At 39.2% G+C, this 70,913-nt stretch overlaps 4 protein-coding genes and 7 non-coding genes across 21 annotated transcripts in view; 3 read left to right on the top strand and 8 right to left on the bottom strand.

Annotated features, from left to right (window-relative positions):
- Positions 1-5,420: 5,420 nt before the first annotated feature.
- snx15 (sorting nexin 15) lies at positions 5,421-13,409 on the bottom strand. The gene is made up of 7 exons (XM_042401139.1): positions 13,192-13,409; positions 11,815-11,971; positions 10,468-10,583; positions 9,989-10,274; positions 9,707-9,880; positions 8,347-8,541; positions 5,421-5,589 (listed from the first exon to the last, which is right to left on the bottom strand). Exons 1-7 carry the CDS (start codon positions 13,288-13,290, stop codon positions 5,450-5,452), a joined length of 1,167 nt encoding a protein of 388 aa, XP_042257073.1. The 5' UTR covers positions 13,291-13,409; the 3' UTR covers positions 5,421-5,449.
- trnal-aag lies at positions 5,885-5,966 on the bottom strand. Its single transcript has one exon. It is a non-coding gene; the product is annotated as a tRNA-Leu (tRNA).
- Positions 6,155-6,236, bottom strand: trnal-aag. Its single transcript has one exon. It is a non-coding gene; the product is annotated as a tRNA-Leu (tRNA).
- On the bottom strand, positions 7,182-7,263 carry trnal-uag. The gene has a single exon. It is a non-coding gene; the product is annotated as a tRNA-Leu (tRNA).
- Positions 7,691-7,772, bottom strand: trnal-aag. Its single transcript has one exon. It is a non-coding gene; the product is annotated as a tRNA-Leu (tRNA).
- trnal-aag lies at positions 8,803-8,884 on the bottom strand. The gene has a single exon. It is a non-coding gene; the product is annotated as a tRNA-Leu (tRNA).
- Positions 9,065-9,146, bottom strand: trnal-aag. The gene has a single exon. It is a non-coding gene; the product is annotated as a tRNA-Leu (tRNA).
- Positions 13,410-15,433: 2,024 nt separating the features above from the next.
- On the bottom strand, positions 15,434-15,505 carry trnam-cau. Its single transcript has one exon. It is a non-coding gene; the product is annotated as a tRNA-Met (tRNA).
- A 5,007-nt stretch (positions 15,506-20,512) lies between these two features.
- On the top strand, positions 20,513-26,791 carry slc3a2a (solute carrier family 3 member 2a). 4 transcript variants are annotated; one of them, XM_042402110.1, is made up of 11 exons: positions 20,513-20,627; positions 21,964-22,168; positions 22,282-22,466; positions 23,400-23,573; positions 23,763-23,857; positions 24,009-24,145; positions 24,861-24,970; positions 25,133-25,332; positions 25,423-25,500; positions 25,603-25,822; positions 25,979-26,791. In XM_042402110.1, exons 2-11 carry the CDS (start codon positions 21,972-21,974, stop codon positions 26,116-26,118), a joined length of 1,536 nt encoding a protein of 511 aa, XP_042258044.1. In that variant the 5' UTR covers positions 20,513-20,627; positions 21,964-21,971; the 3' UTR covers positions 26,119-26,791. The 4 variants fall into 4 exon arrangements, with proteins under 4 accessions (XP_042258044.1, XP_042258046.1, XP_042258045.1 ...); XM_042402112.1 differs by lacking the exon at positions 20,513-20,627 and adding an exon at positions 21,406-21,554; XM_042402111.1 differs by lacking the exon at positions 20,513-20,627 and adding an exon at positions 21,406-21,542.
- A 5,164-nt stretch (positions 26,792-31,955) lies between these two features.
- On the top strand, positions 31,956-52,686 carry LOC121889478. Of its 5 annotated transcripts, none has more exons than XM_042401468.1 (11): positions 31,956-32,148; positions 43,048-44,462; positions 45,122-45,369; positions 46,716-46,921; positions 47,165-47,325; positions 47,557-47,660; positions 47,975-48,035; positions 48,952-49,040; positions 49,906-50,028; positions 50,439-50,539; positions 50,668-52,686. In XM_042401468.1, the coding sequence occupies exons 2-11, from the start codon at positions 43,076-43,078 to the stop codon at positions 51,197-51,199; spliced, it is 3,012 nt and encodes a 1,003-aa protein (XP_042257402.1). In that variant the 5' UTR covers positions 31,956-32,148; positions 43,048-43,075; the 3' UTR covers positions 51,200-52,686. The 5 variants fall into 5 exon arrangements, with proteins under 5 accessions (XP_042257402.1, XP_042257400.1, XP_042257401.1 ...); XM_042401466.1 differs by lacking the exon at positions 31,956-32,148 and adding an exon at positions 41,044-41,673; XM_042401467.1 differs by lacking the exon at positions 31,956-32,148 and adding an exon at positions 41,699-41,913.
- A 3,697-nt stretch (positions 52,687-56,383) lies between these two features.
- The window catches only part of LOC121889179 (pyruvate carboxylase, mitochondrial-like), a 298,909-nt gene continuing 284,379 nt past the window's right edge, over positions 56,384-70,913 (top strand). The window contains exons 1-2 of one of the 4 annotated variants that reach the window (XM_042400939.1): positions 56,384-56,492; positions 69,984-70,120. In XM_042400939.1, coding sequence (XP_042256873.1) covers positions 56,491-56,492; positions 69,984-70,120 — 139 coding nt within the window. In that variant the 5' untranslated portion in view covers positions 56,384-56,490. Of the gene's footprint in view, positions 56,493-58,134; positions 58,597-68,086; positions 68,194-68,255; positions 68,278-69,983; positions 70,121-70,913 lie in introns of those variants that run through there. The other 3 variants (XM_042400938.1, XM_042400940.1, XM_042400937.1) reach the window with 3 other exon arrangements.

Raw genomic sequence — 70,913 nt, forward strand, 5'->3', positions numbered from 1 at the left:
GGACATCCCAGAGCGAGAGATATAAAGAGAAAGGGACTGACAGAGAGAGAGAGAGAGAAAGAATTGGGGGAAAAAGAGCTTATGAATTCAAAGAGTAGACAGAAAGGGGCGACAAAAAGGATGGGGGAGAGAGTAGAGTGAGAAACTGAGAGGGCAAGAACAGGAGGGGGTGAGGACAGATAGATATGAAAAGGATCAATACATGGCATAAAGTGTATGTTCATTGATTTACTTACAGGGAGAGGGTGATGGGGAGAGAAAGAGGGATTGCGTGGGAGGGGGGTAAGAGCGGATAGCAAAAGCAGAGAGGAGAGAGGAGTTGAAAGAGGGAGAGGAGAAAGAGAGGAGAGAATAAAAAGTCAGGAGGGGTGCAGGGAAGGAAAAGGAGTAGAACTGGGGAAGCCAGAGAAGAGAGAGAGAGAGAAAGAGAGAGAGAGAGAGAGAGAGAGAGAGAGAGAGAGAGAGAGAGAGAGAGAGATGGGGGATAGGGAAATAAGGAGAGAAAGAGGAGAAAAGGGTGGAAAGTTGAAGAAGAAAGACAAGCACAATACAGCAAAGCCACTGACAACGGTGATAAAAAGGAAACAGCAAAGTCAGATACATCTATGACGTGAAAGTGTGACACATAAAAACCTCATTAAAGTTGCATTAATCAATATTTTTATGTCAACATGAGGTCAAATGGCTTTGAGTAAAGTGAAAGGGGTCGTTCACAGGAACGAACCCACACAGAATTATCAACCAACTCTGCAGGTCCCCTAAGCTCTATGGAGCGTTGTAGCCTCTTTTAGCTCATTGTTTTGGTTTCCTGGCTCACATGGAAACTGTTTTCATTGAAAAAACCAAACAGCAAAGAGACTAGCTGAAGTTAGCGACTGGCTGGTGAACATAGTGGAGCGTTTAGCAGCTGAAAAGCCCAAAATTTCCCTCAGGAGGTGGTGGAGACCAAAACAGAGCTAAAAGTGAGTGAATATCGGGAATTAGATTCATCAGGTGGCCGGAAACGTGACTCCAAATGAATTTTGCTTTGTGTTAATAGGCTTGTCAACATGTTTGTTGTAAAAACTTTACAAGGTAATAATTTGTCAGTGTTGTGTTTATAGCTCGTTCCACTGCCTGCAAATGGCCAAAAGAATGAATGGATGCAGCTTTAAACAAACTGAACTAGATATTGTTGTAATGTTTTTCTATGTGGTACCGTTTTTGCTTTTCACATTTTTCTTTGCGGTTCACTTTGGATTACTAGTGTTCAGTTTTTATTTAATTTCAACCATATGGACAGTATATGGTAATATCCTTAATTGGTCTCATTTTGAGAGATCCATCCTAAATTACATTATTATTTAATCAAGTTTCTGGATAAAGTTACTTATATATTTATATTAAAGCTACATAACTCTATATTTACTATCTCTATATATAGATATATGTAACTTGATATTGTATATTGTTGTTGTAAGGTGTCAGACTACTGTGTACAATGTGATTGAGATTGTGTTTCAATACACATTAGGCATTTAAACAGGTCACAGTGGGAAAAGCACAGGTGTTAATAATACATTTAATGATGGCTGAATCCCATTTAGCTGCCTCAGTTTCAGGGTTCTGGTTTGGTGCATGCTGGCTCACTGTCACACTGCCGTGTCTTACTGGGAGCATTAACGATGGAACATAGCCATTGTTAATGTTATTAGTAACACCTGTGCGTTTCCTGCTATGACGAGTCAAACTGTCTGCTGTGAAAAAGGCCTATAATGTAATAATAATGAGCAGAGATGACATGATTTGGGTTCTCTGTTTGACACCTGTGATGTTCTCCTAACTGATAGACGAGCCTGATGAAACACAAGTGAAACCTATTATTCATTCTTTAACTTAACCCAAGTCGTTTTACGTTGGTACTTGTACTGTTATGCAGGGGATTTCTGGTTTTCAAACTGTATTAGGTGAGTTTGATGATTTGTATTCGATTGTGTTAAAATGCCACCAACAATACTGTTCACCTGACAATCAGGCCCTGCATGAGCTAAAGTGAGACAAACACTGAGAGCCAGATAACATATGTCAAGACAGACAGAAACAGAGAGAGAGTGACAGTTTGGAACAGAGCATGAGAGTGAGACAGACAGAGAGAGAATGAGTGTGTTTATGTGTGTGAGAGAGATGGGAGTGCGAGCGAGAGACAGAAGTGTACTCAAATAGCTTAGGGCAAGGTGACAGAGAGAAACGAACGGACAGAGAGGGATAACAAGCTCATAGTGGGGGGATAGTGTGTGTGTGTGGACGCTGTTGTGTGCGTGCGTTAGAGAATAAGAGGAAAAAGGGAAGAGGCAGAGGGCGGAAGGGGAGAGGGATAGAGGAAGTTGAGAGAACAAAAACAAAAACAGTGAGAGTTTGTGTGTGTGTGCGTGTGTGTGGACAGCCGAAGGTGTCAGAGTGTGCTATTTGGCTTAATGATGACCCACTGGGCATGTAGGTCATAACGGTCTGTGTCTCAAAGCCATGACTGCCTGTATGCATCCATTAGTGTGAGTTAGTGTGAGTGTGTGTAAATAGAAACTCAATAGACACACACATGTAAAGTGGGTCTCTTAGCATGCGTTTAAGAGTGTGTTTGGTCAGAGGTTGGAGAAGCAGTTTTTCTACCCGGCAGGACTCAAAGATACTTACACACATACACACACACACACACACTCATGTGTGCACACACACATGCTGTGAATTTGGTTTTGGTGTACACACTTGCACACCAACAGCTGCCCTTCCTGTCATACATGCAGACGTAATGCACCATGTATGGCACTAAATTATGCACAAATACACACACGTCTCTCTCTTTTGATCCCTCTTGATAACACACACATGCACACACACACACATTTGCGCTCTCATACACACACACACACACACACACAGACACACACACACAGGGGGAAGCTATTATGCTCTCAGGCTGGAGTGTTTTGATGGTATAATTGCAGTGACCAGTGAGGAGAAAGAGACAGAGGGAGGGATGGAAAGAGGGATGGGGATGGAGGGAGAGAAAAAGAGGAGAGTGCTGACACTCTCAGCATGCTAATGTTGTGAGGCTCTACCCCCCCCCTCTGATTTCATCCCTCCCTCCATCCATCTCTTTGTCTCTCCATCTTCCTCTCTAGCTCATCCTCTGCATTTCACAGGTGCAGCACTACAGAGGGAGAGATGGACAGAAAGGTAAGAGAGGTGGAGAGAAGAGAGGAAAAGAGGGATATATAACAGGATGGAGCAATATTATCTCTCGCTTTCTCCGTCATCCCTCCATCCTCTTCAAGCTCCCCACAATGCTCAAAACAAAGCACGCAAAAAAAAGAGGAATGGGGGGATGAAAATAGAGGAAGAGGGAGGGTCATTTTTTTCCCATCCCTTTAACAATGGAGGGATGATCTCTGCTTATCCTCTAATCACATCCCTCCTTTTTTCCTCTCCTTCGTCCTCTCTGTTATCTCTCACTCCCCTCTTTTTCTCATCTGGTGAGAGAGAGGGTAGCCTTTTCCTCTCGCCGGCCTCCTCTTTCTTTTGTCGTCCCTCCATCTGTCTGTCCTTCCAGACCTCCCTCCATCCCTCTCTCCTCTCCAGAGAGGGGATTCTGCTGTATGGCGCTGATCTAGTTCCTCTTCTCCCTCTCTTTCATAGCCCTCTACATCCTCTTTCTCTCTCAACCAGTCCCTCTTCTCAAACTTACCTGGTTGGTCTTATTCTATAAGACATTATTCATAACATACAAAACTGCAGCTCCTGCAAAAGGAAGAATTCTGTTCTCTGCCTAAAATATGGTTGGGTAGATAGTTAATCAGATGCATAAAATACATAATTTATCAGTGTTTTTAGCAGGATATTATATTAGGTATCAGCTATCAAATCCTAATAAAATAAGAATACAATATTTTACCATTCTAATGCATCCTGCAACTGTTTTTAACCAAATAATTGGGGTATTACAAGTACCTTTACAATGTCAAGTGTTGAAATAGAAAAAATGTCTAGTGATAGGGAATTAGGGGGAGTAAAGTAGCATATATACAGACTGGTGACAGTAAACAGTGTATGTAATAACATAGACAGAGAAGTTAGTGACAGTGTTTTGTTTGGAATTATAATTCTTACACACATCACACTTTCACTGTCCATTTTGTGACACTGGAAGACTTTGTTTTGTTTCTTGCAACATTCAATGCATTTAACATAAGAAAAAACAGGATCACAATGATCACTATACCTATTGGCAGAGTTCATCTAGAGTGCAGGTTCTTCTTTCCTCAATAGTCCAACAGCTTATTTTCGGAAGTGCTTAACTAAATAGCTGCTTTGCGGTCAAAACAGTCATCTGACAAAAACATGGATTTATTGGTGGTCAAAAAAAAGAGGATGAGGAGTCCCTGCACTAGAGAAGCCATAATTGATATTATCTAATAGCCAATAGTGCCTCTTAGAGGTACTGCCTTGCTACTGCAAACATGAAAACCTGCAAAACATACAAGAACTACTGACAGCAAGTTTAATATCTACATTAACATGATTTGACAGATACTCTGAAATCATGAAATACTACTGACTATATTAGTAATTACATCATCATAGTATGCTGAATATATATAGTTTGTTTTTACTACTGAGAATGACTGCCAAATACCTCAAACTGGAAGTTTGGAAGTGCTGAGTAAATTTGGCTTTGATCAATAAGGTTAGACCTCCCAAAATATCCCCGCCTGGTGACAGTTATTTTGACAATTTGATTAAGTAATCCAACAGTTGCAGTTATATGTTGTTACAGTTGCAGTTACAGAGTCTCACAAACAGCGCTGGTTGCAGTTTATTAACCACTCTTTCTAACTTAGACCAAGGAAAACAATATCTTATTGACTTAAATTAAAATTATATTTATTAACAAAACATTGTGCAAAATGCAAATTACTTAATATACATACACATTATTGTAATCAACGAGAAAATGTTGTAAAAGGAAGGTAAGAAATTAGACAAAAGAGAAAGAGTGAGAAAGGGAGAGAGAGAGAGATTAAGGTTACAGTAGCTTTCAGTTTCCAGATATTTAAATTATTGTCAATCAAAGAATTTTAACTAATCAAAGGCAGCTAAAACAACAGTGTGCAGTATAGTGTGTACCTCAGGAGTGTGTGTGTGTATTCACCATGTAGTATTTATCTAAGAATGTACCTGTGAGTGTTGTGGTCCAAATGAGCATGTGTTCTCACTGTGTGTGTGTGTCCAAGGGATTATGTGTCTCCATATGTGTGAGACATGTATGTGTATATGTGTGTGTGTCTGTGTCTGCATGTGAGACGTGTGTGTGTGTGTGTGTGTGTGTGTGTAGGCCACAACCCTGAGCTTCTTTGTCTTTTATCTGTCTTCATGTGTGTGAACAGTGTGTATAAATATATGTGTGTGTGTGCATCTAAGGGTCCTGTGCATGTGTGTGGGTAGGTGTGTGAGTGTGTGTGGGCGAGGCGTGCCTGTCCACCAACATCTCAGTGTGTTTTAGGTACTGGGCTGTCCTTCTCATCACAGACTCCCTGCGTGCCGGGTCTGGGTCACCTGGACAGACACATACAGAGAGAGAGAGATAACCAAAAAGAGGAAAATGATTAGTCTCATTATTGTATACATGTCATGGTGTTGCAGTCATCCGAAAGTGAAAGAGTACAGATGAGACAGAAAAAGAAAGGGAAAGGTAGAAAAAAGCAAAGGTGTGTTTTCTAATAGCTTGTCTTCATATCTTAATTCAGCAGATTTCCCTCTCTTGGCCACTGCTCCATCATTATCATATCTCATTTTTTTGTCATCTCAGTTTCTACTCCTCAGAAAGCACATTTGAGCTGAAAAGGTTCCTTGGCAGCGGTGGGATTCGAACCCACGCCCCCGAAGAGACTGGAGCCTTAATCCAGCGCCTTAGACCGCTCGGCCACGCTACCCATGCACAGCACTAAGATCATCTTCTGTAATTCTTCTTAAATACCAAATTCCTCAATTCAGATGAGGCTTTAAAGGTGAGTGAGAACTTTGAAATGACAACATGCTTTTTAGAGCACAGTACAACATCCTGTTTCTACAATCTAAATTCCAACCATTCAGAAAGCAAGTTTGTGCCGAAAAATGTCCTTGGCAGCGGTGGGATTCGAACCCACGCCCCCGAAGAGACTGGAGCCTTAATCCAGCGCCTTAGACCGCTCGGCCACGCTACCACATAAACTACACAACACAAAAGAAAAAGACGCCACCAAAGAAGCTCAAACTGAATATCACATTCATTCCAGTCTGCGAGGTTGCAGGAATGTATATGTTATAACTATGTGACACACACAGATCACTGTTACACAAATCATGGGGGAGGGTAGGTCAACCGTACCAAGAATAGATTTGAACATGGGAAAAAAAAAAAGAAAAAAGAGGGCACTGAGGAAGCACAAAGGTAAACCATAGATAAAGCATTTCAGTCACATATGATCACTGCAGCAGATACACTGTGTTTGTCTGTGAAGTTAAGTATATGATGAACATGGCTGACTTTGTTGCTTAGTTTTTTTTAATTTTTTGTTTGATCAATCCATGCATCTTAAATGCTAATTATTGTGACAAATTGATAAATGCACATTTGCTTGAAGTACATCTTGGGCAAATATGACCTTAAACTGTCCTATTAAATATTGTGCTTGGTTCTCAAAGTGATAAATGACTTATTACATACTAAAAACTAATATCTAAATAATATTACTTGTATATATATTTTTACTCAATAACAATAATAATAATTCCATTAGTAATCCTTCACATTATTTCTGACATGACTTTTCTGTCCTGACAATGGTGATTGAGACCCATCTTCACCTTTACTGTTAAAACGGTTAAAAATTAAAGCAAAAAATACTTTCAACTGGGAGAAGAAAACTTTATCTTCCACTTCTTATCTGATTCATAATTATGTGAAAATAACATGACTTATCCCCATGAAAATAAACTGGGAATGTGGCTGGGGCTGGGATATAGTTTTTCCTCATTCAACTCCAATGTGTGTATGAAAGTGCTGACTTGAGTGATTTACATGGCGAGTTCTAATGATTCTAGCTTTAGCTTTATGTGACTATACATTATGTTTACTTTTACATCTCTCAGAGAAAGAAAACTATCACTGGCAGCGGTGGGATTTGAACCCACGCCTCCAAAGAGACTGGAGCCTAAATCCAGCGCCTTAGACCGCTCGGCCACGCTACCACATAAAGTCCAAGTCCAACTCTTAGTCTGCCCTAGCAGCTAGGAAGAGCCTGGGAGGAGGTTTTAAAAAAGGCTGATACTTCATTAGTCCAACTCTACTGCCTGTTTCTCTTTCCAAACATATTCATGTGCCGATAATACTGTAACTGTACTGTGTTTTATCCTGATATCTGCACATACTGTTCTGTCTACCTTTTGATACAGGTTTTATGTCATGTTCTGTCCATTTTTATAAAAAAAGACCTTGTTGTCAGCTGCTGATGATGTGTATATAAGACATGAGAGGATATTGTACCAACAGAACATGCAGCTTTCATTTCAGGGGGGAACTCCACACAAGGAACAAAGACTTTCTGGTTGAACTTTCTCAACATATCAAAGCCCACGGTGTAATTCTTTAAATGTCACTGAGGTAGAAAGAGATCATTGGCAGCGGTGGGATTCGAACCCACGCCCCCGAAGAGACTGGAGCCTTAATCCAGCGCCTTAGACCGCTCGGCCACGCTACCCATAGACAGTACAGCAGGAGAGGACACTAGGGCAGACTGACCGAATAAGTTATCTATTAGTGGCTCACAGCAGATTTATGGTGGAGCAACACACAGTTCACCCTTGCTAAAGCAGGACAATAAATACTAAAACGAAATAGCTGTGTTGATTTTACGATGAGGCCACCTGCTGACATGTCACATTTGTTCTGCTGTGCTGCGTCCGTATGTGTGTGTATCTGCTGTGTAAAATGCATACATCAGTGTGGTAACGTGTGAGCAGCAATTCAGAATATGTAGTGCAGAGTAAATATGGCCAACAAGGTATTACAGCTGTTAACTCAAATGCACAATATGATTTGTGCTGATTCACTCATTCATTTGCACATGGTGCACAGTCACGCAATCTGCAGTTTTTGCTGTTAAATTTGCTAGAAGAACCAACTGCATGGTCTGTCACTATAGCAACAAATCCGGCTCACGCTTCATGCAGAAATGGACATGAAATAAGACATTCAGGTAATATTGAAACATAACCGGATGTGTTGGAGTCAAAGAACTTGAAAATAAAAACAACCAGGTCTATCTTTCTCACCCTGTACTCCAGTGATCAGTATATCCACCGCCGTCCTGTATCCACGTATGGCAGAACTAAATTCTCCCTCCTTCTCTCTCTCCATGGCAGCTGTGAGCTCAGTGGCCGCTTGGTTCAAATAACCCGCGTCTCCTTCTAGATTGGTCGACGGCAGTGAGAACAATTCTGAGTGGTCACTGGAGGAATTGGATCTTTCTGAAATAAAAAAAAAAAACCAGCAAGAGAGAATGAGTCTCTAGTGAAGTTCCTCTTAGTAAGATCTTCCTAAGAGATTATTAATCAATCAATTCCAGTGCATTTTTGATTAGTCTTAGTGAGAGATTTCATCAGTAACTTCATTCTTTCAGTGTCAGCATTCTTTTAAAAAGTTTCCTCTTGAGTGGATTCCACATAAACTAGTTTTTTTTATTATCATCAGTTAACCTCCGAAAGTACATGAGATTGAAAACAATTCTTTGGCAGCGGTGGGATTCGAACCCACGCCCCCGAAGAGACTGGAGCCTTAATCCAGCGCCTTAGACCGCTCGGCCACGCTACCCATGCACAGCGCTAAGATCATCTTCTGTAATTCTACTTAAATACCAAATTCTTTAATTCAGATGAGGCTTTAAAGGTGAGTGAGAACTTTGAAATGACAACATGCTTTTTAGAGCCCAGTTCAACATGCTGTTTCTAAATTCCAACTATTCAGAAAGCATGTTTGATCTGAAAAGGTTCCTGGCAGCGGTGGGATTCGAACCCACGCCCCCGAAGAGACTGGAGCCTTAATCCAGCGCCTTAGACCGCTCGGCCACGCTACCTCATGACAAATACCACACAAGAAAGAGAAAAGACGACACTAAAGAAGCTCAAACTACCATATTATCTCCCAGCTTGCAAAGTTGCAGGAACTATAATTATAATTATAGTTACTATAATTATAATTATAATAAAATGTATTACTATTAATTGAATTGTAACTGTGTAATCATCTGTCAGTGGTGTTGTATTCTAAAGCCTGGGATCCTGGTGTACGAATGTCAGCTCAACATTAACTCATAAAGCCACATTGCACAGTAAATATGCCTATTTTCACAAACTGGAGCCGGATCAATGCAAGAAAAGGATCGATACAATCAGGAAGCCTTGGCATTATAAATTTAACATTATAAAAGAATTGCGAAATGTATTTAGACTAATCCAGGTTCTTTGACGAGACGGTTTTTAAAATTCAAAATCAAGATGTTGACAGTTAAAATTTTTAGACAAAATCTACAGACTGATAAAAAGACTGAATAAACAATAATTAGGTTTTAAACAGAGATTTGATACTGAGAGCAGTTATATCGTTTCACACGTGCATGTTCACATTTATTTTCACCTTGTTTATAGCAGGGATCAAAGACAGCCAAGTCATTATCAGACAGTGGAGGTGGACCTTCCTCCTTTGGGAATGGGACATGCTCTTCTGCCACAGAGTCAAAAAGTGAATCAAACTCTTCCTGAGACTCTTGTGATTGGTGGGTTCTGGCTGGAGATGGGTCGGGGGACGGGACTGGAGGTGGAAACATGCACCAAAAGGTAAAAACAAAGTTAAAAAAAGAAAGAGATGGAAAAAAAATGTAGAATTGTTAATTCTGGCAGATTTTTTCACCCATTGCACCTCTGTCATCCAGCTCTGTATCGCTTAAATCATCTCCTCCTTCTTCTTCTTCTCTCGGAGAGCCTCCCATCTCGCTGTAGGCTTCAGCTGCCACCTCCGGTTCTCCCACTTCTAATCCCAGGTTGGTGCCCAGATCCTGGGGTAAAGTGGGCGCTTCCCTCCCCTCCTCTTCTTCTGCGGGCTCACAGTCTGAGGCTCTCCGCTTGGGGAGGGGGATGAGAGGGGGAGGCAGAGGCCCAGCGGAGGCTACAAGGGAGGGATCCATGGGCCTTGTGACCTCACCACCCTGAGGGATGGGAGGGAGAAAAAGAAGAGGTGGGGAGAGAAAAATATAGGATGAAAGGAGAACACAAGGGGTGAAAAAGCAAGAAGAGTTGATAAAGGCAAAGCAAAATGAGTCCAACAACATTATGACTTTTGGCTTGCTTGTGGTCAGATTACATGTCTGTTTCCTGTATGCGTATGTGTGTGTTTCTTACTCTGAAGAAGTCCTTCAGTTGTGGGCTGTTGTAGAGTGCAGGAATGCTAATAGTGAATAGCAGCATGGCTTCTGCAGCCTTCCTCCTCTCCTCAATCACAGCCTCATCAAACCTTCCTGAAACACAAACAGATAATATAATGATGACAATTCAGTTGATTATACCAAGAAATTACATTGCATAGAAAAAACAAAATGGTAAGTCGTATAATGCTTGTTGACTGATGTGTTTGTTCAAATAGATCATTTTTGAGGCTGTAGTTTGCAGTATTATTGGGCAAATTTCACTATGATGTTTGAGACATTTCTCTTGTTGGTGCAGTGTTACATTTTGCCATGCAAGCAACCAATGCAGCAACCAATGCAGCAACCAATGCAGCAAGGTAGCCACTATACAGTTTCTTAACATGAAAACTCAAAGAAAAATGGTGACTGTCATATGATACAAAGGTGTCGCTGTCTTTGCAGTCTTTGCAAACATTGCAAAAGTATGTAATTGGAAGAGGGGGAAATGTCTCAACAAATATGATGACATCCTTAACAGCAGTGACTGAAATACACAAAAGGCTACAAACTACATCTTAATATAAATGTATATACACACGTAAATAAAATGTAATATAAAAGTGATGTGTGTTTAATTAACATCTCTGACAGTCTAAACAACCCTATTTCCAGCCCCTGCAGCTCACCAAATAACCCACATAGTCAGTGAGTAAATGTAGGGATTGCCTAATACAGTGTTTCCCCTATAATTGTACAGGCCTGGAGGGCCACTGGGCCAACGAGAACCCCCATCAGGCCAAAAAAATCTTTTTTGAATGCCAAAAATAATGCAAAAATATTCATTCATTCAGAAATCAATAATCATATGCATTTGGGAGCCTCTGTGTGACACTGTTGAAACGTGAGTCAACCTCTCTGTTGTTGCCTGGGAAACTCTTGATGTGACGGAGTGCCACTGCTATCAGAGTCCCTTTATTACTGCAGAGTGAGAGCAAGCGTGTATGGGATGCAGGTTTTTATCCAAAACTCTGGAGTCAAGCGAAAATGCAGAAGTGGAAGAAGTGAGAGGTGCAGCTTATTTTTATGCAATAAATGCAGCTTATTAAGTCATCCTCTCCTTGTGACCACTTTGTTTTAAATCTTGAATATACCGAGCAAACAAAAATTTGAATGAAAATATACATTTCAGACCGCCTACTGCGCCACCTGACTGAAGCCGACCGTGCAAAATATGCCATCCTGTGTGCCTCGTCCCTTTAGGGTTTTTTCGGTGCGTACCACCAGGCCTGAAAAAAATTCTAGGAGAAACACTGGAATATATCACAATTTTTGCTAATCGTACCAAAAACTTGTGCACGGGGAAACGGTGGAAACTCCTCCTGTCGTCTGAACAGGTTCCTGTGTGTGTAGGCCAACTCCCCGTGGAGCTTCTTCAGCTCTGAGAACCTCCTCCACACGACCACTTCCTTCACATCTTCCGGATGACGCTTGGACACAAACTACAAATCAGAGAGGAGAGAGGAGGGATTGACTTATCAGTTAGATGTTTAGCATTAATTATCAGATCAGGGTTTTACCACATTCACTCATTTCAATAACAATCTGTTGGAATTGTGGGGAATATTATGTCCTGGAAAACATTAAAAGGACAGAAAGATGAGGAAAGGCAGCTCAGTGTCCAATTACTGACACTCCAGGCAATGGTTCAAATATTTTCAACAAGTCATGAGTCAGTTCAGTTGTTCTGTGTAGGCGTGTTTGTGTGTAAATATACTGGAGGGTGACTTCCAAACTTGAATTAGGTCTATAAAGCTATGAAGAAATAATCTCCTTTGATTTTGTATGCATGCCTGTCTGGACCACGGGGGCATTTAAGTGGTCATGGGGGTGTGTGTAGGAACTCATGAATTGAATCACAAGTTCTCCCTGTTTCACTTGAGTGCTCACTGTGCACCAGTGCCTCTTTATAAAAGAGCCATTGTATATTTGCCTGTCTGTTTGTAGCTTGCTGCAGAGCCTTTGTGTTCCTGTGACAACTAATGTGACTTCATTATGTTATGACTGAGCGACAATGCTGAAGCTCAAATTCTCAGGTATGAGGAATTTCTCAGCTCTAAAACCTGTCACATATAAAGAATATCAAACGGTAAGCAAAAGGAAATTACTTTACGAGGGAAATTAGTGTGGAACTTCCATTTTTCTAACAGTCAATACGAAACAACACTGCTTCTCACGTGTACATTTGTTATCCTCAAAAAATTGAAAGAATTTGTCTCAAGATTTGTGGATATTTATTGCCTACCTTTTCTTTTAAGTTATTTTTCTACCTATCTATTCATTATTATTATTACTTTGACCCTTTGTCATGTTACCATGTTGACTGTATCAACAAACTGAATGTGATGTCCTATATGTTATCTTTATTTCATTATGATGCCTAATCGTTTTCTGTTATTGTATTAATGTCACACATGTTGTAAGTGACGCTTTCTATAAATAAAGAGATGAGGAAAAAAAGAGTTACAATGCTCCCTTATTTTTGATGGATGTAACTGACCAAAGAGTACAATACTGCAACATAAGAACCGTATTTAACAGAGAGAACTAAACATGTAGGCAAGTCGTAAGCATATAAGTTTAACGGAGAGTTAATAAGCATAACAGCATCATAAATTAGAGTTAATGGCACTGTAATGTAAGAAACAGAGAGTAAACCGACCCTTGCTGTCACTTTATATTCCGTGTGTCCCTTCTCGTGTGTACGTGTGTCAGTAACGGTGAAGAACCGGTGATATTCTTCTTTGGCTTTTCGTGACATGTCGGTATCAACGGGAAAAAAAGCGTGTTTCGGCGGCGAGCTGTCAAAGCTGTAGTAGTTCTGCTCTGTTGTTGTGATTCTCCTCCTCTCCACTCACTTCCTGGTCGGTCACATGTGCGAATGCGTGATTACGTAAACTGGCTGCGTCAAGTTCCATTTTCTCACAATATAAATATTTATTACTACTACTACTACTACTACTGCTACTACTACTATTACTACCACTACTACTAATAATAATAATTTTAATAATAATAATAATAATAATAATAATAATAATAATAATAATAATAATAATGATAATAATAACTTTAAATAAATAATGTAATTTGAACCACACTTTTCATTCGTGGTGAATCTCAAAGTGCTAAATTACTCATTTATTTCTATCCTTTTTATCATTTTTAGAGGTAGTAGTGATATATCATTTATTATTTGCTTTATTCTACTGTTTTTGTATGTGTAAGACGTTGTCTGGTGTTTTACTATTCCGTATTTTTACAATTAAATTTGAATTTTGCACCCAAAACATGGGTGCACCACATGGGTGCACCCCCACCACCACCACCACCACCATTTAATATTTATCTCAGCACTCTGTGCACTCTTCACTTCTTTGCACTATTTATATCCTTAGGGAAACTGTTTCACCTGTATATAGTCATTCCTTGTGTATATTTCTGAAGATTGTTGTGTTGTTATTCTGTGTAAGTACGCTGAGAGCCACTAAACCGAAGCCAAATTCCTTGTATGTGTAAACATATTTGGCCGATATTGGTTTAGAAATAGTGGTTAGAAATGTAATAGTGGTTTAGAAATGTAAGGAACATGGAAATACTTCAGGGGGCGCCAAACGTCTATGTATTTTTCCTAATGAAGTGAAGGGAGAAAGAGACTTGAAATAAAAATGACTCTGACACGCTTTTTATAAATTTTGTTGACTGATATGACTAATGTTAATTTATATTCATTTTGCTTGCAGACAAACTTGACTTTGGATCAGAGATCATATTGAAATGAGTATAGCGTCTATCTGGGCCTTACCCTGTTTCAGACAATAGAACAAAGAGAGCAACAACAGGCTTTACTGAAATGCAAAGGAAGTTACAGCTGTGCAACAACAACTTTCACCTCTGTGCACCTCCCAACTCTTCTCTATACAATAATCTGAAGTTCACAGAACCTTACTGTATCTATTTTGTATTTTCTTTCATGTCTTTTACTTTCAAGAACATTACAATTGCCACAATATTCTGGTTTCAAGGTTTCATACCATGTAGACGTGGCCTTTTCAAGGCATAGAAAAGGAAGTACAGAGTGAGAGTATATATCCAACAGGCCGCAGATCAAAGGTCAATGTTCAACATCCCTAGTGCTGCTTCCCTCTCTGGTAATTACCAGTTAAATTGAAGGGAAACTGTGTAGCAGGCACAAATGAGGTAAATATTTAATTTAAGATAATCTGTTCGCCTAGTTTGAGCTCAGTCACAGACAGCAGTGCAACAGAGTGCAGGTGACTGTATTAAGATCTATTTAAGAAATCATTCTCTAACATGTATCTTTGTGCTTTAAAACCCTGAGTCATTGTAACAGATCTTGCTGTGTCATTATTGAACACATTCGAAAAATACTAAACCCTACTAAATACTTTTGTCCTCCAGCAAAAGGAAAAACATACACAATGTTTCATTGAGTCTTTTTCTCAAACCTTTGTCAACTGAACAGATGATGGGCCTCATCAAGTGTATCAAAGGTTCTTAGCAAAAATGAAACATGCAGTAAGAATCAGAATTAATGTTAGCCGAGTATGAGACATTGGTTCTCAGTAACGCTCAATACTTATTACACAGTGCAGAGAACACAGTTACTGTAGGATACAAATACAGACAATAGTATATATAAACATATAGCTATTATATAAAGGCAAGAAAACATGATTAATATACAGGACAGATTGTATTATTGTATATACATGTGAGTGTATGGCAGTGACAAGAATGCTGGAATAAATATTGTATAGATACCGTATGCACAGAGGTGGCCTTATGAGCATATATTGGTGGATAGAGGGTAGGTACAGTATAGTATATCGGCTGCCTCTACTTATGTTTGACAGTGAGAGGATGTTAAGTACTGTACAAAATAGCAGAGGATGGTTTCGATCCATCGACCTCTGGGTTATGGGCCCAGCACGCTTCCGCTGCGCCACTCTGCTCTCTGTGAGGGAGGTAGAGAGAGAGTACGGCATTTGTGAGTTGAACTGTTTGAAATTCCTCTCACAGAAAGGAGCATTCTCACATAACAAGCTTCTATTGTGTCACGCTGAAAGAGGCGGAGGTATAGGGAAAAGGAAAGAGGGGCTGAGAGAGGGGAAGAAACAAAGCCTACAGAGTGAAATAGAGAGTAAAAGAAATACTGTGACAGTAGAGCCGGCTAGTCGAAGAACAGAGAGGGGAGAGTGTGCGAATGAGAAAGAGATGGATGTGGACTGATGGAGAAAAGGGAGATTTTATAGAAATCTAAGTTTAAAAAAGAATAAATTTGTTAAGAAAATTCTAATAAAGTTTAGTCAAATGGGAAAGACTGTTATTTGTATGGTATATCTCAGCATTGATGAATAACACAATTTATTGCATTTATTTTGATTCAAACTCTTTTTCTTTGCATATATAACAACAACATCATATCTGAATTATGTGTTCTCTCTCATTTCAGTAGTCCCTTATTCAGCGTCTTTTATTCTGTTTATATTTATGAAGTATTTCTGTGGTGAATGCACTTAAGTGATGAACCAATTTGTATTTGCTTTGTCCATATGAGCTCTCCCTTCATTAGAGAGGGAGGCCCCCACATTGAACAGTCTCGCCTTTGTCAGTGACAGAAAATTAGGCCGCACAGTCTCATCTAGAGAGAAAGAAAGGAAGACAGACAGACAGAAAGAAAAATGGACAGAACCGAAGGGAATATTTGACACTACAGACAGGAGGACAGATGGAAGAAGAGAGACATTAGTAGACAAGTGATTCAAAAAGCTGGGACTAATTTGTTATACTTGCATAAAACTCAGTGGGTCAATGTACACCAGTGATATCAGTGCAACAAGCAACAAGATTACACAACAATATGATTCAAAGTCCCAATAAAGAACACTTAGTATACTGACTGTGTGTGAACTTTAACTAACAATCTTTGAAACAGCTATTAGTTCTTCTTTTTCCTAACATTTGTACGCTCTATAAAAAAAATAAATAAATAAATACAGTATATCACATACATGCCCTGAAAACATCTTCAAAAGCTGAGCAAATCAATCAGAGAACATATGAACATGACGTCTTCTTTCATGAGATGAATGCAGTGTTTCATAAAATGTTTCATTTTTACTATTTTTAGTTTAGTTTAGTCTCCGGGAAGTACCTTAAACTGCACTGGTTCATTCTGAGCTGCAGTGATCCTGAAACAATGAGATGAAAGCACAAGACCTCAGCCAAACTGGTCTGAACTGGTCTGGGTTTGCTCTGCTGTGTGTGTGTGTGTTTTTTTTTTTTTTCAAAAGCTTGTGCTGTCTTGCAAAATAAACTCTCTCAGAGGGATCAGACAAGGATTTATAGGGAGGGTCTGTATGTGTGTGTGTGTGTGTGTGTGTGTATTCATGTGTGTGCCCTCCCCAGCCGTGCACACTCACTGTTACTAATCTATACTTCTAAACTTATTACGTTGGTATTCTGTTGGGATAAGCTCAAACATGTTTAAAGAATTTGATAGAATCAGCTGTAAATCACACATTTCATACTTAAGAGAACCATAGTTTCCTCATACTTATTTGACCTTATATTTGCAAATAATCAAACTTTTTGACCCTGAAACACTGGTTTAATATACAGTAAGTAATCTGTACCTTCGCCACTCTTCCTCTGAGAAAACAAGCAAAACTAGGGAGCAAGTTTTCCCTCCTTTCCTCTCTCTCTCTCTCTCCTTTCTATATGTGTGTGAGTGAGTGGCTTGCAGATGGATTTAATGATACTGCCCCCTCCTCTCCTGCCGAGGGCATAAACAAGGTACGCTGGCCTCACAGTGTAGCAAGTCCTGTCATCTGTGTCTTCCATGAAGCTCGACTCTACTGTCATTGTTGCCGATTTGCAAAACATCTGAATCAATGTATTGTTTACAATATCTTAAAAGCTGCTTTAGTCCTCTAGAGTATGTCCTGGTTGTTATGGTTTTAAAGACTCAACATGACTCAGGCAACATGTGGTAAAAGCTCTGCGCTGTGTTTCTATTAATACCCCGTGGTCATACTACACTCCAAATTTTGCTCCATATTCTGTGGCACCCTCAACTGATAAACATGTTTACACATCCCTTCCCCCCTCTTCTCTCTGTGTCTGCCCTTTCCTCTCTTTCTTTCGGTCCCACCTATTTCACTAGTCACGCCTCCCCACCCAACTCTCGTTTCCTCATGTATCCACTCATCTCTTCCTCCTTCTCTTTTTTCCAAAATCTCCTGCTATCTGTTATCATAGGTGCCTATATGCACACAATGTTTCTCTCATTCTATTAATCCACAAATGCAGAAAAGTTATTTTGAAGAAGAATGGATAATGAATGACAGAGAAACGTGAGGAGAAACGTGTCTTTATTTTTACTCGTGAGGAGTCTGTGCACCTTCCTTCTAGGATCAACAGTACACTGTGTCCACATTAGCTCTGTTACAGCCTGACTCTGCCAAACACGCACGTGATTGGCGGCTGCGGTTAACAACAGAAACAGATGGGGTGTGTTTGAATTTGTCTAAGAGAGAGGGATGATATCATGTTCACCAGCGTGCATTTGGAGATGACACAGCACCTCAACTCTTACAATGAAATATAGCTTCTATACATTGCTGGACATCTATTTTGGAGCTTCTAAATTTGCATTGAAAAGTTGCATCATGTTGCTGCACTTTCCAAAATAAAACTGAGGTTGTATCAGCAGCGTTATTAAATGTATTACACTCACAGACCCAAAAATAGATTCAAAGCTGCCCGTGAGCCACCCACTTAATAAGATTTATCCCACACCTAATTATAGAAGGGTCCACATATAGAAAAACGTGATTTTGAATGTGTTTATATTCAACTGTCTGCACCAAATGTGGCAAGATAGCAGGAGTGAGTGTGAAAAATGAAATAAACCTGCATTCTGTCATTGGTATAATTCCTAATTAATCCAATAAAGGTAAAATAGATGTTTTTTTACATTTGTAGGAGACCCTCTGGAACTATTTTCAGGGAGATCTGGAGTCCCCAGATCACACTAAGAATCAGTCAGTCAAAATTAAATCAATTTTGTTAAACTGGCTAACAAAGTACCCTAATAAATTGCTCTAAAATGAGTGAAATTGTGCTTTTCTAATTTGGTTTAATGCTCAATAACACAACAAGTCATGAGACGTGAAAAAGAAATGATATCAGTGATATTATATCAACCATTTATTACAGAAAAGCTTAATTTGCCTTCTTTCATTAGAGGCTCTGTTAGCCAGTCATTCCATTAAATGAGCCCTCCCTCCCTTGGAAAAAGACGAGAAGAAGAAGAAAAAATAAAATAATGAATTTAAAGCATATTCTCTCATTGAGGAAAATGGCTGAACTGAAAAACTCTAAGGGAAAAACATCAAAAACATGAGCTACTCTTTCTCCTGCTTTTCTCATCATAATCATTTGAAACACACTATTGACACACTTGTACTTGACACTGAGATTTTCTGGGTGCTTTTCCTAGAAGTCTTCTGTCGCTGTAACTCTATGAAGGTCAACAACAGCTGGGGAATGCATCAGGCCACAAGCAGGGGCACGAGGACATAAGTGTGAACATTTTATTACCTTGCCATTATTTTAGCATCAGTACTTCAAAATGAATACATTTAGACATCTATTTTAACCCTTATTCTAATAACATTTTTAAAAACCTAATTACATGGAAATTAACAGCAGCAATATCAACAATTTGACATTTTGGAGTGGGGGATTGACAAGTTATTTTCAGACCCTTACACAGAAAAGACTTGCCACTATAGTGTGAGCATGATATCAGACTGAATACTGTAGATTACTCAGTGAATGTATGTCTATTGTTGATTGAGGACAAAATGATGCAAATGAGATTTGTAGAGTGGATCAGTGGGAAATGGAGATGGTGGAAGTTGAAATTAGATTAGTGATGAATGGAATGGGTAATCTCAACTAATCAGTAGATCAATCAGTCAATCAACTGGGTTGATATCATCATGGCTTTCGACTGATTACATTCTCCTCAGGAAAACATTAGCAAACTGAATTTGTGGCAACAATTTTAACAGAAAATCTTAGCCTTACCGCTTTGTAATGAGGATTTTCTGACTTTCTGACTTAAAACTCTTGCAGGCAACTGTCTTCCACCTCCATATCATCTCCTCTTTCACCCCTACTTACCTCAGTTTGGCCTTAAATGAAAACACAGGAGCCCCAGGCAAAGTAACTTTGAAGACCTGTACGTCTTGTTTTTTTTTTTGTTGAAACTGGGGCAAAGGTTTAAACTGAGTAAAAACAGACACCAAAAACATGAGCATGTACTGAACATACTGTACTGGTAACTGATACTTACAGTTTAGTTTATTTGGGTCATTTTAAACATACACAACTCAAATACACATGTAAATAAATAAATGATAATAAGTCATTACTTTTGAAGCAGTGACAAACCAAAGCAAGTTCATACTGACTGAAAAGGTGTAGGCTGAAGGCTTAGCTTATTACACCTACCCTTTTTACATTCATTATTTTGTACAGAGCCCTTAAGATTTACTGTATACACTGAAAATGTAAGAAAGAAGAGAAGAAGGAAGATAAGAGGGGGGGGGGGGGGGGGGCCAAACGTCTCAAACTTTTGGGCCCTACTGTATGTATATTACCCAAAAGTCCCAAACAAAATTCATATGCACATTAGTGTTCATACCTTTTATACTTGTTAATCATCTTACCTTTAAACATTTTTTAGAATAGAATAGAATAGAATAGAATGGACATTTTTGATAATTATAATAAGTATTTGCACTGGAGAATAGGGTGTAGTCTAATGTGTGTTTATGTGTTTGTTTGTTTGTTTGTTTGTTTGTTTGCTCAGCTTCTCCAGGATAGGAGACAGACAGAGATGGAGGGGGGAGGGGGAGCTCACTGAGTCCTCCCTCGGTAGGCGGAGAGAAAAGTCAGGCAGCTACAAATACAGACTGAGCCTCTTTGTAAAGAGATTAGAAGAGACCGAGGACTAACAGAAAATAAAGAGAACCACACGGATTTATACGCTACCTTTCACAGGTAATGTTTCTCATATCTCAGTGGGTTGACTTCCATAGAAGAGAATGTTAAACATCTTCTTCAACTGTGCGTTGAAGGGTTTAAAGGAAAATACAATGCTGTCCTGAGTTCCTCGTGTCCGTGCGTAAATTATGACGTAAGATGGACTCCATTTCATCATCTTTGAAACGAGTCACTTTTTATCAAACTTTTCACCGGTAGTCCAAGTCGATGGCTTCAGACTTGTACTGGAATTTATTCGACGAACGAGTTAAATTTTCCAGATTATACGATTAAAAACACTTTTTAAACACATTTTTAACGAACCAGTCATATAAAAATAGGCTTCCGATACAATCGTAATAACAATGCACAATAGGCTAATTCATCGTTGCAATTGCCTAATAGTGGCCGTAAAGCGAGTCACTTTATTTGTAATAAATGGTAGATGAAGACAGTCATTTACGGTTATTAAATTAATCTTAATTAAGCTTATAAGGCTTAATTTCTAAATAATTAAAAAATAATAATTGTAAAAGGCACTGTTATTGTGAATATTTTCCGTTGTCTACATGGTAACCCTTGATTTGCGTCGTTTCTTCATTGTGCAAGTTGTACAAAATAATGATGTTTTGTGAATTGACAGCGTTGTGGTTAAATTCTGGTTATGTTTAGGCACAATAAATAGCTGGTTAGTTTAAGAAAGATCGTGGTTTGGGTTAAAATGATCACTCTCGCGAGATCTTTCGTGGATTTTCGCGGGTCTGACGTTACTATCTAGACAAGCGTTGAACGAATCCTGCAAGTGACGGGCGCAATTTCATCAGACAGCTCATCTATCGGACACAGCGGCAGTAGAAATAAACCTTTCCAAGAGTTGTCTGTCCATTTTAATGTTTTGTTACAGCAGCAAATGCTATAAATACAAAGTACTGTGTAAGTAAACAGGTTAGTGTTAATTTTCCAGCGGGTTTAGGTTTTTCTCAGCAGTTAAAGCTTTTAGCAAACGTTTAGTTCAGAACAGTTGCAAGCGTTACTTAGCAACCCCCATTAGTAAATTAGCCAATTTTATATGAGTTTAGCTTTTGTTTTCACGTCTTCACTAGGGTGTAGCTATACAACAGGTGTTAGACTAACAATACAAATGACCTGGGGGGAAAACCTTGTCCTCAAGAGGTTTTTTTTTCTCTGAATTAATAATCAGATTTTTGGTCTCATGTTTGGCTACATGTCAGTTTTTTGTGTTCAGGGCCCACACTCTGCCCTGGAGAAGAGACAAAGTCAAACTAACTTGACAATGTATTATTTTCTTCTTTTATCCAACCCTTTGTTTCTCAATCTCTTATCAAAATACCAGAATCCACCATGAATAAGGACACTGAGGTTGACATGAAAGAAGTGGAGCTCAATGAGCTGGACCCCGAGAAGCAGCCCATGACAGGCGATGTCCAGGCTGTCGGCGGAGAGAAAAATGGCAGCGTCAAGCTGAAGGTTCCTGAGGACGAGGTTACATTCACCGGCCTGTCTAAAGAGGAGCTGATGAAGGTTGCTGGCACTCCAGGGTAAGAGCTGCTGGACAACAGTTCCTATAAACACATACTAAATACAAGTCTTGTATTTTCATGTGACATAAAATCAACAGTCATTTTTAATATTCATTTCCTTCTCTGTTTAGATGGGTGCGTACCCGCTGGGTGCTTCTTGTCCTGTTTTGGCTGGGCTGGCTGGGCATGCTGGCTGGAGCAATAGTGATCATAGTCCAGGCCCCTCGCTGCAAACCCATCCCTGATATGAGCTGGTGGAACGAAGGACCTCTGTACCAGATATCTGACCTTGAGGCCTTCTCTGAAGGACTGACAGGTAGAGTATAGAGTCATGTTCTGATTTTTTGTTGTTGTCTTGCTGCTGTTTCCATGCTCATCTTTGTTTATGGTGTCATCCTTATTTTCCAAATCTCAAAGCAAAACAAGGTTTAGAGATTATTTTTACAAAATGCGCTGGTCTTGCTGTGGTAAGACACTCTTCACAAGGGTCACTAGTCTTGTGACAAGGTTTTAGGTTTCCTTAGTTCTGCATGGCTTATTTCAGCTGGATAGATACTGAACTGCTGACTAGGTTGACATTGAGTAACTTAAGGTCTAAAGGACGTAAAAACCTATGAGTCATTTCTTTCATATCTCTATTACTCAAATTCGAGGTTAAGGTTGAGCAACCCAGTACAGTTTTTTTTTTTTGTGTGTAAAGAGCAGATATCCAAGTTTTTTTTCAGATCTTTTTTTTTTATTTTTTTTTTTACTTAATTTAGACAATCATTAGCTTTCATTTTCTAATTTTTTGTTTTAACCATGTAGGTCTTCTTTTTAAGAGGCAGGAAGGAAGGACAGATTGTACTGCTGTTCTTAAAGTGAATTACTAGCGAGCACTCGGGTTTCCAACAGGCCTTGGGCAGAATTCCAACAACCGCACGTGACTTTGTGCTGTTTTCACATAAAGGACCTCCTTGTGTTCAAACTTCACATGGCCAGCAGAGGGTGTGAAGGGAGTAATTCACGTGCTACTGCCTTGAGTCAATACTTAGCAAAAAGAGCAGCAGTATTCACCCCTAAGTTTCCTATTTTTTTACTTTGCTGATTCCTAAAACCATGGAAATGTCTCCAGCCTTCTGCCCTCTCCTCCTAACCCTTTGACCCTGCTACCTTTCACACATCAGTTCTCTGTTGTCTTTCCCCAATGTGAAATTCCCACAGGCATGACATTTCATTCTTCCCTCTTCTCCCCCCTATTTGTCTCCAGGTGCTGAGAAGAAGTTGGAAAACATCAACCAGTTGAAGGTGAAAGGCCTGGTTCTGGGCCCTCTTCACACTGTCCAGGATGACAATCCCCTTACCCTGGAGCTGGGTAAGATTGACCCATCCAAGGGAACAGAGGCAGCCCTGGTTGCCTTGATGGAAAAGGCCCACAAGAAAGGTAGGTCGTCACACAACTGAAATCAGTTATGAGTTTAAAAGCTCAAATCATTTTTATGAGTCACCAGTGTTGGCTCATTCACAGTCAGTTGTAACATATGTTATTTTGCTAGATTTTTTGGGAATTTGGACTGATACTGATCAACTCCAGGTTTTGTAAGCAAACTTTTTTGTTTTCTTTTCCTCTTAGGCATTTCTGTGGTGCTTGATCTGACTCCAAACTACCGGGGAGCTTCTCACTGGTTCCAACAGAATGATCTTACCGAAGTGATAGAGAAAATGAAGGTATCATCAACAAACACGCATTATTTACTGCGATCCCTCATTCACTGACTTGAATTTTGTGAAAGTGAGACACTCACTCTAAGAAGTATATGCCATGTCATTAGCCTGTTCTTGCTGCTGTTGTCACTAAAATGCTCATGTTCTCTCCCAGGATGCAGTGGACCACTGGGTGAAATTGGGTGTTGATGGCATCAAGATATCTAACCTCAGTTCTCCCGCCGCATCTCCTGATTGGTCAAAGCTGCAGGCTGCTGTCCAGGGCAACCGCAGTGAGGAGACCAAGAAAAGGTAACAACAGCTGCCAATTTCTGACTTCCTTTGGTTCTGCATAAGTAGACAAATCTGTGCAGGAACACTGAATGTTTCATTTGAAAGACTTGAATAAATTTAGCTATTTTCTTCCAGACATAAAAAAGCATTTTTTTTGCACAAAGACTGTACTAGTGTGATAGTATAGACACCCTTGAATGACTATATAAATATAACTGTGCTGCATGGAGGAGAGAGGCATTTAGAGTTTAGTTGGGTGTGAGTGATTTAATTCAAATATTAGGTGTTTCCAGAAGCTACAGTTAGCATTTATTATTTTGCTAGCAGACTTGCCCTGCTGCAGAATTTGTCGGACTGAACCTTCTTAGGAAGGTTAGGAGGTAATTTTAGAAGCGTCAGTAAAAGGCGGAGATTAAAAGCATTCCAGCGCTGCAGGGGACTGTGGGTGGGAGTCAGGGAGAGACAGATCAACCAGGAAGGCATCCACAGGCCAGTGGCGTATAGTGACACCTTGTGGAGGATTTGAAGAATGATACAAAATGGGTCAGACTTTTCAATGATGTATATCAAAATGCTAAAATTCTTTACATATCTTTTTAAAACAGTGTAAAACAGTGACTTGAGTTTTTCCCCTCTTCAAACGTGTGAAACAGTATCAGCAGTATAATCTTTTTCCCTGCCTGCTCTGTTGCTCTGTAATGTGACTAATTTCACCACATTCTGTTTCTCTCAGGTTGCTGATGGGTGTGGTTGAAGGTATTTCAGCTACAGAGGTGTCTCAGCTCGTCAACACCTCTGGTGTAGATCTCGTCCTGTCTGACCTGCTCAACACTAATAAAGGAGGTAGGCAGGAGTGTGTGTGTGTGTGTGTGTGTGTTTACTTTCTTATTGTCTAATTAAGAAATAACAATTGCACAAAAACAAATGTCCATTCTTGTATAAAAACCAACCAAGTTGTTACAAAATGGTGCATCACAGGTGATAATTTGACCTGTATATCTGCAGGTGTGGAGCAAATCAAGGATATGGACACCCTTCACTCACAGCAGAGAAACGTGGGCTGGGGTCTCGGTGCCGCCCAACTGCACCAGCTGTCTAAACAGGCAGTTTCTCAGGCTATGATCCGTCTCTACCAGCTCCTGCTGTTCACCATGCCCGGAACCCCAGTGTTCACTTACGGAGATGAGATCGGCCTTCAGGCACAGGTAAGCAATAAAACACACCAGGTATTCAGATGTTTCAACAACCTTACAGCGGTTGCAGGGTGTAACCTCGCTTCTTTGTTCCCTCATTAGGGTGCAGAATCTCCCAAGATGGTTTGGGACATAGAGACGGAACCTGCTTCAGGAGCTGTCGTCAATGAGACTGCTGAGGTAAGACTGTTTGCATTGAATGTCAGTGTGGACATGTAGAATGTCAAAAACATTCATTTAGTTTGTGTTTGTAAAAAATGTCCTCAATTCTCACGTTAACAGGCTGAGCGGAAGGAGCGCGTTGCTGTAAGGAAGTGGTTTAGATCCCTCAGTGAACTGCGAGGCAAAGAGCGCTCTCTCCTCCACGGGGATTACTACTCTCTCCACTCCTCCGCCTCCTCCCTCGCATTCCTCCGTCTGTGGGACCAGAGCGAGAGATACATAACAGCTGTTAACTTGGGATCAGCACCCGAGACGCTCTCACTCAAACTGGCACCTACAGGCAAGTTCAAAAGAAATGTCTTAAAATGGATTATCTTCGTGTTATTTAACAGGAAGTCAAAAAGCATCTGCTCATGCAGTAACATACACTAACAGATCTCGATCTTATAGTTCTCTTGTCCATTTTTGTTTAACACCATGTTCTTTGTTCCTGCAGAGAATGTAAAGTTGCCAGCCACAGCCAAGGTCCAGCTTTCAACTGACCCAGAGTTGGAGGCAGAATCCACAGTCAGCTTGGACAATATCAAACTGGCTCCTGGACACGGGGTCCTGCTGCAGTTCCCCTATACAGGCTAAAGATGGCGCCACACATTAGGAAAGCTACCTGTAGATTTAGACTTGTTTTTTAAAAAAGAAACTAGTCTGTCAGTCCTAATCCTGAAGGAATAAGGTGGCATATTCAAAAGATACAGAACATTTCTTTTTATCACAACATATAGGACTTTCTCTCAGTTTATTTAGACAGAAAAGTCACTGAAAAATCTGAATGTTGGGCAGTACAAACTCGGTTGGATTGGTTTTTTAGGTTTTATAACTTTTTTTTTTTTTTTAGGTTACTTGTGTCAGGAAAAGATTCAGGCCTTTTAGACATGGACTCATTGAATGACCATTTTGGTCTTTTGTGATTTTTGTTGACTCCCACTACATTGTCCAAATGTGTGACAGACATTCCATTCTTGTTCTTGGGGCATTTTTTTTTTTATCAGTCCTTGTGGGGTTTTTTATGATACATTTTAAGAGACTTTGTTGTATTAACAGTTTTGTTTGTTTTCCATGGACTTTTCTCTGTTTTTGTCACTGAAAGGCATGTATTGCACAGGAAAAACAAGTTGACTTTGAACGTGTGTGATGACTCTGACTGTGGTTTCAAAGTATTTTAAGAGTGCTATTAAACAAAATTGTTGCAAATGGCATCAAGTCTGTCAACTAAACTGAATAAGAAATGAATAAACAGAAAGTTCTGTACCAACTTCTGTGTACTGCTCATGTTTCCGTGTTTAAGTCTTCTTTATGCTGAAGATGATATCAAATGAGGCATTCACTATTTTCAGTACAGGTGTGTGTAAGTGTGTCACAGATGTTAACAGAGGAAGCACGTCTCTGTATTTTATCACCATCCTCAGATAGGTTTTATAGGCGCGTTGTACCAGACTCAAACATGTACGTTGTGCACATACCTACGAGTTACACTAAATGGGTCATACCCTGACTCTCTTAAAGGAACTACTCTTATCAACCCCTTTGTAAAATGTCACATTTTCAAAATGTGGCAGGGAAAATGTCTTCATTTTAAATGATAAGCAACACTTTTGCCCCAGCCAACTTGCAATATATATGTGTGTGTAAAAAAAAAAAAAAAAAAAAAGTACCACTGCTTCAAGTTTTCTCAGTACAGCATAGTTCTTAGTGGTTTCTGAAACTTTTCTCCTAAATTTAGTGATTTTGTGAGTGACATAAACTTCCTGACAGATGAGTCAGCATGACAAAATTGGGTAGATGAATGAGAAATACTAATACTTTCCTTACATACTGTACTTCCCACAGCTGCTTTTTTCAATAATTTATCTTGTAGAAAAGGACTGGATTCACTGGAACGCTTTGTGAGAGAAACTGTACACGTTTGACTGAAAAACTCACATTTATTTCCTTTCAATTGCAATTTTTGGCTTAAATTACCACCCAGTGGAAAGGATGCTATAGATAATACATAGAACTTGGAGTCTGGTTCAGATATAGTATAGTCAGACGGAAACATTAGCCACAGGAGGAATGTGCCATACATACTGTCGATGAATGATACAATGATAAAGTTGTTTTGTTATTGACACAACTGAGATGTTGTGAAAGATTAAGATGTTCTGTTATGTTATGATGGCACAAGAAGGAGAGAAAAAGAGCGAGAACAAGATACTGTATGAGCTGGAGCCCGGCCTGAAGTCTGTGGGCAAACTACTCCAGCATCTGCCTTGAAATGAAGGGACAACCCTGCTTTTAATCAGTGGAACGTAAGCGCTGTACTTAAGTACAGTTTTGAAGTCATTGTTCTTTACTAGATTATTTCCATTTCATGCTTCATTGCTACTTCTACAGCAATGTGTGTCTGAGGGACATATGGTGCTTTTCACACCACTACATTTATTTCACAGCTACAGTTTCAGATCACAGCAAAATATCATTTTACATCCAAAACATATCAACGTCTTATATTAAGTATTATAGATTGAACCTCCCAGCAACCAGCTACAGCATTATAAAATAACAACGGTAATAATTATCCAATAACATAATGTACTGTATACAGTAAGAGGACATTGTGAGAGGAGACATTCTGCATAATGAGTGCTTTAACTTTTTATTTTTATGTACTTTTTGTTAATAAAACTTTGTCATTTAATCATTTAAAAGCTTTTTTCAGATATAAACTTTGGCTTTTAATGATGTTTTTTTGAAAGTGTAGTATTGCTTCTTTTTCCTTTACTTGAAGTTAGGGGTACTTCTTTCACCTCTGCTTTTAATAACAGAGAATTTAGAAGAGAAGGAGACAAAGAAAGCAAAATAACTATCACTATCTTCATATCACTTTGACAGAAGATCGATCGCTATTAAATCACCTTTTAGAAAGTACTTTTCTGTTATATAGTTGTTTTTCTTTAATGTAACAGTGTCCTATTTATTTATTGCACAATTTGCAATGATTATGACAAACATATGATGTAATGATTGTTTTCTACTGGTTTTGAAAATGTGCCATTGCCTCTTGTTGTGTTGATTGACATTTGACCTATATAAGTATTTTATAATCCCATGTGGAACCAGCCAAACTGGTATGACACTAAAAGAAAAGAAAAAAAAACTAAAAACATTCATATATTAACTAACATAAATCAACATTTTGCAATCTAACTTATTCAGTTTCATCCCATGCTGAAACCTTTGCTTTCTTTAAAGTTCTCTCAGTGATGATTTCTGACCGGTTACACTGAACATCGATGTGTAAAGTAATCTGTCTCATTCAGAAAAACATCAATTTAAACCATCTTTTTGACAAAGATGTCAGACAGTCCCTATAACAGGTGAAACTTGAGTTAATTCTCAGCAGAGTTTCAGGGTCTTGGTGCAATACAGTGCCGCCGTGTTGCTGTGGTATCACAGGGGAGGTTTGAAGATGATGATACCGGGAATCAGAGCCTGTCTCGGCAGCACTCTGCGCACCCCCACGCCACTGTGAAACCCAACCAGCGTCTCACCCACCGCCATGCACACTCATGACTAGCTCTCAGTCTGACTCTGAAACACACACACACACACCCTTTACATTACTGTGACATGAAGTTACATGACCTTTTATCAGCTTTCATGGAGCACCGCGGAGACACAAATTGTTTTACACTGAACTACAGAAATCCAACATCTATAAGCTGTAACTTCATAATGGAAAACTGTGAATGAAAACAGGATATTGTAAATTCATAAAGCAACCAAAAACCCAGTCACTCCTCTCAATATATTAACAATAACGTAACCATTCAATATACTACACTAGGTCTTTATACATATGAGAAATGCTTGTTTCCAAAGCCTTTGTTGCAGCATATTTGGTAAGTTACATCACAAATAATGTTTTATTTTCCAGTGGTTAGTGGTTGCATACCGAGTCCAAGAAACACTGCTCCATTTAAACAGCGTTTAAACATTTATATAACAGTAGCTTCACCTCCTTTTGCTTAAGACTTACCAAAACCCTGCTTCACACAGTTTCACACCGTTATGGCTGCCGACTAATCAGTAGCTCAACTGGATCATTTTGAGGTTCTCTGTCTTGCTCAAGGGCACTTCAACCTTCGTTTTTAAGATTGGAGAGAGATATATGAATGCACCTTCATATTTATGAACTTCCAGGTCTTTCCTTTGACTTCTATTCATCATTATCATCAGTCCAACAGAATATAACTGAACTGTTGCTACAGTTCAGTCTTATCAGGGCTGGATTAACCTGCCGGCGAACCCAGAGGCGAAGAGGAGCTACTGGGCATTTTCCAACCCCCTGTTACATTTAGGGCCTTTTAACAGCAAAGAAAAACACCAGAACCGCCTTCAGTACAGCACTGGCTAAATGACTTGTCGGGTGCAATCCACCGCGAAACAATAAGGCATGCTCTGAAGGACGATTTTGGGGATTTTATGTGTGATGTGGTCCCCCTTATTGACTTTCTGGAAGAAGTCCACATCAGTTTGATAACTCTCATTGTCCATCAGACAGCTCTTAGACAAACAGTCTTTGTTTTTCATCCTTTTCTCTTCAAATTGTATTTAATTTATGTACCTTTCTTTAAAATTTGTCAGCTTGAACACTCTTCACTATGTTCATTATGTGTTCTTGTGGGTTAATTGTGTTCTGTGTTCATCTTTATTTAAAACTGAGGCATATAACAGTACCAACTGTGTGAAAAATCACAGCTTCAATAATAATACGGTAACCCCCTATTAATCCAAATCACTGTGCAATCTGTGCTGTTTTTCTAAAATATATTCTACCGAGCTCCAGACTTGCTTTGTGGTAAATTGTTTGAACCATAGTTTCATTTAGGAATATAGAAAATATAACACAAAGCTGAAATAATGAATGTTTTGAAACTATATTTTGACACAAGTGTATTTTTCATGACAGGGCAGCACGCCCACCATAAAGAAAGAGTTTACCATTTTCGTAAATATGCTCATTCACTTTTCTGAGAGTTACATGAGAAGATTGATTTAATTCTCAAGTTTGCTTGTTCAATATAAAGCTACAGCCATCAGCCAGTCTCCTAACTAAACTACTATCCTGGCTCTGTCCAGCACCTAATAGCACCTCTAAAGCTCATTAGCAGACACTTCATGCAGTGTATCATTTGTTCATTATGTTCGACTATTTCTTGGCTGGGATCACTGTCTTTCTGGAGTCTTTTTCTCACTGTGACAACAAGAAATAGTCAAAGAAACAACAAGACACAGCAAATGACCCTGTGTAAAAGCACAAATTGTTGTTTTTAAGCTTCAGTTTTTGTACAGAATTAGCAAACAAGACGTAACTTGATAATTAGTGAGCTTTAGAGGTGGATTTTGTTATCGATGGACAGAGTCAGACTAGCTGTTTCTCCTTTTTCCAGCCTTTATGCATAAGCTAAGATAACCAACTGCTGGCTGTAGCTTCATATTTACCATGCAAGCATGAAAGTGGTATCGATCTTCTCATCTAATTCTCAAGAAGAAAGCAAAAATTTCCCAAAGTGTCAAACTATTTCTTCAAGGCCCTTATCATGTTAGTTGATTTTGTGCTTTAGAGTTGTATATTCTCAAACAAATTTTAAGTTAAATTGGCAAAGTCAGTGCTGTTACTTTAAAATGCCCTCTCCTTTTATATACCAACCTTGTACATTAAAAAATGTAAAATCGACTTATTGTCTCATTAGCATGCAATTATTTACATTTAGGTTTTGGTTTTGTATCTGTTTTTTGTGCTACTGGTCTACAAAAGGGCTGTAAGCACAAAACATAAGCTTTCACCCAAAACTAGAACAGAACTGCACCATTTGATTTATTGATCTGGATTTTCTGTTTTAATAAAGCGAAAAGAAAAAAAAACTTGTTATAAATTAATATAATTTGACCATTCTGACATTTGACCTCAAATGCCTCCTTTCACGAAGCACTTTTCAGATTTTTAACGTGACTTGCTGGTTATGAACATGTACTGTGTGTATGTGGTTTTCTTATTGTTTGTGTGTGTGTGTGTGTGTGTGTGTGTGTGTGTGTGTGTGTGTGTGTGTGTGTGTGTAGTACATTAGGATGTGTGTATGGCCCTTTAAAACCAAAAGAAATCATAAGAGAAAATGAGGGATGAGAGGGGAGAAAAACACCCACTCAAACTGAAAGTACGATGTGTGTGTGTGTGTGTCTGTCTGTGTGTGTGTGTGTGTGTGTGTGTGTGTGTGTGTGTGTGTGTGTGTGTGTGTGTGTGTGTGTGTGTGTGTGTATGTGTGTGTGTCTGTGTCTGTGACGATGAAGCCACACATTAGGTGTTTTTTCTTTTGTTTCCAGCATCACTATGACACAGCTTGTAACAGAGTGGCGTTATGACAAGGTGGATGAAAGGCTGAAAGATCGACTGAAAGAGCGTCAGCGGGCCGATCATCTTTGGTGAAACTACATCTCTTTCTCCCTCTCTTTCTCGCTCTGTCTCTCTCTCTCCTCCCCCTTTTCTAACACACATGTCGACCTACCAGCAAACCATACACACATGCGTTTGACACTGACACATCTCTCTTCGTAATGACAACTTGACAGGTAAGAATATATTTTGTTGCATTTTTTTATTTTAATCAATAAAAGCAGTTTGTTTAACAATCCAGGGACCCTACATTAGCAATATTAGCACACACTACTAAATCACACATGTCCCCTATGAGTCCTGCTATTGGCATCATTTGACACTTTTATCCAAGGAGGCACTTTTTTTTACTAACTTTGCTGGTAAAATTCACTTTGAAGGTACACATTTTCAGGGATTTCGTGAGATCAATGAGATAAATCTTGTTCAAAGTTAAGGGTTTGCAATGATGCAGGCAAGACGTACATTGTGCCAAAAAATGAAAGACAAAAAACGCTGCTGCCGGTTAACGTCAGGAAAATATCCGTAAGAATGTATGCATTCAGTGCTCTGAGATTAAGTGTGGATGTGAAATGAACTTTAGTACAGTTCCTCTTCTTTTTTTTTCATTACTGCGACCAAAATCTGTCAAATGACTATGAAAATGATCTGAAAATGTGCTCATTGATACGTCCATGTACAGAAAATGTCTTGGAAAGATGTCTATTTGCATGCGTAGATGCAAAATGATAAATGATAGTATGATTTCTCTCTTAGGGTTGAACCTTGACATTACCTGTTTTATTCATTTCACTCTTGTTACCAGCAGCATGTTGGTGTTTACACCAAACAGCCTCTTACATAGGCCTTTCAGAGGCCTCAAACGACACGCTTGACTAATAAACAATTTGTGAGCGATATCATGAATATGATACCCATCACCGAGACTCAGCTAAAACATGTCCTGTACTGATCCACCAGCAAAAGGCCCACATGTTATTTGAAGTCTTGGATGCAACTGTAGAAGCCATTCATTTGCTAAGCTTTAATATTTGATACTATTGTGAATATACACTTATTAGGTTTTTGTTGAAACTCTTTTACGGAGGTGTTAATTCAACTTCATGGTTATTTTGGAGGCTGTAGTTGGTGGCGCGGCTCGACTGTCTTTAATTTATTTCTAAATTTTAAATGTGAGGATGAGCCCATTGAAATGCACCATCTAAGGGTTTTACTGTTTCTAGTCTACCCTCATTGATTTAAATAGGGTGGACAAAACAGGAGAAGAAGAGTTTTTGTTGTTGTTGCTATTTTTGTCCTCCGATTTTGTGACCTCCTTTGACATCTGCAGACAAAACGGGGGCAACAACCGCTTTTGTGTTTTGTACTACGAAGCAAAACGACGAAGCGTCTGTGCCAGCGAGGGCCGCAATGCAATACGTCTCGTTGAACAGAACACAATCGTCACAACTCAAGATGAAAATCCCAGCTTGAGAAACCGTATATAAGTCAAGTTGCTTCCTGTTGAACAGTATTCATCTTCTTCTCTATGAGGAAGAACGACTGACATGAGGAAAAGGAAGAAGGTTGCAATGGGTTGCAATGCATTTCAGTGTTTTCCAGAGACATATAACAAACAAGGGATTCAAGATTATATTCAATTGTATATTCATCATTAATCATATGTATATTAAGTTATTGGGCCTTCGATATGAGACCCAACATACTAAAATACAAACTAAATGATCACATAAGTATTCACCATCTTAACTTTAGGTGCAGTAGAGGCACCTCTGTGTTTGTGGATAGGTCTATACTGGCTTTACACATCTGGATGCTGAAGTCTTTCCTTGTTCTTTTTTGCAAAATCGCTCAAGTTCTGTTGAGTCACATGGGAACTGTTGGGGAACAGTAATTCTAAGTTTGAACTCTGACTTGGCCAGTGCATGACATTAACTTTGTTGTTTCTCTCAATTTCTGTTCCTTTTGGCTTTGTGTTTGAGATCGTTGTCTGGCTGGCAAACATTATGTTTATCGGGTTTTCCGCCAGGATTTCTTTGAATTTTGCATTCAGATCTTACTAAATGCTGTGTCCAACACCGAAAGGTTCAGTTTTGGTCCCATCAGACCAAAGAACCGTCTTCACTTGGTTTCCCTTGCTTTCTGAGAAACACACCTCAGATGTCAGGTGACATTTTTTCAACAGTGGTTTTCACTTTGCCATAAAGCATCCGGAAAACAGTTGTTGTATGCATGGTGTCTCCCTTCTTAACCATGGAGCCCTGTAGCTCCTTCAGTGTTATTGTAGGCTTTTTTGCAGCCTCCCTCACTACTCCCCTTCTTGCACACACATACAGTGTTGGAGCACGGCCTGCTCTGCGTAGATTTACCGCTGTGACTATAATTGATATCACTAGTCTGAGGGATACTCAGCATCTTGAAAATGTATCCTCTCCGTGATTGGCGCTTTTCAGTAACCTCACTGCAGATAAGCTTGAAATATTCCTTTATCTTTACGCTATTGTTGTTGCAAAGAAATGAGTGTGTGTGCGTAACCATTTATCACTTTTCACACCTTAAATACACACAAATGACCTTCATTTAACCTGTGATGAAACTTCTGAAATCTATTAGGAGCACCATTGATGATTTATATGTGTCATACAGGGAGCGATTACTTGTGCAGTCTTTAATTTAATGTTTCATATTTGCACTTTATGTAGATCATTTCGTAAAGATTTGTTTGTTTTCACTTCGGCATTAAAGTGTAAATGTAAAATAAATACTAATTAGTGATTTAAAGTTGTACAAAAGTCCAGGTGATGTGCATATATTTGCTTTTTTCCTCTATATGACTTTGTCATCTTCACTGTATTGTTGCATTGTGGTATTTGCTGTTGTAGATATACAAATGTTGAGTTTAAAACTACAACAGCAGGAAAATGTGATTTAGAGCGACACAGTACACAGATAGGGAGGACAGAGAGAAAAGGCATCCAAAAAAATCATCCATCAAAAGGAAATGACATGTGTTCATCCAGCTGCAGGCATAAAGTATGAAGGCCGATATGAAGACGATGCGCTTCGCCTCCTCAACGCTGAGGAATCAACTACTGTCACTACTCCTCACCAGATTTCAGAAGTGTGCGGGCCAATAATCTTATGTTTACCATCTAAACAAATCCTTCAATTAATTAAGAAATCAATCTGAGTTAAGTTTGCTGCAGTGCAGCTGGAAGGATGAACTCTTTCATATTAAGCACAGAATAGTTTGATAAGTTGTCGGTCAATCGCCTTGGAAAGAATTTATTTATTTATTCACCTAAACATGAAGCAATGGCAGAAATGTTAAGTGTTCAGATTAACTGCAGCTTTTGTTTTTAATCAACAGGCAATAAAATAAGACTCGATCGAAATAGAGAAATGGTTTATGATTATGGGATGGACGCAACAGTTGGATTCTTTGGTAATAATAGCGTAGGCGAAGACCTGTACGACTCCATTCAATGTTTACAGAAACATGACATTTATGCTTGTATTTAACATTTGAATATACTTGAATAAAGTTGCAGTTTTCATTCAGTTGATGCATTATATTTACACACCAAATGACTTTCTGTCCTGACATTTGCGTTTTGTGAATAATGCAGCTTTGATTAATCTTATACCAAAGAATGTATAAATGCAATCTTTAACGTTCTTACTAATTTACTCTGTAGATTCACTACATTCACCACAGTTACACTATGTTCACCAGTGTATCAGTGATCAATTCAACGTTTCTAGCAATATAATATACAGTCCAAATACACTTTTCAAAAAGTGCAGGCGCAAAAATATATCAGTAAGTACTACTACAAGTCTGAATCCATTATTAGCTTGAATCCTGTCATAAGTTAAAGAAAAACGGTGAACTCACACTAATTTATAGTGTGAGTTTATATTTATAAAATGTTCTCCAAATGACAATACGCTAATTACTTTTCTCAGTTCACTGTAGCCCTTCTGACCTTGAGTTGAATGGATGGCAATAAAGACATTATATTGTGTGATCGCACATAATTGCATACAAATGGCGACTTTAAACAAATAGATGACCGTGATGGTAAAATTGTCATTAATCTGTAATATAGTACAGAAAATGTTAAATTGGACTTATTTGCCGCTTACAAATTACATTGCGTTTAAAATGTTTTGTCACTCTTGAACCAAGCTCGATAAATTTCTTAGCTCTTGAAAAGTTGACGTATGGATCATGTGGGGCTGGAGAGAACGGTTTTAGACGGTTTTAGACGGTTTTAGATGGTTTTAGACGGTTTTAGACTGTCAGCGCTCGCCATGAAATCAGCACCAGCGTGTACAGGAATTCTGTTTACGAGCAATGCGGGTATATGAAATTCACATATTTACCCAAAGTGAGTCAAAATGTCCTTTAACATCCATTGTAGAGCCCTGTAGGTTGGACCACATGACACAGTGTGCTCTATTGTGTAACTCCACCATTTATAAATGCTTTTTGGTGATGAATGATAAAATGTCCTCGTGTGGTGCAGACTGGTGTCACTCATTTTAAATGAAAGAAGCCTCTAGAAGTCTGTACTGCAGGCATGCGTACGTACAGCAGGGTCTCTGAACCCTGTGATCTTCTTAGGTGCAAAACCTCTTTTGTGACTCTGGATATTAAAGAGTCGTTGAGCTGTTCTGTGATTTTCAGGCCTGCCTTGATTCTTTTGTAAAACAAAACAGGAGCTCCTATCTGTTTATTTAAAATAGATCAAATATCAATATGGCAGTTTTAGGACTTCACTGTGTGGGGTCCCGACACCAAAGCTGTAACATCAGACACAAAAATTAGAATTTCACTGCACTGAAGCTTTGCATGAATCTTATTTCTTATATGTGTATGTGCAGTTATTACTATACTGTCTGACAGTGGTTTAGACATAACATCTTTAAGACACTTTCATGACTGTTTTTCCTAAATTGTGAACAAATCGGAATGTTTTTGAGACAGGGATACACTGTCTATTGGTAAATCTCTTTAATTGATTGAATCACGATTGTGTTTTAGCTTCAAATGTTTGTATAAAGTTATTTATTTAATAAAGGAAAAGCGTATTTTTTATAAATATAATCTTTTGCACCAGCCTCTTTTGCAATGAGCAGCTTGGTAACAGTTTCACTTTTGCGTGTGTGGTATTTAATACTTCGTCATGCCTTCTCGATGATGTTAACCTTGTACCGTCCATCATGCATACACCTTCATCATCAGCATAGAACGTCATTAGTTGCAATGTGATCGAAGGGCAAGATTCTATTCGACAAATACAGCAGCATTTTCATTTTACTACTGGTTGTTGACAAGCTTAACAGCCGCAAAATGGCCTGTTGTGTGTTTTGTGATGCGATGTGTTTCACATTATATGATGGTTTAATTTCTGTCTCTTCCATTCAGTTCCTCTGTTCCCGCCAGTCATCGCTTATTTTTTCAGTGACAGAGGTCAGACGGAGAGGGTTCGGAGAAGAAAAAGTCCAGAAGTGCTTCTCTCGTTCCCCCTCCTCTGCTCCCGAATGTTTTTATGGTGAATTTGAGAGAAAACTAGAGAACCGTCTCCCCCGTATTCACTCCTCCGCACTCCCCTTCCATCCTCTCACATCCTTTCATTCACACATTTCTCGTTCGGTTGTTTTCTCGAGGTTTCGTGCGCACACAAGTACAAGTACATGCAAATGTGTACATGCAGGAGACCCAGACACATTTTTGAACTGTTAGGCTTTCCATACAGAACCACAGGTATAAAGAAGGTATGATGCGCTTTTTTCAGATATACGGAGACCTTAAATGTTCAAAAACTGCGTAAAAATCCACTTCAAGTCAAGGTGCCTTGAGTTTAGCCTTCAGCACTCTAATGAAGTACGGAAATAAGCTTCCAAACTTACATTTGAAGGTTTTTATTACAAAAAAAACAATATATTCTATCTCATTAATTTAATCACATTATATGAATTATAATAAATATTAACAGCCAAGGGTATTGTTTAATCTTAAAATACATGACTATACTGAAAAAATAAAGCCCTCCTAGTTGCATTGTTTTAATTTACACAAACTAATCCACATGCTGTGCACATATGAACAAAATAAGAAATATTAAAGAGTCCCTGTAATATCGGCAACTCTCTGCTTATTCCCTTACATTTTTCAGTTATGTCAGCTGTCAGACAACTGCATGATGTTTATTTGCAGGTATCAAGATAGAAAATACAGAATAAATCGTCCCCCTGTTTCTCGATTCCTCCCCACAGTGATGTAAGGATGAGTCAGATATTGACATTGATAATATGTTTTATATAGATGTCTGCAAATGTTTTATTGCAGCTGAAACTCTTTGCACCGACCGAGGAGCCTTCAGATTTAAAATAGTTGCATTAAATATAATGTTATATCGGCAGTTTATCTCTACAAGCCTGAGCCTCAAATAATATGATTTGATATATTAACAAGTATGTTCTCAGGTATGCTAATATTGAGGTTATTGTGTCAGAGACAGGTTGAGTTACCACATTATTATCTATTATGCATGTTAATGCTGAGGTTTACAGCAATGAGATGTAGTCACACTGTACAAGTGACCTCAGCATTAACATGATCACCAACGCACACAGACATTCTCTTCCTTAAACACACACACACACACACACACACGCCCACACACACACTTTTCCATAATGCATAATACAGGTCTTGTGTAGGGGTTTCTCTCTCTCGCTCTATCTCTCTCCTCTCTCTCTCTCTCTTACACACACACACACACACACACACACAAACGCACACACACACAACCATACTTAGGCCTTTTTCTCATGTAGGGTTGAAAGACATTTTTATCCAAACAGAGACCACAAAAATGATTTGTGAGCACAGATCACAGATGGTTGCAGTGTCACATTTCACAAATGTTTGTCACGCACAAATCATAGATATATTTGTGAGTTCTACAGGGTCTCGCATGCTCGTGTCGCAAGTATGGTGTTTGTCTTGGTGAGTTGAGGTTGTCATTTTGACTAACAAGAAAATGATTTTATGTTGCAAGTCGCAGCATGCATGTTGCAAATTTTGTGAAACAGACCCCAGGCAAGTTTAGCATCAACTCAACCAGACACAACATTGTCAGAATAGATGATCATAACTCTCATAACAGAAAAGTTATGTTAAATAGCAGCTTTGTCAGACTGATATATCCACTTCCATTTACACTATGTGCAATAGATGCTGTCACTTTTGATGCAATATTTACGCAGTTTTCCAGATGTAGAAAGTAATTAAGTATTTTAACTCAAGGAGTGTAAGTGCGATTCAGAGGCCCTGACACTACCCTTGAGTTTTTTTATTTTGTCAGATTTACTTTGTACATTTTATAGTGAACCTTATACATTATACCATAACATATTTAATATAACTTAAAACTCAATATAGTATATATACAAGTATATATGACACATAAAATAAAGATACTTTATATACCTCAATTCCATTTTATACATTTACTCCACTACATTTTAAAGGGAAAATTTGTTTTTACCCCACAAATATAGTCTTATGACTGTCTAAGTAACCTTGCAGATAAATACGTTACATAAGATGTCCATAAGATATGATTAATTATTTTGTTTTGGTTTTTTTTGACTACCCAAATAACAAAAGTGTGTGATGCAGTTAGATATAGCATGACCCTGAGCACATATATCCTGAAAATACTGCCAATATTTTCACTAATCACTGATTTACCACTCTTCAGGATGAGTATTTGGATTTTTTTACATTGCAGAACCGTATTTCAATACTTTTTGCACCATGGATAGTGAGCCAGTCACTATATTATGATGCTGGTTTTTAACCAGATTTATTAGTGTTCAGACTAATTACTGTTATTTAAACTGCTTGAAATTTTTGTCTATATTAACATACCTGTGTGTGTTCTTCCTGTGTGTGTCTTCTGACACCTGCAAGTGTCTGTGTGTGAGTGTGAAAGTCAGTGTGTGTGTGTGTGTGTGTGTGTGTGTGTGTGTGTGAGAGAGAGTGTGTGTGTGTGTGTGTGTGTGTGTGAGTGTGTGTGTGTGTGTGTGTGTGTGTGTGTGTGCACATATGTTAGTGGCCGAGGTTACTGGAGTGGCTCTTACACAGTGGCCGTGTTTGAGGTTATGTGTGTATGTGTGATCTGGTGTTTTAAGGTTATATGACATAACAAAGGTATTAACAGCAAGATAGCATATAAAAGGTGCATACCATACGTTTGTGTGGTGGGTGAGTGGGCGGGTGAGTGGGTGGGTGAGTGGGTGGGACTGCAGGGTGTAGAGGGTTCCCTGAACCTCATCGTTTGTCGCCGTCTTCCTTCCTGTTTCATTCTCTCTCACTTCCTGTCAGCTGACTCAGCCGGAGAATCTTGATCTGGTAAACATCTACACTGCCGCCCCTGCACATGCACTCTCACACACATACACACGCGCGCGCGCGTGTACTGTATGAAGCCACACACAAACACAAAGATGTGTGCAGGCACATACACACATATAGAAGCACTCGTGTATGGGCACATGCACAGTTGGGTACTGAAAGACACTTTTCACACATACACACACCTTTTTCGCACCTTAGACAGTTAGATAACCTTGCTAGTTTCAAGCAAAAATAGTACTTAAATACAGCTTATATCATAAATTTATGCATATTTAATAAAAGAAAAGTGAGGAAATAAGTTTATTTCAACTCAGCAAATTAGAAAGCAGCTAAGATTCAATGTATGTTACATCAAGTGTTCAGTCACAAAAACTCAGCATGTATATCTTAAAAAAGAAAGGAGCTACAGAAAAAAAGAACAAAAAAGAAGGCATGACAAGAGAAAATAACAGAAATATACAGCAGAGAGCAGATAATAAGAGAAATGGACAGCAGAGAGATTTTTTTTAAAAAAGCCAGCAAAAGAGAAAAGAAGAAAGACAGGACAAGAGAAAACAAAGTTGGGCGCTTGGTGAGAACGAAAGAGAAAAAGAGACAGAAAGAGAGATAAGGACGGGCAAAGAGACGGAAAGAGAGAGAGATAGATGGAGGAGGGGGGCAGAGAGATAAAGATAGCTGAAAGGAGGGAGATCCGTCAGCGTTTGTTTCCTCAGGATGTGGTTACCACGACGACGAAAAGGCAGAGAGGCAACATCACTACCCGCTGGTCCCTTCTGACACCTGCAAATGTGTGTGTGTGAGTGTGAAAGTAAGTGTGTGTGTGTGTGTGTGTGTGTGTGTGTGTGTGTGTGTGTACGTGTGTTTCGATGAGTAACTGAGTGAGTAGCTGAGTGTGTGCGTGCATGAAAAAGACAGTGTATGTGTGGTCTGAGTATGCGGTGGTTGTGTGTGTGTCCATTTTGCTTAATGTATGTGTGACAGACAGTGTGTGTGTGTGTGTGTGTGTGTGTGTGTGTGCGCGCGCGCGCGCGCGCGCTGTCAAATGATAGAACAGCGAAGAGAGAGAGTCAGATAGGAAGAACTATGTGACAGGTTGAAAATCAGAAGGGGAAATAATTAGACAAACGCACGAGACAGTGGAGAGCGATAAAGTAAAAAAAAGTCAGAGACAACTATGTGGATAATCAGAAGAGCAACCAGAACCCGAAAACATGAACAGCAGAGGACGAACATATGTGAAAAGGAAATTAAGCGCCAAAGACTGGTAAAAAAAAAAACAACAACCTCAAAACGTATACAGTGTATTTGTCTCTTCAGCTCATCTTCCTTTGTTGTCTCTCTCTCTGACTCACTCATTGTCCTATTTAGAACAGAATGTGGTTTCAAGAAAGAAAAAACCTGCGTAGATCTTGAAATTTAATGCAACACACTGTAAACCTAAACGTATAGGCTACGTGCTTGCTCTGGAGTCAGTGCTTTTGAGAAGATTATATTATCAGTCAGGGTAAAAACTGAAAAGAAAATGTTTTTTATTGAACACTTATTCAGTTGCAGTGGTTTTATTTAACGCCGCAAGCTAGCAAAATTATTTTCTCTTTAGCTTATTAGCTTCTCCTGCAGCATCAGTTCAGCACAAGGGTTCTTGCATTTTTCTCAAATCAAATTTTCTTCAGACTAGGTTCCAGACATTTTCAATCACAATAATTTCTCACTATCATTTGAGGTAGACGGTGAGCATTAATGTTCAACAGGAATATGCATGCTAAAAACTGCTAATCGTGCCGGTACTCCAGTGGCCTATAGCATGCTCATGTAGCATTTTAGTATGATTTACTATTTTGTAACATACTTCATAGTAACTAGTTTATAACTTTAGCAATTATCAAAAGAATTACCTTCGACATCTGTCAGGCTCTGTACAGACCATTAATGGACGAGGATTTGGAGGTGCTGGCAGAAGTGTAATCTATTATGTTGCAGCTATTCACACAAAATGTGCCAAAGCTACATTTATGACTGCTCTCGTCTTGAAACAGGCCTATTTTGTCTGACGCTTGCAATAACTACATTGTGTGTAACTTACTTACATTCATTAGAAAGCGATGGCACTGAGCAACTATGCTGGTTTTACTCCATGTTGGCAGAATGGGAGGAACGGGAAAACACTTGTTCACACCTTATTCCAAGATGGTTATCCCCTGCTAGCCTAAGTTACTGCTTTTGCTATGCTGCGTATTTGAAAAGGTTCATTAACAAGTGAAACCAGATCAAGCTATGTACAGCTGCATTTAAATTAACTGTATATGACCTTATTTAGATGTAATTGCCTGATATGGTTTTGCGGTCATGTTTGCACCGATATATATTGACACTTCTGTAGTACTTTTGAACAAGTGGGAGGTAAAACTTATGTCAGAAAATTCACAATATCTCTGACTTGGAATAACAACAGGCTGTTTTTTCTGACTCAGTTGCTCATAATGTCATGAAACATGACATGATTAGTTAAAACAGTTCCAGGACTCTGTATTGAGTACTGCCCCAATTAAAGCACTGCCACTAATGTAGTTTTGGGATTTTATTCAGGTCATTCATACTTACAGTCTACTTACACTGTTTCTATCTCTCTCTACTGTAGGCACTCTAGCTAAACCCAGTGAGCCATCATGGAGGACCGTTCATCCACCCACACCTTTGCCAATCACCATCATTGCCTCCGTCCACCCTTTCACCTTCAGAGCTCTGAAGTTGGATATCCATCCACCCAGCATGCCCTGGATTCCCTGAAGCAGTATGGAAGTAGAGGGGAAGAATCCATAACATCCTTCTCGACTTCGAGCACTTCTTCTGGGGGAAGGAGAGGGAGCAGCGGGGGTGACAGAGGCTTCCTAAACACGAGTGGAGGTGGTTTGGATGGAGATGGTAGTCTAGGAGGCCATCTTGACAGAGAAAGCAGTTCAGGCGGCCATTTTGCTGACGCTTGGTATGGCAGTAGCAAAAAAGAGGATGTTTGGGATGACGGGGAGAGTTGTGAAAGCACTGCAGACGATTTTTATGGTAAAGGTGGTTGCTACAGTAACGTAAATGATGTTTTTTACACCAAGGATTGTGGCAGTGAGGACGGAGTCACTCGTAGAGTCAGAGCAAACTACAATAGTTATTCCCATGTTAGCTGTGAATCTAAAACTGACACAGTTTACGTTAGGGATGCTAACGTTAGCCACTTTACTAAACAAACTAGTTACAGAAGTGATGGCAGTGTAGATTATTGCAGAACAGATTCAAGAGTGAGTGATAATTATTTAGGAAGGGAGGAAGATTATGGGTCCAGCAGTGGCTCAGGTGAGGATCAGCTTCAACCAGCAGAGTTGGAGCAGGGACCCTGGCTCAATTATTCCTCTTTGAATCAAACTGGAGACGGTAGGTGGAGAGCAGGATCAAACACCCGCACTTTGGCCTCCGGGTGTCTTCCACAGAGATCGCCTATAGGCATCAACAGTGGGACATACACTCAAAAACTGGACTCTTTCTCTGAAGCTTTTCTCTCCCAGCGGAAGGGAAGATTCCCTATGATTCCCAGCGGTGATTCTTCTGGACACATCTGGGAATTTGGAGTTGGGAAAGGAGAAAGCCCCGGACTGATCAAGTCAAGGCACAGCTGCGCTTTTGATTCAGACCCCTACTTGCCACCCTCTTCCTCCTCACCTATTCACCCGTCTCTCCCGTCTTTCCCCTCTCCTCCCACATCATCTCATCTCATGCCGTCAGTTCTTAGTCCTCCTCCCACACCTTTACCTCCTCCCTCTCACTCCCCATCCAAAATGGACTCTCCCGGTGCGTTCGGGGGAACCGCACATCCGGTTTCACAGGGGGGAGACACACTTGGTGGGCTCCAGTTTTTTGCTTCCCGCCTTCAGCCATCTGTCCACTCCCCTGGGATGATATGGAAGTTTCCCCTGCTGTCACATTGCTTTTCACAGTCGTCAGAAGACCCCAGCAACAACGAGGACAACCTAAGATCTTCCCATGGTGGTGACTATGGCAACATCACAGGTAAGACGTTGTATGTGAATTTTTGTGAATGAAGAATATAAAATATCTATCGATAAATGTTTATCTGTCGTAACCAAGAAAGAAAAGAACGTAAAGTCACTTAAATGAACTTTATTTCCCCCCTTACAAAAAAAAACCACACGTTAAAACCCACATGTAAATTTACGGGACATGTGGGTTTTCATAGGTGAACTTGTGAAATTTCCCGTTTCCTACATGCAAATGATATTTCACTTTTCACATATAGTCATACAATTTGTAACAGTTATTTTTTGTAAGATTTTACACATTTGTGACAAAACCATGTCAAAACAATCACATGTGAAAAATGAAATGTTCACCTGTGATGACCGACATATAACCGCAATTACGGTATGTTTGCTTTAAATTCACCAGTGGGACTTCACAAGAATTGAGTAGTGTTTCCAAATAACAGATTCTGTCAGTGTCTGGTGTAACGCTTTCCTGTCTGTAAAGATAACAGTGACGTCTTTGATTTTTTTTTTCTGTCTAGTTTTAGTTTTCTCACAGTCACACACAAGATGATCAAGCAGTTTTACATTACATTATGGAGCACTGACAATATCATGACAATGCCATGACTTTCCTCTGTCCTCTACTGTTCCTGTCCCATTCCATCTCTGTTTTTATTTTTCCAGCCTCACATGACGTTGTTCAGTCTGCCGAATCAGCGTTCCTCACTTCTTCATCCCACCGGCCGTCCCTCCAACCATCCAGAGCTCTCTGTCCCACCAACACTCCATTCCTCCATCCCTCCTTCCCTCTTCCCTCTCGCCCATGTCACCTTTCAGGCCAACATAATGAGGCGGCAGAAAAGAACGCTCCTTACATGGTGACCCAGAAAGTAAAGAACGGACCAATCAGCGTCAGCCAGCCACAGCTACAGGTAGCCTACAGTGTGGAACTTCTACCTCTTTACAACAGGAAGCATTTGAAGAAATGTAACGAATTTAAATTTGTCTGAGTGAGACAAGAAAAGCAATCTTGTGCGTTCTTGAGTGTGCGGTCCAGCATAGTTAAAAAATTGTGTTCATTGGGTTGCCAGGTTGTAAGCCCATATTTAAGAAAAGACCATTCAATAGATAGATATCCTCCACTTATGTAGGCCTAGTTGGCTTAATATATTTTAGCATATCAATACTTTGGTTTATGACCAAATACCTGAAAAACTAATGACATTCCCATCAGCCTTTTTGTGTTTAGTGCTAATTAGAACATGTTAGCATGCTAAAACACTAAAATAGGAGTGTGAACATAGTAAACATTATGCCCACTAAACATCAGCGTATTAGCACAGTGGGAGAATGTTAGCATTAAGCTCAAAGCACTCGTGCCTCACAGAGCTGCTAGCATGGCTACTCTTTGTCTTGTTAGCTTTGTCTTTATTAGTCAGGAAGGACTATTCTGTAGATGGTTAACCTTTACTGTTTGAACTATATTCCAGACCAAAACCATCTATTAATTACTTACCGAAATGTCTAAGTACAGAGTTATCGTAGAGTTAAAAAAATAAATAAAAAATTTAGATGTGCTTTTGGAGTCTTCATCATGAACAACCACTGTGTTTCAAAAGTCACATTTTCTCTGTGAGGTGATCAGGTTTGCACATTGTCTTCACTCTTCCATCAACAAAACCCAGGTGACTAAAGAGCTTACCGGCTGACATGCCACAGCTGGAGAAGCTATGCAGAGGTAGTGGGCGGATGTATAAATGGTTGTTTGTCAAGAAATTACGTTGGCGCCAACTGCATTACTGCTTCTAAAACCACAGTGTTAGACTGGGTTTTTATTTTTAAGCATGTTGAATAGAAAGTGGCAAGCAACAAGTTTGACTCATAATACATATTTGAGGAGTTGTTCAGATTCTTAGAACAGGAACATAAATCCATCCATCAGTATTTAAAGCAATATTTGCGCTCTCATAAATCCAACTTCAAAATCTTATGGCTTGTCAGAAGAAATACGGATTCATCCATGAAGCTGACAGAGCCCCATCTGCAGTCTAATATAAATTAAACAATACAGTATGTACCGATGAAATGCTGCCAGCTTTTTATTACAGGCTTCTATTGGTTTTTATGTTTAACTAGAATGAAAAATGAGACCACAGATATTAACTGACTGTCTCAATACCTCCGATTTTAGACAGACTTTAATTGTGCGAGCACTGTATTTTTCTGTCTGGCTTTTCTTTTTAACAGTTTAAAATACTTTTTTCTTGTGTTCTTACAGCAACAATCTTCTCCAATCTACACTGGAACTCCATTTCCCAGTATCCTTCACTCTAGCAGGGGTCACAGGAGGGGTCACTACACTCCTCGACCCCTCCTCAATCCAGCCCGCAGGGGGGCAGGGCTCTACTCCTCCCTGTCATCTCTCCATCACAGAGAGGAAGAGACGGCATGTGGAAAAGAGGAAGAGGAGTGTAGTGTGTTGGCGTAAGTAATGTTCTGAACTCGAGATGATTTAAGAAATAAGATAATAACAACTGAACACCAGCGATGAACGTGGGTCAGGGTGTAAATAACAATACTAGAACAGAAATAGACTGAAAAAAGTCTATTTGCTATTATTAGAATAACACTTTTACAGGATTCACACTCAGTGTTTTCTGTTTGTTCTGTTTTCTATCCTTTGTGTTTTATTTTATCCCTTTTATCTTTTTTTCCTCCTCTCTCCAGGTGGGTCAACGTGGGTCCTGCTTTCCAGGCTGAGCTGCCTCTGTGCTGTGCGGAAGGTGAGCGGTCAGAGGTGTGGTCACCAGAGGGTGAATTGCCCAGGGAACAGTTGCTGTGGAAACCATTGGACAAGCTGGAGGAGAGTACCAACTTACAAGATCAAGGTAAATTGCCTGCCTGAATGAAGAAATGTTAGAAACAGGAGGTGATGAGTGAACGTGGGAATGTTTTTCAAGCGGAAAAGCCAAAAACTACTTTAAGATTACGATGGAAGAAAGGCCATGGATAAATTAAAAGTTTTCCGTTAATTGATTGCACTGTTAAAACTGTGACTGTTTTGTGTGTGTGTGTGTGTGTGTGTGTGTGTGTGTGTGTGTGTGTGTGCTTGCACTCAGTGGAGAAGCTGTTGTCGATGTGTAGTTCTAGCTGCTTACCAGGAGGGGGCAGTAACATGGAGCTGGCTCTGCACTGTCTGCACTACTGTCAGGGAAACACAATGGTAAGCAGCCAGGAAGAATATTAATACTTTAACATACAGTATGTCTATATTTCTTCATATATTCTTCATTTATTCTTTTATTTTCCATTCATTCCATCATTTCCATCATGCACCCCTCCATTATTACTTGCCTGCATCCACCCCTACTCTCTCACTAATTCTCTTTGTCATTTATTCATCTCTTTCTTTTTTTCTCATTCATATTTAGTTATTTCCCTTCAGAATCATTGCATGCCTCATCTGTCATCCCCCCCCCCCACCCCACCCCTCCCCGATATGTTTCTCTCCCTCTTCTATTCCTCTCTCTTGTGTAGGCCACACTGGAGATGCTGCTGTTCTCACAGCCTTCACCAACTGGAGACTACCACTACTCTGGTAACCTTTGACCTTTCATTTCACCCTAACGCTTTGGATTTCCCTTGCTTGGATAATTTCTGTTTTTGTTTTTTTAACCTGATTTTCAATTAACTCTTTCTGTGAGTTTTGCTATTGAACTAGCTGTTCTGTTCTGATTATTAAACTTACTAACTCATGATTTGATGTTTTTTATGTTTTGCTTGCAATGAACAGACCGAGCTTGAAGTCCACTAATCCTTGAGAACTTTAAGTAAATGTGGTATTGAAGGACAGAAATAGTAAACTAGTAAAATGAAGAAGAATGTGTTGCAGTGAAGAAAGATTACGTTCAGTATTTTTCTACAACAAAAACAATGTTTTACATGTTGAAATGTGAGTCAGCAAAGAGAACCCATTCCCACTGTATGTACAATAGTAGCCTTTGTATAGGCCCAAACCTCCTGCCACTTTCCTCACATGCCATCCTCTCTCTCTCTCTCTCTTTTTCTTTGTCTGTTTGGTGCATGAAAATCAAGTAAGGACTATGTTAAGTACAGAGCAGACATTGTTCTATTTAGTACTCAGGTGGGTGTATCCCTGTAGACAGGAGTACAGCTAGAAATGTTCAATCAAAGTCTCCATTTCCAACAAAGTCTCCCTTCCTATAGAGCATTTGTGTGTGTGTCCTCAAGCAAACTTTATCAGCCGTACATATATGCATATGTTTACGGTTTACGCAACTTGCATTGTGAAAGCTGGCAGTCACTACAATCCATAGTGACAGAGACCTCAGACTCATCCTCTCCTCTTTTCTTTCATCAGCTATTGTCTAGTTGCTGCAGAGCAGCACGTTTGGATGGCCTTTTGGTATTTGTTTTCATTGTTTCTCATGCCCTGTTTCCCCCTGCCTGTCTTCCCCTCTCCCCCTTTTCGCTCTCTCTGTCTCTCTATTTAGGTAGTGATCTTTGGACAGAAAGTGAAAAAAATCTCTTCAGTACAGCTCTGGGGACTTATGGAAAAGACTTTTCACTCATACAAAAAATGGTACAGCTATAATTCATTGTTTATTATTTATGTTACATTCTTCTGTTAATTGCCTTTTGTATGTGTTCACTTTCTAATCTTTATTTGGCTTATTTGGACTAAAAGTACATATGCACATTTACTATAAATACTGACATGAATAAATCCTAGTTATTTCTGCTGCATATTTTGATGAATTTCATCATAAGTTCATTCTGTGTGAGTCAAAGGGCTCTATTTTGATGCAGACTCATGCTGCAAAGGTGAAGCAGTGTATTCCTAAAGTGCAGTGGGTTTTTTCCCCGCCTGCATCTGTTTGATGTTTGGTGACTCATTGTCCACTGCAGTAGGAGTGCAGCAGACATATTAAATTGCAAAGAGGAAAAAAAAGTTTATTTCAATTTTGATGGTATGCTATGATATCTGATTCTTATCAGCCTGTCATCCACAACAGCAAGCATGTATAAAGATCTTCCCTCTCAGCTCATTCACCCCCTATACAGCCATCTGAAGGCGGCAGTTATGCACCTGTAGTAGAAGAGACCTCATTGTCAAAGTGCAATTAAGCACACTAAATCCACACATGGTGTCTTACACAACTATAGAATACTAAAAGTGCACCCCACCCCACACTGTGCTCTGAGGAAATCATTGTCAGTTGTATCCTGATTCATGAAATACACACCCAAAAACTCACAAAGTTCAATTTTAAGGTTGATTTTTTGCAACTCAGTAAGACATGAATAGGACACTGAGGCCAATATAATTCACAACATTCACACATAGCTGTACACTGATTATATATTACGGTAAGAGATAAATAACAGTGTAACATATCATTGGAAGCTGAAATGAATCAAGTCACATATGTGTCTGTATGTTGTAGGTGAAAACTAAGACCGTGTGCCAGTGTGTTGAGTTTTACTACCTAAGCAAGAAGCTCCTGGACAAACAGACGAAACAGAAGGAGGAAGAGAACAGAGATGGTGAGACGGAGCAGCAGGAAAGTGTAAGTAACACCTGAAAGGAGCGGGCGAGAATGAAGTGTGTAACTTTTTCTCAATGACCTTGCTTTTCATTTCCTTTTCTGTCATTTTCTGTTTTTATACCAGCCCGTTTCCTCAGTTCTAATTAAATTGCTATCTTTATCTCACTTCCTGTTGTTGTTTTTGTTTTTTGTCTATTTCTATGTCACTCTCTGGGCTATGTCATGTATTTTGATCTGACAGATATGCCTTACAGAAAGGAAAATAAGAGAGGCAAACAAAAACAAATGGTGTGGTTGGTGTAGGAACACAAATGGAGTATTTATGTAGTCTTGTGTAACGAGTTAAATGCATTACATGTTTATCCGTTGTGGAATGCAGCTCAATAAGTCAATCACAGCATGATGGCTTACAATTGGTCCTGTTGTTATAGACAACACCCATCTGTCAGCCAGTAGACAGGCAGTTTGGACGAGAGGAGGCGGTTCCTGTGCCCTCATTGGCCAGCTTCTTCCCCTGCAAGCTGTGCGGCAAGTGAGTGGGACAAGTCATACTAGAAAAAGCTTCAGCACAAATTTTTCTGTGTTTGCCTTGAGGGCGAGCCAACAGATGGTTTCGATTCTCAGACCTTCCTTTCATTTCTGTCTTTCTCTTCGCTCCAGAATGTTCTATAAAATCAAGTCCCGCAATGCTCACATGAAGATCCATCGCCAGCCTCAGGAGGATTGGACCGACAGGCGGCTGCAGCACCAGCTCCTCACTCAGCGTCTGGCCCTCAGTCATACTGCCAACCTTATGCCTACCCCAGGAAGTAACTTGCTGCCATCTCAGACTCCAGCACTGACCTTTCCCTCCTCTGGCCTCCCCGGTACTTCAAACAACAACAGCAATACAGACAGTGTCCTCAACTCTGTAACCAGTAGCAACGCCATCGCTCCCAGCAATTCCAGTGTCCTAGATCCCAGCACGCCTGTAACATATAGCAATATCAGCGCTCCAAACTCTCATGTAATCCCCAGTATTGATGTCAGTGACTCAAATCAAAGAGAGTCCAACACTGTCTTACCTTTCCATCAGTCATGGGGCTCATTTGGACACAGCCCCGACCCTGCTGCCTTCTACTGCAACCAAGAAGGGAAGGACACTGTAGGAGCCCAGACAGGAGGTGTGAAAGAGCCAATCAATTGGCAGTAGTGTTTAATTCTCCCAAAAGCATTACTACCACTGAGGTCTGAGACTCATCAACATATATGCATTGAATTTTCAATTCAAACTCATTTTTGATTCAAACTTCAGTCCTGGACAGCCTCCAGGTGCTTTCTTTTTTTAATGCATATTTTTGTTGTAAACTGAGCACTTGTGTGTGTTACATATTTAAATGTTTCTTATACATTTGACATTTTAATTAAATTTGTAACCTTACGCTCGCTTTTGGTGTTTCTGTATTCAGAATAATTTGGCCTACAGTACAGGAGCTCATATATGCACACATTTTTATTTCTACAGTATACTTGTGAGGAAGTGATTGCCCTTGGCTTCTTCCCCTAATCTTACCACATATCCTTGCCCTTCTAACTGTAACCAAGACCAACTCTTAACCCTCACACAGCCCTTTACAAAACACCAAAATATCCTCACTTTTCAAAAAAGTCCTCACTCTCAAGGTCTGAAACGCACAAAGATCAAGGTCCTCACAAAGATCCAAATGTAAGAGCCTACACACACATGTCCACAAAGACAGACACACACAGCTTGTTGAAAGGACTTGATATAACACCATAATGGGCTAATATTGACCTTGGTAGACCATCTCCTCTCTCACAGCTGTCTGAGTACTAACTACAGAGTGTGTGTTTATGTGTGTTTGTGTGTGTGTGTGTATGTGTGTGTGTGTGTGTGTGTGTGTTTGTGACTGTATCCTGGAAAATACTGGGAAAGGGCTAGAAGCAGTAGTTATATGTATTTGTGTGTGTGAGTGGTATAATAAAAAATGAAACATAAACATAAAAAAAAATAATTTTAGGATAATTTGTGATGACATCAACCAAAAACTTTCTTCACCTTGCATTATATACTGTATATCAATCTATTTCCTAGTGTCTGCATGTTGATTTTTATTATAATACTGAATGTTAAGACAACGTCCTTATGACCTTATGTTTACACTCAATTCACCTGCACTGATTGGGTCAGTATCTTATCTGTTGTCTCTAGTGCATTTCTTAAGGCGGTTCTTTTATCCCATATCTTCATGAGTGTTACTAGCACTATGCTAGCGATAACAGTGTGTGTATATGGTATGTACAAGCATATATAATGTACAATGTGCCCTTCTAGGTATCCTTGTTAAAGAACTATCCACGTCCTGTATGAGTATGCAGTTCCTCAAGCGTATGTGTGCATGCATGTGCTCTATTGTGTGATCATATGAGTTTGTGTGTACACATGTGTATGTGAGCGTCATGTGTGCACCCCTGTTTATGTGTCCCTGAAACTATTTACAATGGCCTTTTAAATGGTTCCTCCCCCTGAAACACTCCCTCCCCGTGGCAAAAGTCCAGTGTGTCCAGCAGAGTTTGTCTGCCCTCTTTTCTCTGTCACTGATTCTTTCCAGCGCTGCACCTCCCACCTCTGTAACATAGCGTGAGCTGTTTCTAGTTAATAAATGTGCTTGACCAGTGTCAGATTTGTCCTCTTTTCTTGCTCCTGTGCGCATATGCTCACCACCAGCTAACTGGGACTTAATGTAGTGATTTGAAACTTTACTGCGGATGTGAATGTGTTTGAAGTTTTCATTTTCACTCTCTAACTTGAAAGCGGAGGAGAGCGAGAGGGGCAGCAGAAACCAGCAGCAGCCCTGAATGTTGGCCCTTTCAGAGAGAGAGAGAGAGAGCACAAGCATGTAGATAAAGGGGGAGAGGGACACCAGATCAATGGGAAGAAAGAAGGGAGGAATGGGGAGAGAATAAACAGAGAAGTTACTGAGCAGTGGCCATTCACCTATTCATGGTGAGCAGCTCTTTGCCAGTTGACTGAGCCCATGCACCCACCACAACCCACTCCCACTTTTTCCTGGGTCAGTGTTGGACTGGTAAACAAAAACAGCTTTTTTCAGTCATTTCACTGGTGTGACAAGGGTATAATACACTGGAATGTGTGTCAATCAGAAATAACTATGAACGCCTGAAGATGAAGTTATAAACAAATAAAGGATAGCAACAAAGGACGACATGATATATCTTTTTCAGTTGAATTTAATGACAGTTATGAAGTTATCTTCATATATTTTCCATGTAATCCCTGACATGTTTCAAATATTGAAAGAGTTACCAGAGTAAATTGAGTAAAATCAAATAATAAAATCAATACATTACTGAAGCAAGTCAGCTTATGATTAAATCTGTGTTTGAATCTCTGCAATCCAATACATTATCTCTCCTTATTTACAGAAAACCCCAGCTTAAGTAATACCAGACTGCAGGTACAGTTGCAAGAATGTTCTGCTTTGGCACAGTAAAGCATGCATAAGAGGCTAGCAACCTTTTTATCTCACAGACAGATAACAGGACTGCTCTGAGTGCAACCAACTGTCATTTAGGGACAGTAACAGAAAATTACTGAACTTATGAACGTAGAAAGGAAAGCAATTCAATTCTCACTTTCACGAGCAGTTTGAACAACTACATTTGTAGTATAAGAGTTGTTTAACCAAAAATACCTCTGATCCCCTGAAGAAGAAAATCTCAAGTTGAAAGAATGTGCTTTGCCCTTCTTGGACAAACAGGTTTATATGAGAACAAGGATTTAAATCTTAAGGTTTTATCACTTGTAAGATAATGCACATGGAGGCAGACTGCTATCATTGACACAGTTAGAGGTTGGGCTCTGTTACGTAATAGCTGGCAAAGGCTTGGCATTACTATAGAAAAAAAGTTTTATTCTCTGTCCCTCTGCTGTTGGCACTTGCAGTGCACAGAAGCTTTATTAGCTTAATAATGTTAGCAGCTGCACTACTTGAAAGCAAAGTTCTTCTATACATACCAGGTCAGGCACTGGGGTCAAACATTTTATCATTGTATCTTACTTTCAGATAGTGGCTTGTTTTAATCTCAGCTAACATTTAAGGTCTTGTTCATTCAGAAACAGGTAATAAAACCTAAGTAACACGCTACTGATCAGTGTTACAGGTGTACACTGTGCTACTGAGGATGAAAGGTCACTTGGATGTTTTCCAAGAGAGCACACTCTGACATTTGTGCAACCTTGCACCCACATTCACAAAATGACAACAGAATTTATATCAAGAGTCTGTTATGCATAGAGGGACATCCATAAAAATTCTTTTAGCCAGGTCCAATGTGGCCTGACTACACCAGCACTGGTGATGTAACACTTTGGCACACTGTGGTTGGCCCACTTGGCATGTCTGAGAGGACTCTCTGTTTCTAGAAGAGGTGTGTGAGAAACTATGAGAGTATGGTATGAATCACAACCTTCAAGAGACTTTCTGAGGGCAGGCAGAGAGAGAGAGCGAGTGACTGAGAGAGAAAGAGAGAAGAGAGAACAGTATAATTAAAGTTCAGTGAGAGAGGGTAGGGTGTAGGGTAAATAAATAGGTCAAACTAAGGGAAAATTATAAGTCATTTGAAGTAATGAGGAATCCGACTCTTACTGCAGCGTCATGTTTGTGTTTGTCTGTTTGTCTCTAATTTACTAACTCCTTTGAATACACCATATATTTGCAAATTAATTTTTGCCCCGCCATAATTTGGGTTGAGTTTGAATACGTCCTCTTAGGAATGTCATTGACACAGACGCTGTTATCAAGAAGCGATAAGAGAACAAACAAGTGTTGAGAAACAATCACATATGTGTGTGTCGAGTTCCCGTGTGTGATTGCGTCTGTGGGTGTGTAACTGAACTTCTGTTCTCTCATCACAAAATGTAAACGTGGATGGTAGAACAAAATCCAAATTGAAGATGTTTGCCATTAGAAAAGAGGAAATTTATGGTTGGGAGTTGAGAGTAGAAAGAGTCACCTGTTGAAAAATAGCTAATTCAAGTCTGGATGATTTTCAGCTTTGGGAGACACACTTCCTCTTAACTTAACTGTCAATTATAGTTGAAATATCACAGTTTTGGGTGCATTTCCCCTTAAAATTAGGGTGCATGGGTGCATAGGGTAAGCATGTATAAGATCAATGTTAGGATAAGGAGGTAGAATCAACTGCTTTAGTTCAGTGTCCTCACAGATCTGTCACTGTGTTGCGTGCTTCTTGAGATAATAGTGCAGGTGTCCTTTGTCGACATTACAAAGCACGACGGGAAAGAACCTGATAAAGCCTGTAATCAAATCCTGTCCTTTTCATGTTTCCTCCATTAGATGTTTTTTCTTTCTTTCATTCTGTGCACCACATTTCACTTTCACTATTCCATTCTCCTCTCTTCTTCTCTCTTCCTTTTCTCCACATTTCACTTTAAGTTTCACTTGAAGAGTTTACCCAATATTTTAATCTGGAAGGTTATACACAAATGTAGGAGGAGAACAAAATGATGCATTTATGATCATACAATTGGGAAAATGGGAAATAAGTACATTTAAACATAGAGGGAAATCAAGTTGTGTTAGATATTTTAATGTAAATGTCCATGAGAAATAACAGGACTAAAACAAACAAGAAATAATTTAATTTTCCCCCCACATTTTAGTACTAAAGGACAAGACAGGTGACTTGCATAGCCATGCCCTCATTCACTAGCATAATAGCAAATAAAAAAAAAGTTTAAATAAATGAAAAACACCCATATCTTATTGACACAACTGAATCCGGTCTTAAAATTCATACAAAGACCACACTGACTCATGTATTTATAATTTCCTTGGACGTTTCTTGGATACAAATTTGATACAAATTATAGGGCTTACTGAGCCAAATCTTTCAGGTAGTTCATTTAAATTTAGTTAGCTGTGTTGAAATTTTTAAGTAGTTGTGGATTTCCAGAGGATTTTTATTATTCGAAGAGCTAGGTTGGATTTTGCATTTAACCCCAAGTAAATATTCATTCATTATTTATTTATAATTGGTAAATAAAATGCTTCTCTGTGGACAAATTTCATATTTTTGCATGTGCAGCTGACCTGCTGTGCACAGACCAATTCCTCTCTAGGGTATGCTAATAAATGGAAATAATTAATTGGAAGTGACTGAACACTGCCTAAAATTTCCCCTCTGATTAGTATCAAATTACAGAAAATTACGTATTAATACCTACCATTGCAGGAAAAGCACAGGTGTAACTAATTATATTGATGATTGCTCAGTTCCATTAAACCTACAATAGCTGTATTTTTTGCCACCTGGGGTCAGCAGAAACAAACTGTGAACACATATCATCACTTTTTAAGTCAACATGTCAAACCTATTAGAAAATGGTTGATTATTTACACATTGCTGCAGGCAAGAAATTTCCTGTCCTGCTGGTGGATGTAAGTACATTATTTACTCTCCTTTTAGCTTTGTTTGCTCTGAGGAAAATATGTAGCTCTGCTGCTAAATGCTAGCTAGGCTACGTTCAGCAGCTAGCCGCTAACTCTATCTTTCTGCCATTTGGTGCTTGGTTAAGGTAAGTGGAAACACTGGGCAGGTTGGAGTGGGTTTTTAAACTTTTATAGATACCATATATATAATTAATAATTATATTAATTGTTAATATAAACGCAATTTTAGTCACTTGTGCTTTTCTGGTATCAAAATGTCAGCCTTAAAAAAGGTCTATGGGACCAGTAAAACAAAGCAAATTTGCCAATATAAGTTTTATTTCTCCTCTAATTTTACGTTTATTTGAGACACTATGTCTTAATGAGCTTTTTTTTTTTCTTTTTACAGACATTTGGACATGTCACAACAGATGTAATTAATAAAATTAATGATAGCTGAATTCCATTAACTGCTTCCGTTTCAGTGTCCTGTGAAAACGCTATATTTAACTTTATAATAATAAAAAACGTAGGCCTAATGAAGAAAAAAAAAAAACATTTCTATTCCCTTTCTTGTCCTCCAGTGTTACACATTGGCCTTCATGGCTTGTAGTAATCCTCATCAGAACTTTACTTTAGATTATGTTTCATAGCACGCTGCAATATTTTTATTTTCAATTTTTAAACTTTACTATTCCAACAACAGTGACAAGGCAATGTAGTATACTTATTAATACATAATTAAAGAAATAAAAATTAAAAGCAAACACAAACAAAATTAAATTAAATAAATTACAAATCAAATTCATTACATAATAGTTTTCACAGCTTTAGAGTTTGTGCAGTATTTTAGTGTGTCTGGTAGGATTTTAAGTAGGGCATGAAGACAGAAAGCTTTCTGTTTTGCAAATTTGCTGGCATGTATGTGGAATTTTGCTAATAAAGAAATAAGATTATAACGTACATTCTATTTACAGGCATTTCATCAGCAAAAAAGACTCCCAAATAGAATAAATTCAATTTTGAGTTTGAGTTTGATCTAATTTTCTGTTTAAAAAAAGATTAGTTATATCAAAATGTCTGACTAAAGGTACAGTCCCTAAAAAAGATGAATTGTAGTTTCATATGTATGGTGACAGAAGGAACAAAAAGGGTCAACATTTAGCCTATATTTTACAATTACTGAATTAACTGGATAACACCTGTGCAATATTATTACAATATAAAATCCTGGGTAATAACCATATGTTTTTTCCAGTCTATACCAATATACAGGTTATTCCAAACAAATACAGAGAAGGTTTACTACCTCTGGATTATTCTGGATTATTTCCCTTATACATTTGTTATTAATTTTTATACTCTGAAAAGGATCTGAAACACGCTACAATATTACATTTATACATTGTAACTGTTTGATGTAGTGAAGTGGTGTCTTTACATAGTGTCGAGCTCTTTAAATGGTGCCGCTCACTGCGTGCTGTCAAACCCCCTTTTGTGATTGGCTGAGAGCTGAGGGGAGGGGGCGTGTCCGATTGCGTCATGTCAAAGAGAGAGGGAAGCTTATGGAGATAGAGAGAGAGAGAGAGAGAGAGAGAGAGAGAGAGAGAGAGAGAGAGAGAGAGAGAGAGAGAGAGAGATTAACAGGGAGTGGGAAGCAGGCGCAGTAGCTATATCCGCCAGACCGAGACAGACGGTGCCTACTGCTAGCTGAGTTAGCTACAATAGAGTCAGCAGTTAGCAACTAGCTTCAGAGTCACAGCTCCTTTACTACATATAAGAGACTGAGGAAGAGTGTGTGTGTGTGTGTTTGACAGCGTGTGTGTCGACGCGCTCGACCGTCCCGAAGTCACTCTTCCGTCTGTACCTGTGTGTGTGTGTGTGTGTGTGTGTATGTGTGTGTGTGTATGTGTGTGTGTATATATAAACCCCCCTATCTCCCTCTTCCTGTTCAGAGCAGCGGCGTGCCCGTGATTGTGTGTGTCTGAGTCTGTGTGTGTGTGTGGTTAGCAAGCAAAGAAGCAAACGCACACACATAAACATACTGTGATAGTCGACTGTTTACATTTAGTGTCCGGTTACCTGCCAGCGGATACCAAGACAGGACCAGCATGTGAGTACTGACTGGGTAATGTGTGTGTGCAAGTATGAATGAGTCGTGTGGGTGTGTGTCACTTGTGTGTGTGTCACTGAGTGCATTTGACTTGAAACATATGTCTGAGTGGCTACATGTATAGCCTTACTTGCATGTGTCTTACTGTCAACAGATGTTGCTACTGCTGCTGAGTTCAACTGTCATAGCTGCACAGTTGCTAACAGTCGCCAGAGAAAGACATTTGTAACTTGTATGCCTACCTGAACCAAACTCTGTGCATTTAAAGCTTGTTTATAAAGTGAATACTGGCTCATTTACTTTGCTAGCTATACTCTGTTAGGAAGCTATGTCATAGCTAGCTTTGAGCCTTGTCTGCTTAAATGTGCTCGTAAAGCTGCAGCTTCACGCAGGAGTTCCCAAAGTGAGGTTAAAGGGCTTCAGGGTTGTTGTAAGAGGTCTATTGCAAAATTAGGGGCATTTTCAATGGAGTTTTGTATTAGTACAAGTTGGAGCCATGACAAAACATGCAGCACTGACTGCTTTTGTCAAAGGTAACCAATGTTACTTTAACACCTACAGTATCAACAATAAGGTTAAATAAAACATTTTACTGTGTACCTCCTCAAGCAGGTATTTATATGGAGGCATCACCATAGGGACTACATTTCCCCTTGGGCCAATGTATGGAACATATAAATGTCTGTTAACATGTTGAAACATGTAGATTGCATAACCTGCCTTTTTGTCTTGTAAGTCACACATTAAAGGAGCGTTTATCTCCATGTGTGTGATGACCTTATTTTTCTCACTGATTTCTGTGTCGCAGACATTTGTTCTCTACTCGTTCACCTTTGAACCCGTGCATGCGTATCTGTTGTGTCAGAAGCATTTGACTGTACAGTTTGTTCATCCTTAAAGCAACCTTTACTCTGCCTCAAACAGCGGTACATGCAGAACAACTGCACCATCCCAGAGCTTAAGGAGGCCCTGTGGGAGCTGTGCAGTGAGTCAAGTCACAAGCGAGCCTCTAGCGGGGCTGTGATCAGAAATATGCTGGCAGGAAAAGGTGGCAGTCACTTTTTTTGTCATAAGTCTCTTAAAAGTTTGTTGTGGCCTTGTGTGTCACAGTTTCTCATGATGGACATATGCCATTCACTGTAGGGGTAGGTGAAAAAACCAATTCACATAAGAATCTCGGTTCTTATCTCCTATGATTTAGTTTATACCTTGATGTTGACGGAACGAAAAAGGTGGAACTCAACTGCGAGGGCAGTGCAGCACCCGGACAGTCTACAGCGCGCACACGCTTGAGTTATCATGTAGTTCATCATCAAAAAAGGCAGCGGTTGCAAGTAGTGTTTGATTTAATAACTAAATAATTACATTTTACAATTACAAATTTGGGAAAGTCCTGAATTACAAGCAGCTCTCCTGAATCTTGTCCTGTTTGCCCTTAAAATTAGACTAAACCTGAGTTTTGTTGAGTTATAGCCTAATAAAACATTAAATACTAACCTACCTAAAACACTGCACAGTATGCATTGGTGCAGAGCTCTGTCGCTCCCTCAGCATTTTTTGGTACTTCAGGACTGTTAGCTAATTGGGGTTCTGACCTGTTGTTAGGGTTCCCAGGAAATAAAGAGTAAAAAATAGCATTATTTATACACCCTGGGAAACACTAGACCTTCTCTTTTTCACACTGTCAAAGCACAATTTAGCAAAGAGCTGTGATGAGTGGAAATCTTCCACACACTCAAAGATGCATTTCGGTGGAGCACAAAGTGGTTATATCTTACATCCAGTGGTTTAAACTTGACTGTCCTCGTGTTATGCTCCATTTCAGCCGGAAGAACAACAGATCAGGAGGTGCTATTTCATTGTTGATGATAGTTTGAGGCTACTGTGCTGAGCAGGTTTACAGCAGGACCATGAAACACTACATGAATGTTCAGCATCATCAGTATCTGAGCTTGTTCTTCCCTCAAAGCTTTGTGATGTCAGATAGGGTCTAAAAAGGGGGTAGCTATATAATCAGTAGAACGTTGATGCTCTTAGCAGCCCCTCACCCACATTAGCTCAATGTTCAACTGTTTAATAACCAGCTAAGTACAAGACCCTTCCAGGTAACCACTGGTAATAAAGAGAGCAAAAATTTCTCCCTTGCAGTTTTAAAGTGTTTATTGACCTTTCTACGCGTAGAGTTAAAAAGAATTTAGCCTAGTTTACAAGTCAATTTATACAAATAGCTTCAGGAGCCATTACGCTCTTCCTGGTTGGTTCAGTTCTCTGGTTGTTGCTGCTTCTGTTTTACAATCAAACACAAAAAGAAGACCTTTCTAGACCTTTCTAGCGAAGAAATTCTATGTAATTTATAAGTTGAAATTAGCTGAAAAATGTAGAGAAAATGTCCATGTTCTTGATGTTTGCGATAGACCATTGAAAAGTTAACATGTTGAATAATTTCCTGGCTTTGTTAAACAGTAAAAATGTGGAAAAGTGTCTAGGACAGAAACATGCACTTAAGGAATGATTTAAGAATTATGCAAGCAATCCTTTTGTGTAGCTGAGAAGAGTCAGTCTGTCGCAGCAGGAGGCTGAAGCATCTTGTTTATGCAGCTGGTGTGACAGTGAAAGTCAAGAGCAAAATTTAGCTGTTTTATTTGGGACTAACATTCCTCTCAGTGTACCACAAACTGCACTTAACAAATACAAGTACTGTTGTTTGAGTGTAGAGTGTTTCTTGTTCATGTTGTTTTGGCAGAGTTTCTGAAACTGCTTGTGGATTCGAACCCATGATCTACCTGTTCACAAGCTCAATAATCTAACCTTTATGCCACCACTACCCACTTTTCAGTCCAGTCACAAGCATCTGTCCACATAAACACTCGGCCAGCCTCGATAACCTTGTTCCTGCTGCTGTGAGCATGTTTGTTAGAATAACTGGTATCCTTTTAAACCTCAGCCTTTTATAGTTCCTAACAGCCCTGTCATTATTTTCTTGCTATGTAAACCTTATTCCTGCAGGTTGTTGTGCAAGAAATTACATCAATTTTCTGGTTCCTATATGACCTGTACTATATTATTAAACCTATGATACATTGCACAGAGCCTTTGACTCCAGTTATTTTATATATCATTACCTTAAACGGAAAAGTTACATCTAAAAAAAAAAAAAAAGCAAGAAAAATGTCTTTAGCTTGTTCTGTTTGAAGAGCCTTAATCTATTTTGTCCACGTTCATACACACAGTCATCCATTCTACCTATCAGGTCAGCTGCAGGTAGGACTGCTGAGGTGGAAGGAGGGAGGAAGGAAGGGAGTGTGGATGAATGCACACACATTTTCCAATCTTTGTTGTTCTCCCTTCCTCCTCATCTAATGACAAAATGACTTATTCAGGAATCATTTGGATTCTGTGTGACACTACTTTACCTTCCAGATAAGCAAGCAGTCTACCTGGTCAGATGGGCATGTGTGTGTGTGGTGGGAAAATGGTCTGTTTAAACATGTTGAGGCCAGACGTCTGTGTCACGTCACATGTTCAGACCAGTGATTGTAGGTTGTCAGCTGTTTTCAGTTGTATTTTCACAGCAATCTGTGCAGGATCTTTTTTTAGTTTCTAGGTGTATAGCAGGTGTCAGACATACCTCACCTGAAAATTTGCTGATACAATGTACATCATGCTACTACGGAGGTGAATTCCTTTTAGGCAACCCATAACTTGAACATCTCAAAGATTACTGAATGCATCTGAAAGTATCAAATATCAGGCTGAACTATTGGGAAACATCTGCAAAGTGATCCACTAACCATCTAGAATATTTCTATTTACTGTTATGTGGTGATAAAAACATAGTTTCTAGGATTTGATTATTTCACACAGTGTCATCATCAGATCAGCAGTGAGTATGTTCAGCATTTTTCAGTCTTAAAAGCTTTAGATCAAGTTGTTCATAATATCCCTTCATTGTGGTGTCTTGAATCAAGAGCGATTTTTTTTGTTGATTGTGATTATTCTATCTCTCAGCCCTTGTTTTGATGAACACCCGCAAGGATTGTCAAATAATCTTCTTGCCAAGTGTGTGCTGTGGACAGAACACACAGTTAAAATCACCAAGGAACTATCTGTAGTAAAAGAGATAGTAACATATCATGCTTGTCTTATTAAGGTAAAATCACACATAGTAGATAAGGGCTTCTCTTTGTTCTGAACGATCAAACATTTGCGACAAAGGATTCTCTGTTGTTGCGCAAATGCGGACAGAAAACCATGTATATTAGTCCAATGATCAGACAATTAGGGCAAAGTTAATGCTAGTTATGTGTGTCTGTGTGTCACAATATCACCTGGTGTGTTCGTCAAAGCAGACTAGAACTTTGATCTTTAAGAAGTTAATGTATGAACCAGAAATAACCTCTGTACACACAAGACATACATGAGACAGGACAGCAGGGAGAGAGAGAGGGATCACAATGTACTTTTGGCATAAAGAATCCACATTCCGTGGCCTTCTCGCTATGATTTTAATCAGCACTTGTTTTATGTTGCAGCAGTTGTGAAACTTATTTTAGCATTCAGGTTTGAGGTGTGGAGGAGGTTTATCCACAAGCTTTATTTAACAGCTCCACAATGCTGTGCCTGTTGAGATGAGAGGCAGATACTGTGGCTGGTTGCTTACCAATTTAAATACAGATAGTTGAGAAACATACTTTAGAAAGCCTTACTAGTGTCAAATACATATTGATGTCTGGAAGCAAACTAGAGCCATTGAAGTTCCTCAACCACCCAAGTGTAGTGTCTTATAATGAATAGTCCTGTGCTGACACTACAGATCCTTGGTGCACTCTGCAGTAGTGTCACATGCTGCACATCCCTAAATGCTTTCTCACTGTTTTGTCGATCAACTGAACTGCAAGTTCTCTTATTAACTCAAAGTGAAGAAAATTCAACAACAAGAGGTCTGTAACTCCTTTTAAGCTCCTAGGTTAAATCTTGAGGAATTACAATTTATTACTGAATAACTTCAGCCAGATTTCTGCCCCCCTGGACAGAGTTGTGTTCGTTGCCATGCTGGGAAGCTGGAGGAACACAACTTTTTCAGGAAAGTTGTGTCTGAGTCTTGTGAAACTGAGGTAAATTACTGATTTTTAATGGGCTGGTTGAAGTGAGATAGGTTGCTCTTATCTGAAATGAGGAGCCTACCCCACTATCCCATTTATTTTCTTAGACTCAGTGAAAAGCAGAGGTCACATTCCTGTGCCACAGTAGGGACCTTTTTAAAAAACCTGTTAAAAGGACCAGGGGAAACTTTGTCTAATGGTTCAAGCTTTTGCATGTTAGATGTTATATTATGTATTAATTTATCTATTTACTATATTTTTAACATTTGTGTTCATTACTTGATAGGAATTCTCAGTTCATGAAGTACTTTACCATCTACGAAAAAACAGATCAGTAATATTGATGCCAGAAAAATTGCACTCTCTAAAATGTGAAAAGTCTATTAATGTTCCTGAATATACCAAAATTACCTTACATGAGCCTTACCTGCCTGAGACATTAGTCATTTACTTAACATGCATCTTGTGTAGTCTGGCCTCTACCTAATGTGTAATCAATACAGTGTGATTTCATGCATAGTAAACCTTCAAATCACATGAGTTTTCTGTCCACTGACCCACTCCGACTTACTTTACTAGTCATTGGACAAAACTGAGCCTAGCGTAAGCCTTATAATCCATCTGAAAGAGATTTTATGTTAGAACGTTGTGTGTTTGTGTAACAAAGCAAGAAAAGTTATGTGAATGACTTGGATTTTTTTTTCCCCGTGGCGTGAATGTGTAACAGATGGAGTTTGATCAGAGAGGCTGAAAGGCTATCAGCCAATATTTGAAATGACATGTTCTGTTTGTCAACACTGAAAGAGTCACAGAGCTGTGATCCAGTCAGGTTGCCTATCATGATTGAAATAAATTGACTGACAGTTGATGGTTGTGTTTGCTCAGCGCTGCAGGATAAAGCTACATTTGTTAGCAGTGTTGTAGTTGTTAAGGAAGTTATGTTGTGCTGTCTGTTCTACACTGCATACTTTGCAAGTTGCAAGTTAAAGTTTTATTGTATTTTATTGTATCAAACTAGCATCGGACTCATTCATTCACTCATTCATCATCACATGCAATAAAAACACAGGACAGTGACGTAATCTTGATTGTCTCAGAGCAGGCTGGAGTTTGGACTTGTGTTTGATCAAATGACAGGGGGCAGTTTGCCAATGTTTTAGATTTCAGAAAAGACAATGAGATCAAGCTTTTCACACCGGTCCTGTTGATTCAACATGGATTACATCGGAGGCCGACAGAAACTTATAATCAAAAGCTGCCAGTCTGTTGTGTCTCCATATTACTGTGCATGAGTCAACAACAAATGGTGTCTGAGTTGTCTGACTTGCCACGTGGTATTTTCTTATTTCTCAGTAAAGACAGTTTGCTAGAATACTGTGTGTGTCATTTTTGTTGCGTCCTTGACCACATTTTCCTCCTGTGAGTGCACATGTGCTGAGAAAAGCAATACATTTTCATCAGTGTGAAGTGCAGGATAGGAGTGCATTCATTAAGGATGGGTGGTTTGAGAGGTTTCAGTGTTTACCTGCGCATTCAACATTTACAGTATCAACTGTAACTCTGAGAAAATTGATATCACTCCAAGACCACAAAAGGTTAATTTTCACCAGTTATGTATTGCGAAAGTGAGACATTCAGAATACACACCCTCAGCTTTGGGAGTAGGATAACACCTAAAAAAGAAGGTCAGGCATGCACACAGGATCTTGTTATTTTCCCTCTTTCCTTTAGCTCACAGGCTAAATCCTGTAGCATTCACCAGTGTCAGAAACCAAAGCAAACCATCAATACAAGGCACTAAAACCAGAATTACCCTGAAGTTGTGGGTGTCCCAACCATTTGACATTCCTTTCATACCACCATTTATCCTCGAGTTTGCCTCATTGCCTTTTGGCAATGCATGTCATGCTACTGGTGAACCACTTGCTGTGATAATTTTATCCTTCAGTGCTAGAACACGAGTTTTGTCCTACATTGCAAAACTATTGAATAATGGTGTCAAAGAGAGAGGGAAACCACATAATATGAGAATGAAATGTATGAACAACAGAAGATAAATTGAAGACAGAAGTTATGAAATAAATGTTGACATATATAGAGAAAAGAGTTTGTTGTTTGTTGTTTTTTCCTCTTGTCATGTTCAGTAGTTATTTAACTGTTGTTGTGATTTGTTTAAGTCTAACTTTATAGCACTCTGTATTTTCCCAAAGTTAGTAAAGAGATTTGTTTCACAGACTCATTTCTAATTATCACTATAAAAATGTATCACAAAATAATCTATATTTAAGCTCATGTCTAAATATTCTAATCATTTCCTATTTGTGGCATATTTTCTACTGAGTAGTATAGCACCAAACATTATACAAATATCAAGAAAGGTATAATCCAGATAATTTGTGTCACGCTTCCAGTCAGTCATCACCGACTTGAACTCTGCTTAGAGAAATATGTTTGTTTTCCACTTCACATTGAACTGTAGCCTATTTGGGTGGATTTTCTGTCATTAGATCGATTATTGTTTACAAGGACAACTTTAGCATATGGCTGCAGAATCGTCACCGCATGATTTCTGGTGAGGAAGTTTCTCTGCTCTGCAGGCCACAGTGTCTGGTAGATTTCCAGCATTTATGGGGAGATCAAAGAATATTTTAGATAACAGGCTGCAGCTTCAAATTTACAGTCATTTGGCTGTTGCCTATTATTATTAATTAAATCCTTAAATAATTGTATGTTGCTCCTGGGTCCCCTTTTTAAGACACAGATAATAAAAATGTTATTTTCCTTCTGACACCCATTCAGTAGTTCAGATTATAGTTAGAGCTGTATACAGTTTTAATATATTGTCATTACAATATTTATATAGTGAGAGGACAGTTGATTATTGTAATACGTAGTAAATATTTTAAAAGTAGTTTTAACCGGGCCTTAAAAGTTGCATTACAGTTTTCCTAACTTATTTGTCTTTTTTGGCAGAGAGAATAATAATACCTCTTCCTGCTAAACCCTCATATCTACATTACTAATATACAGTATATATGCATTGTTTTATCAGAGAATATTATAGCCTACTTGTCCCTAGTTTAGAATAAAAATACTTGGTTGCAGTCCAGCAGTATTGGAGAGGTAAGGTTTATGGAGGACACAGATAATATTTGACCTGTTTTAGCTGATCTGTCTGGGGTATTATTCTTGCCCCTCTATGCTCTGCTGTTGTCTCCTTGTTGTATTCAGGCCTTGTGAAACTCTATCTGTCTCATATTGTGACGCTGTTGCTTTTGTGTCTATCCTGTTTCAGCCCGAGCTTCGAGCCTTGAGAGTGTCTGAAGACTGCCTGCAGTCTTCAGACACTCTCAAGGCATTCATTCATTAAATCTCATTTCTTTATAGTCAATTGTTCATTCCTTCATGTGCCAAGATGATAAGTTACACATAATCATATTTAAAATTGCCAATCCAAAATAAAAACAGGTCAGAATGAGAACAGGATTTTCAGTAAAAACATTACCTCTGACCTATTTGTTTCACGCCATCTAATCTGGGTGATCTAGTCTCTCACCAGTCTGTCCACAATCTTTCCTCAAGTCCACATAATCTCCTCTTTTGCAATAAGATATTATATCTAATATTATTATATTACATATCACAGACATGTTTGAGTGGGAGCCTGATGTTGTACACCCAAAGTAATTTTTAGATTTGTATAATTGAGTTTCATCATTTGTCTGTGTGGTCTACTGCAGGCTGGTGACTTTTCTTCCTTTCACCCCAGTGCATGCTGGGATAAGGCTGCAGATTATCCCAGCATGCACTGGATACAAGGTTAAAGTCAGCTATCCACTGCACAAAACAGGTGAACTGACCTATGCGATTAGTTGACTTTTCTGTGCCATCATGTGTATGCTGCAATAAAGGACAAGTACAGTGAAAATTTGGACTGTAGACACATTATCTTTAAATCTGTACAGGACACATGTGGTAGTTAACCTTTTTCAGTGAAACTCTGAAGCCACTGGTTACAAACAGGAAGTGATTGTGCATAATGAGACTTCACTTGACTTAAAAATATAGAGAATTCTTTTATGTTATCACCAGTTGAATGTTTGAAGAAGATGCCAGCCCTCATTGTGATTTCAGGTCATGTCTAACTTATAGTTTAAGATATGACCTTTGCAGTTGTTTTTCATGTACTGCTTGAGTGCTGAAGTGTATTATAAGCCAAACTTGGTGTTAAACACATCTTGCCAAATCAGTCTTTGTTTAAATCGAGGAATTTCCAAGGAGTGGTACCTCTCATAGTTGTGGTCTCCATTGACGGCATCGCTGGTGTTTGACCACAGTGTGGCAGCAAAGGACTGTCAGTGAGGTGCAGCTTCATAGTGGGACCAGAAGAAGAAGCTTCCACCTCTGCAGGCTCAGGTTCACTATCAAACATCTCCCATCAGTAAAGCTGCCACATTCCCAGGGTGACTGAGGCACTTACCTTCTCGTTGAGGAGGTAGTTTATTAGTTGTGGACTGTTTGCATGTGTGTATTTATTAATGTCTTGTGTACCTTACCATGTTGCACTTATGTGGTTGTGGTAAGTTTGTTTGTGTTTGTTTGGTAAGAGAGTAATTAGGGGATAAGTTAGGGTAAATGCTAGTAAACAATCCTGCCAGTGTGAGGGGTAATGAATGGGATGTTTCTGTATGTGTTTGTTTAATGAAGAAGTTGCCTTTTTCATGTTCTTGTAGTTGGATGGTCTCTTTGCTTGAGTGCAGTCCAAAAACCAAGTGAGGGGGAAAAAAACAGAGCTGCTCAACTGACAGTGAACTTAAGACAGACTTTGGTGTCTCTAGTTGTTCAGTCTTCCATATTAATTCATCAAAGTGATACAGCCTGTGGACAAAGTTGGTTTTGTATTTGAAAGATAAATATTGGAAAGTTTGTTGTTTTTTGCTACCATTAAGTCCACAAATGGGACAAATGGGGGCAGTTTTTAGTGCCAGACACCAGAAACTCATTGTTTTTAATTGGAAACACCTGCAGCTGATTGGGTACTGGTAAGCGGAGCAGCAGCTGATTGGCTTTCTAACTCCCTCCTTCTTTTATTATTGAAATCACAATGCTGATATTGCTTTCTTGGAATAATTTTGAGTATGACTCTTTAGTCTCTTCAGTCTCTCAGTAGATAGCAAGTCCATACACTCAATATCAGTTATCAATGACATCAACTAATTCTTAAGTGTCCTCCTGTCCCAATATTAATGTGGTTTAATTTTATAGACTGTCTGTGTGGTCTTTCTTGATTATTAGAGATCATTTCATAATATTTATTTTTATACTAGATCTCTGAATCATCAAATAATCAGCTCATTTCTTTTTATGAAAATTCTTCAGTATCTAACCAAAAATATCTAATAGCTTCTGACTCATATGCGGCTGAGTCATATAATATATATGATATATATGACTTTAGAGCAGAAATGAGATTTTTCTATAGTGACCACTTTCAAAGGCTCAAGATAGGCAAAGATGTTCTCTAACTTAAACAGAATGACATCCTCTATGCTACCAGCCACCCTGCAAGCAAACCAAATTAGGGCCAAATTGCTTCTTCATGGATTTTCTAAAAGTCTTTCAAAACTTTCAACAGAAATCAGGGGCACAGGTCTCAGATAATTAATACATATTACAGCTCTCTTAGCAGAAATAATCCAGGATTCCTTCTAAAAATCAGTAGAGCACCAATTAAAACCTTTGAAAATACCATACAGACGAAAGGCACACACGACCCTAGGCAACAACTTAACAGGGTCTGGCGCTTTAGTAGACTTAATCTCTTTAAACAGGGCTCACACCTCTTGTTTAATCATTTTCAAAGCATAATCATCCTCACTCTAATTATTTTCCTTAAAGCATCTTTTTCAGCTGGGAAACTGAACTTAGCCAACGGGTTACTATGTAGAGATTGCAAGAAAGTATGAGTTATAGGTTAGGGTTGTTTCTTCTAGATATAATGACTCAGACATGGCTAGTTGGCTGTTGTGTTGTCTTGCATTTTTTATATCGTGTAGCACTTACGAGAGAGAACTTGTTGGGTATCATGTCACAAAAAGCATATTAATGTTTTATCTGTGTATGAATGTGTGTGTTTGAGAGTGTTTCTGAAAATTCACCAATTCCCAGATAAGTGTTTCCATCTCCGTCTAGCATGTCTGTCTCCCTTTCCTTTCACTTGTTGTTAATTCACAGTTTAAGAGACATGTCCCATGTAAAAACATTTTCTTTTTTTTTTCCATTCAGGATGTTGAGGTACGTCGGAGTCCGTGGCGGCCTCGGCCTGTTGGCCGTGAGGAGAGTGTGTCTCCTCTCCCGCTTTGCCCACTCTGCCCCACAGAACGAGTATCGACCAATCAAGAAAGTCATGGTGGCTAATAGAGGTAAGACCCCCCCCCCCCATCCACGCTCCGAAAGTGTTAACTCACTGCTGAAGAAGACAAGCAGTTTAGATAGAGCAGTTGAATTAAATAGAGTTTAATGCCGTTTCATTTATAATGTAAGAAAAACGTTATGACATTCTAGATCTTCCTGAGGCAAAAGAACAGACTCTCTTAATTTTTAATGACCAACATCTAGTTTGCCTTGGCACATGCTAATATTTAAGCACACATTGCATGTGGGTGGCTGCACAAACTGTCTTTGTTTGCTGTAACCCAAAAGCACAAAATTTCATCAACTAGCACAGCACTTTGTATACCACAAAGCTGAGTTAAGGTTTATTTATTAGTTTTTTTTTTTAATTCTGTGATTTACATAATGTCCCCGAGGAGATTTAAATATTACTGGTTATAAAAACTGATATAAAATAAGAGGTCTCTACATTCAAAGCATGCGTGATATATTTTTTTTGTCTACAACATTGGACCCATGAATAGATAAATATATGTATTTATTCCTTTCTAAGCTGCTAGAAATCACCATAAGTGGAGTCTACATTACTGTGATTGCAGTCTGAATGGAAACATAATTATAGAGAAGCCCAGAGTTTTCTAAACACTAAGCAGTCACCAGTATGGTCGTTACACTTGGCGTGAACATCACTGCTTGCTTTGGTAGTGCTTATAATTGCCCGACCCCCCCCCCCCCCCCCGTTATGCTAATGCTGTCCAGAGAGGCCGTCAGTTCGCAATTATAGTGACTGTGTCAGGTGACGGGCAGGATTTGAGTGACAAA

The sequence above is a fragment of the Thunnus maccoyii genome, chromosome 22 (genome assembly GCF_910596095.1).
Source record: "Thunnus maccoyii chromosome 22, fThuMac1.1, whole genome shotgun sequence".
Classification (NCBI taxonomy): domain Eukaryota; kingdom Metazoa; phylum Chordata; class Actinopteri; order Scombriformes; family Scombridae; genus Thunnus; species Thunnus maccoyii.

What these genes read in the sequence shown, in the direction of transcription:
- LOC121889478 (XM_042401468.1), top strand. Translation starts at nt 43,076, where the DNA reads ATGGAGGACCGTTCATCCACCCACACCTTTGCCAATCACCATCATTGC. An exon ending in TCAGCCAGCCACAGCTACAG is followed by an intron (nt 45,370 to 46,715) that starts GTAGCCTACAGT and finishes GTGTTCTTACAG; the next exon opens with CAACAATCTTCTCCAATCTA. An exon ending in GAGGAGTGTAGTGTGTTGGC is followed by an intron (nt 46,922 to 47,164) that starts GTAAGTAATGTT and finishes TCCTCTCTCCAG; the next exon opens with GTGGGTCAACGTGGGTCCTG.
- slc3a2a (XM_042402110.1), top strand. Translation starts at nt 21,972, where the DNA reads ATGAATAAGGACACTGAGGTTGACATGAAAGAAGTGGAGCTCAATGAG. An exon ending in AAGGTTGCTGGCACTCCAGG is followed by an intron (nt 22,169 to 22,281) that starts GTAAGAGCTGCT and finishes TTCTCTGTTTAG; the next exon opens with ATGGGTGCGTACCCGCTGGG. An exon ending in ACTCAAACTGGCACCTACAG is followed by an intron (nt 25,823 to 25,978) that starts GCAAGTTCAAAA and finishes TTGTTCCTGCAG; the next exon opens with AGAATGTAAAGTTGCCAGCC.
- snx15 (XM_042401139.1), bottom strand. Translation starts at nt 13,290, where the DNA reads ATGTCACGAAAAGCCAAAGAAGAATATCACCGGTTCTTCACCGTTACT. An exon ending in TACAGAGCTGGATGACAGAG is followed by an intron (nt 9,881 to 9,988) that starts GTGCAATGGGTG and finishes TTCCACCTCCAG; the next exon opens with TCCCGTCCCCCGACCCATCT. An exon ending in ACTGATCACTGGAGTACAGG is followed by an intron (nt 5,590 to 8,346) that starts GTGAGAAAGATA and finishes GTGTCTGTCCAG; the next exon opens with GTGACCCAGACCCGGCACGC.